Raw genomic sequence first — 71,171 nt, 5'->3', positions numbered from 1 at the left:
GGGAGGGGCCACCCCTCCCGGGGGGGCACATGGGCTGCATGGGGCAGGAGCCAGCGCCTGGAGGGCTGGGCGCCCCCCCCCCCTTGGGCCCATGCGCCTAGGGTTGGGGGGAACCCTAGAGGGGGCGCCCCCCTTGCTTGGGGGCAAGTCCCCCCTCCCTGGCCGCCGCCCCCCCTTTAGATCCCATCTAGAGGGGCCGGCCCCCCTTGCCCCTTCCCCTATAAATAGAGGGGTGAGGGGAGGGCTGAACACCTAAGCCAAGGCGCAGCCCCTCCCCTCCCCAACACCTCTCCTCCTCCGTACGTTCTTGGCGAAGCCCTGTCGGAGTACTGCTACACCAACAACACCATGCCGTCGTGCTGCCGTTGGAGCTGTCTTCCTCAACCTCTCCTTCCTCCTTGCTGGATCAAGACGGAGGAGACGTCATCCGTACCGTATGTGTGTTGAACGCGGAGGTGCTGTCCGTTCAGCACTTGGTCATCGGTGATCTGAATCACGGCGAGTACGACTCCGTCATCACAATCCCCTTGAATGCTTCCGCACTCGATCTACAAGTGGTATGTAGATGCAAAATCACTCCCTTGACTCGTTGCTTAGATGAACTCATAGATGGATCTTGGTGAAACCGTAGGAAAAATTTTAATTTTCTGCAACGTTCCCCAACAGTGGCATCATGAGCTAGGTCTATGCGTAGTTCTCTATTGCACGAGTAGAACACAATTTGGTTGTGGGCGTAGATTTTGTCAACTTGCTTGCCGCTACTAGTCTTATCTTGCTTCAGCGGTATTGTGGGATGAAGCGGCCCAGACCAACCTTACACGTACGCTTACGTGAGACCGGTTCCACCGACTAACATGCACTAGTTGCATAAGGTGGCTGGCGGGTGTCTGTCTCTCCCACTTTAGTTGAAGTGGATTCGATGAAAAGGGTCCTTATGAAGGGTAAATAGAAGTTGACAAGATCACGTTGTGGTTATTCGTAGGTAAGAAAACGTTCTTGCTAGAACCCAATTGCAGCCACGTAAAAGATGCAACAACAATTAGAGGACGTCTAACTTGTTTTTGCAGCAATTGTCATGTGATGTGATATGGCCAGAAGTTGAGATGAATGATGAATGATATATTGTGATGTATGAGATAATGTTCTTGTAATAGGAATCACGACTTGCATGTCGATGAGTATGACAACCGGTAGGAGCCATAGGAGTTGTCTTTATTTTTTGTATGACCTGCTTGTCATTGAAGAACGCCATGTAAATTACTTTACTTTATTGCTAAACGCGTTAGCCATAGAAGTAGAAGTAGTCGTTGGCGTGACAACTTCATGAAGACACGATGATGGAGATCATGATGATGGAGATCATGGTGTCATGCCGGTGACGAAGATGATCATGGAGCCCCGAAGATGGAGATCGAAGGAGCTATATGATATTGGCCATATCATGTCACTATTATATAATTGCATGTGATGTTTATTATGTTTATGCATCTTGTTTACTTAGAACGGCGGTAGTAAATAAGATGATCCCTTACAAAAATTTCAAGAAGTGTTCTCCCCTAACTGTGCACCGTTGCTAAAGTTCGTCGTTTCGAAGCACCACGTGATGATCGGGTGTGATAGATCCTTACGTTCACATACAACGGGTGTAAGATAGTTTTACACATGCAAAACACTTAGGGTTAACTTGACGAGCCTAGCATGTACACACATGGCCTCGGAACACGGAGACCGAAAGGTCGAACATGAGTCGTATGGAAGATACGATCAACATGAGAATGTTCACCGACGATGACTAGTCCGTCTCACGTGATGATCGGACACGGCCTAGTCGACTCGGATCGTGTAACACTTAGATGACTAGAGGGATGTCTAATCTAAGTGGGAGTTCATTAAAATAATTTGATAAGATGAACTTAATTATCATGAACTTAGTCTGAAACTTTTTGCAAAATATGTCTTGTAGATCAAATGGCCAACGCTCATGTCAACATGAACTTCAACGCGTTCCTAGAGAAAACCAAGCTGAAAGATGATGGCAGCAACTATACGGACTGGGTCCGGAACCTGAGGATCATCCTCATAGCTGCCAGGAAACAATATGTCCTAGAAGGACCACTAGGTGACGCTCCCGTCCCAGAGAACCAAGACATTATGAATGCTTGGCAGTCTCGTGCTGATGATTACTCCCTCGTTCAGTGCGGCATGCTTTACAGCTTAGAACCAGGGCTCCAAAAGCGTTTTGAGCAACACGGAGCATATGAGATGTTCGAGGAGCTGAAACTAGTTTTCCAAGCTCATGCCCGGGTCGAGAGATATGAAGTCTCCGACAAGTTCTATAGTTATAAGATGGAGGGAAATAGTTCTGTCAGTGAGCACATACTCAAAATGTCTGGGTTGCACAACCGCCTGTCCCAGCTGGACATTAACCTCCCGGATGAGGCGGTCATTGACAGAATCCTTCAGTCGCTCCCACCAAGCTACAAGAGCTTTGTGCTGAACTACAATATGCAGGGGATGGTGAAGACCATTCCTGAAGTATTTTCAATGCTGAAGTCAGCAGAGGTTGAAATCAAGAAAGAACATCAAGTGTTGATGGTCAATAAGACCACTAAGTTCAAGAAGGGCAAGGGTAAGAAGAACTTCAAGAAGGACGGCAAAGATGTTGCCGCGCCCGGTAAGCCAGTTGCCGGGAAGAAGTCAAAGAATGGACCCAAGCCTGAGACTGAGTGCTTTTATTGCAAGGGGAAGGGTCACTGGAAGCGGAACTGCCCCAAATACTTAGCGGATAAGAAGGCCGGAAACACCAAAGGAGCTGCGGAATAAGCGGAGACTGGCGAAGGACGAGGTGACGATGCACGTCGGGAATGGTTCCAGGGTCGATGTGATCGCCGTCGGCACGCTACCTCTACATTTACCTACGGGATTAGTTTTGAACCTTAATAATTGTTATTTGGTGCCAAGTTTGAGCATGAACATTGTATCTGGATCTCGTTTAATACGAGATGGCTACTCATTTAAATCCGAGAATAATGGTTGTTCTATTTATATGAGAGATATGTTTTATGGTCATGCCCCGATGGTCAATGGTTTATTCTTAATGAATCTCGAACGTAGTGTTACACATATACATAGCGTGAATACCAAAAGATGTAAAGTTGATAACGATAGTCCCACATACTTGTGGCACTGCCGCCTTGGTCACATTGGTGTCAAGCGCATGAAGAAGCTCCATGCTAATGGACTTTTGGAGTCTCTCGATTATGAATCATTTGACACATGCGAACCATGCCTCATGGGCAAGATGACCAAGACTCCGTTCTCCGGAACAATGGAGCGAGCGACCAACTTGTTGGAAATCATACATACCGATGTGTGCGGTCCAATGAGCGTTGAGGCTCGCGGAGGATATCGTTATGTTCTCACTCTCACTGATGACTTGAGTAGATATGGGTATGTCTACTTAATGAAACACAAGTCTGAGACTTTTGAAAAGTTCAAGGAATTTCAGAATGAGGTAGAGAATCAACGTGACCGAAAGATAAAATTCTTACGATCGGATCGTGGAGGAGAATATTTAAGTCACGAATTTGGTACACACTTAAGAAAATGTGGAATCGTTTCACAACTCACGCCGCCTGGAACACCTCAGCGAAACGGTGTGTCCGAACGTCGTAATCGCACTCTATTGGATATGGTGCGATCTATGATGTCTCTTACCGATTTACCGCTATCATTTTGGGGATACGCTCTAGAGACAGCTACATTCACTTTAAAAAGGGCACCGTCTAAATCCGTTGAGACGACACCGTATGAATTATGGTTTGGGAAGAAACCTAAGCTATCGTTTCTAAAAGTTTGGGGATGCGATGCTTATGTCAAGAAACTTCAACCTAAAAAGCTCGAACCCAAGTCGGAAAAATGCGTCTTCATAGGATACCCTAAAGAAACCATTGGGTATACCTTCTACTTAAGATCCGAGGGCAAGATCTTTGTTGCCAAGAACGGATCCTTTCTGGAAAAGGAGTTTCTCTCGAAACAAGTAAGTGGGAGGAAAGTAGAACTCGATGAAGTACTACCTCTTGAACAGGAAAGTAGTGCATCTCAGGAAAATGTTCCTATGATGCCTACACCAACTGAAGAGGAAAATAATGATGATGATCAAGGTACTTCGGATCAAGTTGCTGCTGAACTTCGTAGGTCCACAAGGACACGTTCCTCACCAGAGTGGTACGGCAACCCTGTCCTGGAAATCATGTTGTTAGACAACGGTGAACCTTCGAACTATGAAGAAGCGATGGCGGGCCCAGATTCCAACAAATGGCTAGAAGCCATGAAATCCGAGATAGAATCCATGTATGAAAACAAAGTATGGACTTTGACTGACTTGCCCGATGATCGGCGAGCGATAGAAAACAAATGGATCTTTAAGAAGAAGACGGACGCGGATGGTAATGTCACCATCTATAAAGCTCGACTTGTCGCTAAGGGTTATCGGCAAGTTCAAGGGATTGACTACGATGAGACTTTCTCTCCCGTAGCGAAGCTTAAGTCCGTCCGAATCATGTTAGCAATTGCCGCATACTATGATTATGAGATATGGCAGATGGACGTCAAAACGGCATTCCTTAACGGGCATCTTAAGGAAGAACTGTATATGATGCAGCCGGAGGGTTTTGTCGATCCTAAGAATGCTAACAAAGTATGCAAGCTCCAGCGATCCATTTATGGGCTGGTGCAAGCATCTCGGAGTTGGAACATTCGCTTTGATGAAATGATCAAAGCGTTTGGGTTTATGCAGACTTATGGAGAAGCCTGCGTTTACAAGAAAGTGAGTGGGAGCTCTGTAGCATTTCTCATATTATATGTAGATGACATACTTTTGATGGGAAATGATATAGAATTCTTGGACAGCATTAAGGCCTACTTGAATAAGTGTTTTTCAATGAAGGACCTTGGAGAAGCTGCTTATATATTAGGCATCAAGATCTATAGAGATAGATCGAGACGCCTCATAGGTCTTTCACAAAGCACATACCTTGATAAGATTTTGAAGAAGTTCAAAATGGATCAGTCCAAGAAGGGGTTCTTGCCTGTATTGCAAGGTGTGAGATTGAGCTCGGCTCAATGCCCGACCACGGCAAAAGATACAGAAGAGATGAGCGTCATCCCCTATGCCTCAGCCATAGGATCTATTATGTATGCCATGCTGTGTACCAGACCTGATGTAAACCTTGCCATAAGTTTGGTAGGAAGGTACCAAAGTAATCCCGGCAAGGAACACTGGACAGCTGTCAAGAATATCCTAAAGTACCTGAAAAGGACGAAGGACATGTTTCTCGTTTATGGAGGTGACGAAGAGCTCGTCGTAAAGGGTTACATCGACGCTTGCTTCGACACAGATCTGGATGACTCTAAGTCACAAACCGGATACGTGTATATGTTGAATGGTGGAGCAGTAAGCTGGTGCAGCTGCAAGCAGAGCGTCGTGGCAGGATCTACATGTGAAGCGGCGTACATGGCAGCCTCGGAGGCAGCGCATGAAGCAATTTGGGTGAAGGAGTTCATCACCGACCTAGGAGTCATACCCAATGCGTCGGGGCCGATCAAACTCTTCTGTGACAACACTGGAGCTATTGCCCTTGCCAAGGAGCCCAGGTTTCACAAGAAGACCAGGCACATCAAGCATCGTTTCAACTCCATCCGTGAAAATGTTCAAGATGGAGACATAGATATTTGCAAAGTACATACGGATCTAAATGTCGCAGATCCGTTGACTAAACCTCTCTCGCGAGCAAAACATGATCAACACCAGAACTCTATGGGTGTTCGATTCATCACAATGTAACTAGATTATTGACTCTAGTGCAAGTGGGAGACTGTTGGAAATATGCCCTAGAGGCAATAATAAAAGCATTATTATTATATTTCCTTGTTCATGATAATCGTCTTTTATTCATGCTATAATTGTATTATCCGGAAATCGTAATACACGTGTGAATACATAGACCATAACATGTCCCTAGTGAGCCACTAGTTGACTAGCTCGTTGTTCAACAGATAGTCATGGTTTCCTGACTATGGACATTAGATGTCATTGACAACGGGATCACATCATTAGGAGAATGATGTGATGGACAAGACCCAATCCTAAGCATAGCACAAGATCGTGTAGTTCGTTTTGCTAGAGCTTTTTCAATGTTAAGTATCTCTTCCTTAGACCATGAGATCGTGTAACTCCCGGATACCGTAGGAGTGCTTTGGGTGTACCAAACGTCACAACGTAACTGGGTGACTATAAAGGTGCACTACAGGTATCTCCGAAAGTGTCTGTTGGGTTGACACGGATCGAGACTGGGATTTGTCACTCCGTATGACGGAGAGGTATCTCTGGGCCCACTCGGTAATGCATCATCATAATGAGCTCAAAGTGACCAAGTGTTTGGTCACGGGATCATGCATTATGGTACGAGTAAAGTGACTTGCCGGTAACGAGACTGAACGAGGTATTGGGATACCGACGATCGAGTCTCGGGCTTGTAACGTACCGCTTGACAAAGGGAATAGTATACGGGGTTGCTTGAATCCTCGACATCGTGGTTCATCCGATGACTTCATCGAGGAGCATGTGGGAGCCAACATGGGTATCCAGATCCCGCTGTTGGTTATTGATCTGAGAGCCGTCTCGGTCATGTCTGCGTGTCTCCCGAACCCGTAGGGTCTACACACTTAAGGTTCGGTGACGCTAGGGTTATTAGGAAGACTTGTATGTGATTACCGAATGTTGTTCGGAGTCCCGGATGAGATCCCGGACGTCACGAGGAGTTCCGGAATGGTCCGGAGGTAAAGATTTATATATGGGAAGCTGTCATACGGACACCAGAAGGTTTCGGGGGCATATCGGTATTGTACTGGGGCCACCGGAAGGGTTCCGGGGGTCCACCGGGAGGGGCCACCCCTCCCGGGGGGCCACATGGGCTGCGTGGGGCAGGAGCCAGCCCCTGGAGGGCTGGGCGCCCCCCCCCCTTGGGCCCATGCGCCTAGGGTTGGGGGGGAACCCTAGAGGGGGCGCCCCCCTTGCTTGGGGGCAAGTCCCCCCTCCCTGGCCGCCGCCCCCCCTCTAGATCCCATCTAGAGGGACCGGCCCTCCTTGCCCCTTCCCCTATAAATAGAGGGGTGAGGGGAGGGCTGAACACCTAAGCCAAGGCGCAGCCCCTCCCCTCCCTAACACCTCTCCTCCTCCGTACGTGCTTGGCGAAGCCCTATCGGAGTACTGCTACACCAACAACACCATGCCGTCGTGCTGCCGTTGGAGCTGTCTTCCTCAACCTCTCCTTCCTCCTTGCTGGATCAAGACGGAGGAGACGTCATCCGTACCATACATGTGTTGAACGCGGAGGTGCTGTCCGTTCAGCACTTGGTCATCGGTGATCTGAATCACGGCGAGTACGACTCCATCATCACCATCCCCTTGAACGCTTCCGCACTCGATCTACAAGTGGTATGTAGATGCAAACTCACTCCCTTGACTCGTTGCTTAGATGAACTCATAGATGGATCTTGGTGAAACCGTAGGAAAAATTTTAATTTTCTGCAACGTTCCCCAACAACTTCTGCATGCAACATTGAAACGTGGCGCAGACGTTTCGCAAGCCGAACGTCATGGTCAGGTAGAAGAAGGCTCCAAATGGTGTTATGAAGGCGGTCTTCATCTTGTCGGACGGATTCAGCTTTATCTGATGGTAGCCTAAGTATGGATCCAAGAAACTCAACAGCTCGCATCCGGCTGTGGAGTCTATCACTTGGTCAATTCTTGGTAGGGCAAAGGGATCTTTAGGGCAGGCTTTGTTGAGGCTGGTATAGTCAATACACATGCGCCACTGCTAATTCTTCTTCAACACCAGGACTGGGTTGGCCAGCCATTCTGGAAAGAACACTTCCATGATGAATCCGGCTACCAGAAGCGGGCTATCTCTTCTCCGACAACTCTCCTCTTCTCTTCCGACAGGCGGCGCAAGAGCTGCCTAACTGGCTTGGCGTCAGGTCGGACATGTAACTTGTGCTCGGCGAAATCCGTCGGAACACCCGGCATGTCTTTGGGAGACCATGTGAAGATGTCCTGATTCTCATGGAGGAAATCTACGAGCTTGCTTTGCTATTTGCTTTCAAGGTTTGCACCTATGATAGCGTGCCTCTCCGGGTGCTCTGGGTCCAAGGGTATCTTCTTCGTTTCCTTCGCCAGCTTGAACGAGCCCTCAACTTCCAACTCCTTGCGGATGGGTGACATTTTTGACTTCTTGCCTGCCATCGCCACCACCCGGTCTAGGAGCTGCTTCTCAGCTGCAATCACGAGGGACTCGGCCAGCCGACTACTGTCCGCAGTGCAGGCGGACGACTTCTTGTAGTCTCCGACTACAGTCAGGATTCCCTTGGTACTCGGCATCTTCATCTTGAGGTAGGCATAGTGGGGGACTGCCATGAACTTGGCCAGGGCAGGTCAGCCAAGTAGTGCATGGTAGGGGCTCTCAAGGTCCACCACTTCAAACCAAACTGGCTCACGGCGGAAGTGATTTTTGTCTCCGAAGAGGACATCAATTCGGGTCTTGCCGATTGGTGAGCAGGAAAGACCAGGGACTATGCCATGGAATACAGTCCGACTGGGGAGGAGCTGCTTCTGCTTGATTCTTAACTTCTCCATTGTGTCACGGTACAGGATATTGATGCTGTTGCCGCCATCTATCAAGACTCTGGAGAAGCGAGCTGCCCGCCTCTCTGTTGCAAAGGTGGCATCCAGGACCAAGGCATAGGAACCGGGGGAAGGCATCACTTCCGGGTGGTCGGCCCTGCTCCAACTGATAGGCTTCTCAGACCAGTGCATGAATTCTGGAGTATTGGAGGCCACTACCTGCACCTCTTGCTGCTGCTGCTGCCATCTGCTGCGTCTGTCATCGGCCACGCTAGTGAACACAACATAGGCTCCGTGCTCTGCAGGATACTCGTCTTGTATGGCATCGACTAGCCGGGCCGCCGGCCGCTGGGGCGGAGGAGGCGGCGGGCCAGCAGGCGGAGGAGGCAGGAGGCCATCTCCCTTGGCGATCCTGGTGAGCCAATGACACTTCCGAGTGGTGTGGTTGGACGGCTTCGCACAACTATGGAACTTGTAGGGGGCATCGAGAGTCTGCTCGTAAGAGAAGGCGGGCAACCAATTGGGCTTGCCGCCCTTCTGACGCTTGGGCGCTAGCTACCCATCCGGCTGTTGATCCTCGACTGTCGCCACCTGTCGGCTGGTGGAGGCCGGCTGGGTGGCCTTCCGCTTGTTGTCGCTTGGGGGCTGCCGCCGACTGGTGTCACCAGCCGGAGTCCGAGGAGCCTGAGGCGCCACCTTGCCGGACGCGTCAACTAAGATTTCCACCTTCATGGAGGAGTCAGCCGTGGCGTGCTTGTCGGCGATGATCAACAGCTCGTCGAGAGTTGTAGGCTCGTTGCAGGGAAGATGATGCTTGAGGAGGGTGCCTTCTCGGCACCAGGCGGTGAAGTACTCGATTGCCTGCACCTCGTGCACGCCCTCGCAGGAATTGCGCAGCTCGGCCCAGCACGTGAGATAGTCGTGAGTCGATTCGCTAGGCTCTTGGACGCACAAGGAGAGCTGTCGGGGCTTGGGAGGCCGCTTGTACATGTTCTTGAAGTTGCGGATGAAGGCTTTGGTGAAATCAACCGAGCTATTGATGCTGCAGGGCTTCAGGCTGTTAAGCCACGTCCGGGCTGTGCCCTGAAGCATGAGCGAGACGTATTTCATGGCAACGCGCTTGTTGCCATTAGTTATGCTGACGGCCGTTGAGTAGTCAACCAGCCAGTCCTCCAGCTTCACGGAGCCGGTGTACTTGGGCATATCTCTTGGGAGTGTGAACCCTTTGGGAAAGGTCTCATCTCAGATTCGTGGGCCAAAGCAGGGCGGGCCCAATGCATCTTCTTCTTCTAGCGCCAGGGATCGGTTGAGGTGATCGATCCGATGGCGAGCGTCGTTCTATGACTCCCTCTCGTCGGCCAAGGCGGTCGCCGAGTGTCGGGTGCATGACGGGCGGAGGAGTAGGGTGCCTCGCGCCGTGAGGTGGAGGAGGCGGCGGGTCGCCTCGCCGCTCCACCGCTTGAGGGCGGCCGTCCTCGTCTCACTCGATGGAAAGGCGTGTCCGGCTGCGGCTGGCAGCCGGCCCGTTGCCTCTTCCTCTGCAGGCGCCACCAACCAGCATCCGGGACGTCGCCCCATGGTCCTGGCGAGGGGGCGGTGAGGGATTCCTGGACTAGGGGGTGTCCGGATAGCTGAACTATCATCATCGGCCGGACTCCAAGACTATGAAGATACAAGATTGAAGACTTCGTCCCGTGTCCGGATGGGACTTTCCTTGGCGTGGAAGGCAAGCTTGGCGATACGGATATGTAGATCTCCTACCATTGTAACCGACTATGTGTAACCCTATCCCTCTCCGGTATCTATATAAACCGGATGGCTTTAGTCCATAGGACGAACAACAATCATACCATAGGCTAGCTTCTAGGGTTTAGCCTCTTTGATCTCGTGGTAGATCTACTCTTTTAACACACATCATCAATATTAATCAAGCAGGACGTAGGGTTTTACCTCCATCAAGAGGGCCCGAACCTGGGTAAAACATTGTGTCCCTTGTCTCCTGTTACCATCCGCCTAGACGCACAGTTTGGGACCCCCTACCCGAGATCCGCTGGTTTTGACACCGACATTTGTGCTTTCATTGAGAGTTCCTCTGTGTCGTCGCAATCAGGAAGGATGCCTTTTCCCGTCTTTAAAGACGGCGCCATCGTCAAGGGAGCTTTGGCCGCCGGCCAAACTATCTGGCTAGGTGGTTTTCTTATGACCGCCTGTTCGGCCACCGCTCCGACGATGACCTCTCAGGTCATCAAAAGCGATCTTCACGTCATCTCGGAATTCACCGAGCAGCTAGATCTGATTGAGCTCTCCTCCGTAAACGAGCTCTTGGATCGCATCGCCGCCCTGGGAGTCGCTACAGACTACAATCAGATTGGTCTTAAAACCAATCTGAGAGAAATTAACTCTCCCCAGGCTACCCACCACGTTGTTGTGGTAGAGGAACAATGCGGCGACTCTTCTTCTATGTTAAAAACCAGCTATGTCCGGATTCCCAATCCCTCCATGTCGGATTCCCGCGAAGGGACGGACGTCGATCAAATACTGAACCTAAAGTCAGGCATCGGACCAGATTTGTTGGAAGGCATCCAACAAACCAAGCTTCCAAATCTGGAAACTTATTGGCCTTTGAGCCTCAGATCGGGCGGGGTTCCGAACTTAATTCCACCCGCCCACCCAAACATAAGCGATCTATCTCAAATACGGCAAGAGCCCGATGAAACAGTACATCATTACTGGGCTAGATTCCTCCTGGTTATGAACAGGATAAAGGACTGCCATGAAGAAAGCGCGATTTCAATTTTTTGCAACAATTACACGGACAAGGGAATCATAAACGCCATAAGTTGTCGCGAAGTTACACGCTTCGCCGACCTAGCGACCATTGTACAAAAATATTGTGCGATGGAGAGCGCCTGGAAAACCGAAACCAGGTTTTGGGACAATCCGGCCTTGAATACAACCCCAGTCCGAAATAAAAGGGTGTGTCATACTCAAGCACCTGGATTAAAAACCAAAAAGCAAAAAACCCCTAAAGGGCACGGAACCGTACTAGAGGGATGGCTCAACGGACCCTGCAAAATCCATAGTACGGAGGGCGCCACTCCAACACATAGCCTTCGAGCATGTTGGATACTACGGCAGGTGGCCAAAAGTGGCGAAGGCTTTCTAGCCCCAGACAACCAGCCCAACAGTACCAGTACGGTATTAACAGTCTTCGAGACTTTCGCATCAAATAACATGCGGAAGTGAACAATCCGCAGCCTCGCCGAAGTCTACCAAGTAGCAACAACGAATCCATGGAGCGACACATCTATCACCTTCAATGCCAGCGATGAACCTAAATTCCGAACAGCTCGAGCACCAGCCGCATTGGTCCTCAGTCCGATAGTGGGCGGCTTTCGTCTTACCAAGGTACTCATGGATGGCGGCAGCGGATTAAACCTCATCTATGAGGAAACCCTTCAAAAAATGGAAATTGACTGGAGCCGCATTGAGCGAAGCAGCACAACCTTCAGGGGAATAATCCCTAGTCGAGAAGTACGCTGCACAGGAAAAATCACACTAGACGTAGTGTTCGGCTCGCCGGACAACTACAGGTCCGAAGAGGTCACGTTCCAAGTGGCCCCATTCGGCAGCGGATATCACGCCTTGTTAGGGCGAGAGGCATTCACAATCTTCCAAGCTATACCCCATTACGGGTACATGAAGCTCAAAATGCCCGGGCCCAATGGAATAATCACTTCGTCAGTGATCCAGATATAGCACTCCGCGCTGAAAATAAGACAGCCGCACTAGCCCTAGAGGCATTATCCGAAGCCCTAGCGGCAGAGGAACTCATTGCGCTGCGCTCCACGGTGGATAGGGACGATGTGATACTCGATAAGAGGTCTAAGTCCACCTCTTTTAAACCAGCAGACGAAATAGTCAAATTCCAGGTCCATCCAACGGACCCCACAAAGACGGCCTCCATTGGGGCACAATTAAATCCTGATGTAGAAGCCGCACTACGAGAATTCCTTCGGGAAAATTGGGACATTTTCGCCTCGCACCCTTCAGACATGCCAGGAACCCCACGCAGGCTGGCAGAGCACAGCCTGAATATCCTAAAAGGATTCAAGCCAGTCAAACAGGCTCTTCGGCGATTTTCCGAACCCAAAAGGCAGGCAATGGGAGAGGAGCTAGCCAAACTCTTAGAAGCCAGATTCATCAGAGATATAAAACATCCGGACTGGCTAGCCAACCTGGTAATGGTACCAAAAAAGGACAAATCATGGCGCCTTTGTGTCGATTTCAAAGACCTTAACAAGGCCTGTCCAAAGGACCCTTTCCCTCTCGCTCGCATCGACCAAATCATCGATGCTACCGCAGGGCACGATTCATTGTGCTTCCTCGACACATACTCTGGGTACCATCAAATCAAGACCATACGGACCATTCTGCTTCAACACAATGCCCTTCGGACTCAAAAACGCCGGCGCAACATATCAGCGCATGATTCAGACATGTCTTGCCACCCAGATAGGCAAAACAGTAGAGGCATACGTAGACGATGTGGTCGTCAAGACCAAACACGTCGAAACTCTAGTAGACGACTTGAGGGTGACATTCGACAACCTCCGAGCATATGACATTAAGCTCAACCCGGAAAAATGTGTTTTCGGCGTACCAGCCGGAAAGCTCTTGGGCTTCATTGTATCCGGTAGAGGAATTGAAGCAAACCCAGCCAAGATCCGAGCTCTGTCACAATTGGATATCCCAAAAGACCTCAAGCAAATACAGAAACTAACTGGATGCGTGGCGGCTCTAAGACGCTTCATCTCCCGTTTGGGAGAAAAGGCACTGCCCCTCTATCGCCTCCTCCGGCGCACCAAACATTTCGAATGGACGGATGCTGCCACGGCCGGACTCGAAGAAATTAAGGCCGTATTGGCAACAAATCCGGTCCTGGCCGCGCCCAACCTGGGCGAACCGATGTTTTTATATATCGCAGCAACACATCAAGTTGTCAGCGCGGTACTCGTCGTCGAACGAGAAACAGAAGGGCACAAATACCCTCTTCAAAAACCAGTGTACTATGTATCCACTGTCTTAACTCCATGCAAGTCCCGGTACCCACACTATCAAAAGATAGCGTATGCGGTGTTCATGGAATCCCGGAAGCTACGACACTACTTTCAAGAGTGTTCCATAACGGTGGCCTCCGAAGTACCTCTCAACGACATTATAAACAATCGCGATGCGACGGGCAGGATTGCAAAATGGGCCATTGAGCTCTTACCATTTGATATAACCTACAAACCACGGCGAGCTATCAAGTCGCAAGTTCTGGCTGACTTCATCACCGAATGGACCGAAGCCGAACTCCCTAAAGAGTACGGCACATACTCCAATTGGATCATGCATTTCGACGGCTCCAAAATGTTGGCTCGCTTGGGGGCTAGCGTCGTCTTGACGTCCCCAACCGGAGACACAGTCCAATACATGCTTCAAATAATGTACACGGACTCCAACAATGCAGCCGAATACGAGGCCCTTTTACATGGCCTCCGGATGGCAATCTCCATGGGTATTCAACGCCTAGAGGTGCGCGGGGATTCAAACCTCGCAATATCCCAAGTAAATGGAGACTTTGACGCCAAGGATCTGAAAATGGAAGCCTACCATAACGCTGTCCTAAAAATGTCAGCCCGGTTCGAAGCACTCGAATTACACAATGTAGCCCGGGATAATAACCAGGCAGCAGACGTGTTGGCACGCATCGGCGCAAAACGCGACGCCGTCCCTCCAAACATCTTCCTGGAGCGGCTCTTTAAGCCATCCGTATTATGGGAAGAGGAGTCCGGAAATAACAATCCGGAACCAACTGCATCACCTAATGCAGAACATTCTGACACAATCGGTGGCTCAGCCAATGAAATAACAGATTCAGCCCACGAAATACGGGTAGTAATTGCCCCGTGGACGGAACCATTCCTAGCCTACTTAATCAGGCAGGAACTTCCCGAAGACCAAAATAAGGCCCGCTGCATAGTTCGGCGATCTAAAGCCTACAAGGTCCATGAGGGAGAACTTTATAAGAAAAGCACAACCGGAATCCTTCAAAGGTGTATCTCCGAAGAGGAAGGGCGAAATCTCCTGGCTGAAACTCACGCCGGACTCGGCGGGCACCACGCCGCCGCCCGGGCCATTGTAGGCAAGGCCTTCCGTACAGGATTTTATTGGCCGACCGCCCGGGCAGATGCTCAGGACTTAGTCCAACGATGCGTCGGTTGCCAGCTCTTTGCTAATCAGAGCCACATGTCACCCACCGCCCTCAAAACTATACCCATTACTTGGCCATTCGCGGTCTGGGGGCTTGACATGGTTGGACCCCTTAAAGGGGGAACCCACAAGCACAAATACTTATTGGTCATGGTGGACAAATTCACCAAATGGATAGAGGCCAAGCCGGTTAAAATGGCAGAATCCGGACCTGTGATAGACTTCATATCCGGGGTAGTACACCGTTTTGGCGTCCCCCACAGCATCATCACTGATAACGGCATGGATTTCACGGCCGACGAGGTTAAACTCTGGTGCAAAAACATGGGCATCAATCTCGACTACGCTTCAGTCTACCACCCTCAAACTAATGGTCAAGTGGAACGAGCAAATGGTCTAATCATGAGCGACATCAAACCCAGATTAGTGCGCTCCCTCACGGAATCTAACACGCACTGGGTAGAGGAGCTCGACTCCGTACTCTGGGGGCTGCGGACCATGCCAAACCGCACAACCGGATTCACACCATTTTTTATGGTATACGGCACTGAGGCAGTTTTGCCCTGCGATATAATTCATGACTCACCTCGCATGCGCATGTACGAGGAAAGAGAAGCCGAGTTGGATCGGCAGGACAGTTTGGACGCTTTAGAGGAGGAGCGCAACGTGGCAAAATCCCATTCCGCATTCTATCAACAGCAGGCTCGAAGATATCAAAGCAGAGAAGTACGGGCCAAAACTTACAATGTTGGCGAGCTAGTTCTACGTCTGCCGGACAAGAAAAAGGACAAACTTAAGCCCAAATGGGAAGGTCCCTTCATCATCGACCAAGTCCTTACCGGCGGTGCATACCGTCTACGCAACGCATCTGACAACCGACTCAAGCCAAACCCATGGAACGCAGCCTGTCTCCGAAGATTTTACGCCTAGCGCCGGACTCAGGATTTGTCTCCTTCCTCCGTCCACCTTTCATGTTTTTTCGCTGCCTTTGTTTTCCCTCCTTTTTCCTCCCTCTTTCAGTACAAACCTCTTGAGGGCTAATCTGCGCTTTTTTCACACTCACTCGATGTGCTACTCGCACTCGTTATACCTGGGGGCTTCTTTAACAGAAGCTTATTTATATGGGCTTCATGCCCACCACATGTGTCACACTTCCGCATGTACCTTTTGATCACCATTATATGCATTGATATGACTTAAGTTTTGGCCAAGCCGGGTTGCCTGGCTCCTGTGCTTACCCCTACGTTCCTGATTGTTCGGCTAGGAGGTAAAGGGAGCACCTCTGCGATTGTTACTGCCGGGTCAGCCGGATGTGTACCTCAGACTGGGTGAAGCCGAAGGCTAGCGTTCTTAAGGGAATATTCGGTCGGTGACCTGAAAGATGATTTATTACTTACTTATTTATCTGCCCCCAGATGCTTTTTCTGCTATTTTCGTAGTCCGGACATGCACTTTAGGGCATGCCTCCCAGGGAAAGGAACCCTTAACGGAACTATTCTCCCTGGAAGATGTTTCTTACTAACCATGTAATATAACATAGCTAGTTGGGCACTTGTCTGATAAAGCAATTATGACCCCTACGCCTTGTCTCCATGCATGCCCCGGTTCTTTTATAACCGTAAGGGTATTCAGACACACTCCGGACTGTTGGGTCCCGAGGTTGAAGCGAAAAGGTCCGTAAAGGCAAACGATCTACAATCCGGCTAGAAGGCATTTTACATGTCATTTTAAAATTACATCGTCAAACCAACTGATTGTACTCCTCTTCAATCCCATCTAACAGGCTGTCTAATTTACAGTCCTGTTGGGAATATTTCGCGGCCAACTCTACTTGGCCGTACATCAAGCTCACAGGGATCTCCTTCCCATCGGGCCCCACAGGTCCGACCTCGGCCATGTGGTTTGGGTTAGCCTTCGGGTACCGCGTCTTCACCATGGCCCAGGCCTCCCTGGCGCCTTGACGGCAGGCCGACATCTTCCACAGACGGAGACGTCGCCGTACTCCCTGAAGCTTCTCAGCAAGCCCTCCAAGGCCCTCGGGTAGGGAGACGGAAGGCCATAAGGCCTGAACGACGCCGCTCATCGCCTGCCGAACACGTTCGTGTAGTTGCAGCAGCTCGGGAAGAGGGTCTCCCGTGGAACCAGGCATCTCCTCCGTCGGACGACCCGTGAGCACACCTACAGACACATTTCTGTCAATCGACTTCCTCGCCGAACTCTTCTTTTCAAAAGAGTTTGCTCAAGCACTTACTATAAATGCCGCGACGAAGCTGCCGATTCTCCTTTACGGAGTTAGACAGCTGGACCCGAACATCTTTTAGTTCTTCGCCCAGCTGGGTGTTGGCATCTTGGAGTTTGTTCCTCTCCTGCTGCACCCTCATAAGCACCCTCTCGCCGGCCTTCAACTGGCGCAGCAGCTGTTGCTTGTCCGGATCTAGTCCGGCACCCTCTGCAATATTATTGTCAGACTATACACACACGCCGCACTTCATAAACTACTTCTTTTTCAAAATATGAATTACCAGAGGGGGTCTCCGTGGCTCCCCCGGCAGCGGCTAGTGCGGCCTCAAGTTGGGCCTTGCATTCTTGAAGCTCCTGAGACAGGTGGGTATTCTTCTCAGTAAGATCCTGCATAACAAATGATCCTTAAATCAGTTAGTTTAACTATTTTAAGTCTCGGGGGCTACTGGCATATATAACTATTAAAATTCCTTACCCGTATGTCCTTTACATACTGCTCCGTGGCTCTGGTTAAACCATCTTGAGCAGCACGGAGGTGCGCGTCTCCCGCATTAAAGGCATTTAACGCCTCAGGGGAGAAACACGCGTCACGAAGAACTATCCGACGGCGCCTGTGATTCATGGCGCTCTCCACCTCAGACCTGGTGGCGGACAACCTGTCGGCATCCTCCGTTGGAGGACCATCCGGCTCATGCCTTGCGCTCGCCTCCCCCTCCGGACCAGGCGTTGGAGCCTGGCTGGCGGAGGCTTGGTGGGCACCCTCTCCGGACTCAGTCCGGCGAGCGCTCTTTCTCCTGGAAGAATCATGAGAATTAATATGCCTCCCAGGAGTCTTTCCCTTAAAAGACAATGGTGCACCATACCTTTGTGGCGATGTTTCGATTCGCGCCGCACTCCTCTTCCGCCTGCTAGGCCGCACTGACCTCGTTTGATCAGTTGCCGCATGCTCGGCTTCCCATTGTAAAGGCACCTCCTGTGAAGCACCGTCAATACACGGTGGTCAGGAATAAGCATTAAAAAAATAACGGTGTCAGGACTTCGGTCGTACTCACCTGGGAAGCCAGACATAAACTAGGGTAGTCATCCGTAACGGCGACTAAAGCATTGTCTATGCTGAGCTAGTGGAACACCCCATCAACCAAATCCACCTTTATGTCTGGATCCTCTTTGGAGGCCGGAATCAAGGGATCTTCCCGGATCCTCGGGTTGTGGAGTTGGGCTTTCTATGCCCTCCACATCCCGGCGCAGTTCCTGCGTCGAAATCATAAAGTAAGACACTTATCTTTGAAAGCGCGGATCAGATATATAAGCGTCCGCTTACCCAGCTCCGAGGGTTATTCATGGAGAATCCATTCAATGGATTCGTGCAGAGGAAGTCCTCCTTCTCCCCCTTGTACAAGCCGGACAGGATCTTCACCAGGTCGGCAGCCGACCCCGGCCCCGTGTGGCCATGACGGGTGGCATCATTCTCCCCATTGAAATCCCACATGGGGTGGCCCCTATATTGGAGCGGTTGCACCCCTTGCATAATGCATGTGGCCATGACTCCAATCATGGTTAATCCGGAATGGGCTAGTAACCGTATCTGGCCCATCAGATAGTGGACGCTCCTGTCATCTTCCTGTTGAGGGCTCCGTGGGCGCCAACTCAGGCGTTTCTTCAGAGGAGCATTGCTAAACTCTGGGAGGCCGATACGGACTGGATCCGGCAGCGGGGCGTCTTCCATATAGAACCATTCCGAAGGCCAGTCTTCGGACGCCTTCTTCGGGGTTCCGGATAGATATCCGGTCCCGGCGATGTGCCATATTTCGGCTCCGCCCACTTGATATATCAACCCCTCGTAAGAACGGGGTACGAGGCAAAACAGCCTCTTCCACAGCGCAAAATGGGGCTCGACGCCCAAGAATAGCTCGCAAAGAGCTACAAAGCCCGCGATGTGCAAAATGGAGGCAGGTGTGAGGTGGTGAAGTTGGAGTCCATAAAACTCCAGGAGCCCCCGGAGAAACGAATGTATAGGAAATCCGAGTCCCCTTATTAAGTAGGGGACGAAGCATACCCGCTCTCCTTTGGAGGGATTGGGGACGCTCTCCGCCTGCTTCCCACCCTTGTAGGTGGCCAGTCCGGCTCGAACTGGAACCATAAAGGCCGGGGGAAGATATCCCTCTGCTTGGAGCGTCACTAACTCACTATGCGGGACTGAGCATCTCCTCCAATCTCCTAGCTGAGGACTGGGAGCGCGAGAAGAGGAGCCGTGTCGACTGTCCATGTTGGAATGGATTTTTTGTCAGATGCGCCTCGATGAGTACTTGCGGAAGGAGGATGGTGTGATTTGGATCTGGATCCTCGCCTCTCTTATAGGCGGCTTATTCGCGCGGCTAGGGGGTAAAACGTAAGAATACCCTGGCTTTTCGCATTCGTACAACACGTGGAAGAAGGCCATTATTGGACGTAGAAGCCAAGGAGCGCAACATTTATGAAGCAACCAGACACTATCCGGCAAACACATGAAGCATGAAGGAGAACCCGCCTTGCAAACGCCGAAGACAACATACGCACCGGACTTGTCGTCATTGAAGCCTGATTCTGGGGCTACTGAGGGAGTCCTGGACTAGGGGGTGTCCGGATAGACGAACTATCATCATCGGCCAGACTCCAAGACTATGAAGATACAAGATTGAAGACTTCGTCCCGTGTTCGGATGGGACTTTCCTTGGCGTGGAAGGCAAGCTTGGCAATACGGATATGTAGATCTCCTACCATTGTAACTGACTCTGTGTAACCCTAGCCCTCTCCGGTATCTATATAAACCGGATGGCTTTAGTCCATAGGACGAACAACAATCATACCATAGGCTAGCTTCTAGGGTTTAGCCTCTTTGATCTCGTGGTAGATCTACTCTTGTAACACACATCATCAATATTAATCAAGCAGGACGTAGGGTTTTACCTCCATCAAGAGGGCCCGAACCTGGGTAAAACATCGTGTCCCTTGTCTCCTGTTACCATCCGCCTAGACGCACAGTTCGGGACCCCTACCCGAGATCCGCCGGTTTTGACAATGACAGGCGGTTCATCGTTTCGCCGGGCGGGCACTTCAGCGTGGCAGCCGGCTTCGTGCTGCACGACGGGCGCATCTAGGAGCTGCTGGACTCGCTCCGTCATGTGGCGGCGCTCATCGCCGTCGTATTTGTCCAGCTCATCCGTCACCGCCTGGGCGGCCCAGATGTTCTCTGCAGGCGTGGCGGAACCGGGGCGTTCGGCCCCGAACATGCTGGCGATGGTCGCGCCACGCTGCCGGATCGTGCCGATGCGGCTAGGCCCCTCAGGAGCTAGCGTGCCCCCAATAGCTCGATCCATCTCGCGTCGGTAGGCATCCGAGAGGCGTCGCATGCTGGCCAGCAGGCCAGCGCTTTCGAGAAGCTGGACGCGGCGCGCCTCCAACGCCTCAGCATCTGCGCCCTCTGGGATGGGCGCCGACAAGTCCCGCACAGCCGCGTCGAGTGGGTCTCGAGCGTGTTCGTCCGAGTGCTCGCCGCTGTTGATGACCAGCACCTCCGTGACGGTGCTCCCACTGTTGTGCTCGCGAGGAGGCGGCTCGTAGTAGATCACCACGTTGGTGGGGAACGCGTCAAATGACGCCGTGTCGGAGTCGACGATCATCGGGTCGGTGGAGCCAGCAGACTCCAAGTCCACAGCAGGCTCGCTGGTGACGTGGAGCTGGCCGAGGAGGCTGACGAGGCGGCTCTCGGGGCTGCCGGTGCCCGCGTCCGAGGCCGGCTCGTCGGAGAGGTGGATCTCGCCAACAAGGTCGGCGAGGCAGCTCGCTGCGCAGACGATCTCCGCGCCGTGCAGCGTGTCGAGCCTGACGCTGTCGGGCGTGCTGGGCTGGCTTCGCTCGCCAGGAAGGAACAAGGTTCCCGTTCAGAGCAGATCTCCGGGAGACGGTGCACCCTACCCCATGGTGGGCGCCAAATGTCGGAGGTTGGGTGCGACATATGCCAAATGATGGCTTATCATGGTGGGAGTAAGTAGAACGTCGTCGGTGTCTGGAAGCGGGATGAGGCGTAGACACGAACGCCGATGAACTTTACCCAGGTTGGGGGCTCTCCTTGGAGATAATACCCCTACTCCTGCTCCGCAGGGTCTCCGCATGATCACTAAGGCTCAAGTGATACAATGGTGCTCCTTGAGCTGTATGCTAGAGGCAGGAGAAGGCAAGGCTAGCTCTTTCCTACTCTAGGGGAGTGGCTAGTTCTATGGGAGTGGGAACCCTTTGCATGGGTGCCCTGGGGGTTTATATAGGCATACCCCCAGGGGTACAATGGCGATCCGGCCGGGTGCTGGGCCCGGCCGTCAGTGTCTCCGGCCTCCGACTTCTTCGCCGACCATTGGGGCCCGCCGCCTGGTGGGCCCCGTCGGCTGGTCTAGTACGGAGCCGACAGGCCGCCCCCGCCGCTGGCGGGTCTGGTCGGCGACTGTTCACTGTAGTCGTGCTGCTAATGACGCGGGCTTGGTTAGCTCAGTGTGGCTACAGTCCTGCCGCCTAGCAGGAGGTCTCTCTAGCCACACCTGATCTTATCAGGTTAATAGCGTAGTTGCTTTGGGGCGAGGGACGACCGCCTGCTGGAGGCCGGCCCTCCTTAGGTCCGATTGGTTCGGCATCCGCCGTCTTCTGAGGCGTCACTGCCCGATAGGGCCCGCAGCCGGTGGGCCGTACCGACAGGCCGTCGTGGGGAACAGGGCTCCGCCTGTCCGGAGTGACGTCAAGGGGGAAATGGCAACAGTGCCACGCCGTGTGAAGATCTCCGTCTGTACGGGGCACTGTGGCCACGCCCAGCCCGAGATTCGGGGGCGAGGGGCTTCACTGTAGCCACGCTCTATCTTGTCCTCTCGATGGAGGCCCAAACTCTGAGGGCACCAGGCGCCCGCCCTCTCTGGGAGCCGGCCTACTGGAGCCGGCCGCTCTTGGTGCCGTCTGCTGGTGGTTGGCCGTCCTCCGGTGGCCGGCCTTTGAGCCAGTCGGCCCCCGGAGGGCGGAGCCTCGGCTTGGGTCACTGCGGGGCGAAGCTGGCCCAAAGTTTTGTCATGTCCAGGGACTCGGGTGAGGCTACCCGTGGTCCATTACTCCGACAATTACTACTCTCTTTGTCCCATAATAATGTGCGCAGTAATTTCCGCGAAACTCAATTCACATTTTTTTATGATATTATTGAGAAAACTATCTTATATCTACAATACGAGAGCGGCGTTTTGGCTCCTAGGTGCATATGCACCCATTGTCGAAATACACATTTCAAAAAGTTAAAAAATTCGGAACAAAAATCCCAGGTGTATATCCGGACATTTTATGTGCATTCACAAGGTTTCGGTGAAAAACGATGTTTTTGTGGCTTATGTAAAAAAGATAAAGTAATGCCTCGTGAATAGTTAGAATGAAGCATCAGAAATTGTCTTTTTTACACAAGCCACAAAAAATGTTGTTTGTCACTGAAACCTTGTGCACGCACATAAAATGTTCGAATATACACGCAGGGTTTTTGTTCCGAATTTTTCAAATTTTTGAAATGTGTATTTCGACAATGGATGCATATGCACCTAGAAACCAAAGGCAATTACCGCTACAATATCAAGTATATACCATATGAAAATGTATTTCACGATTTATTGATAGTATTTTTATTTTTTTAATCTAATCAGACATGAATTATTTTATGAACTACAAGGAGCAAGAGAATTATACTTGCACAAATAGTCCTGCATGTGTTGCCCAAAAACTTGGTAACGTTACCCCATGAACGTCAGCTGGGAGGGTAATGGCAAGCGAACGTCATTTGATGTCAGTTTATATTGTGAGGAAAGATCAAACGCGCGATAGTTTTTAAACGAAAATTGCTTTCTTGGGTAGAAGTTGTCATGTCGCTTGAAGAAAATGCCACCCCTCATCACTTCTTCACAAATTAAACTGCCACGAAATCGTTCGCGCATGCCACTCTCGCGAGCTAAGAGCAACTTCAATGGGACAACCCATTTCGTCCGTCTGCTCCGTTTGGATCGTGGCGGAAGAAAGTGGAGGCCCAATGCGTCGACCCAAACGCAAATCACATCCGTCTGGCGTCCGCGCCGACCCATTTCCGGCCTAAAATTGCGCCTGAAATGCGTCGGCGCGGATGTGAAGTGGACATGCCGGCGTCTCCTCGATGTCCTCCGCGCCCCCACCTATAGGCCACCCAACCGCCACCGGTCGTCTTATTTATAACGACCACCGACAGCGGGCCCACTAGTCAGCCAGTGGAAGCGTTCTTTTTTAAGCATGCTTGCGTCGGGGGGCGGCCGCATCCACTTCTCCCGTCCACATCACGCCCCACCACTCCCTTTGCTTCCTCGCCGGCGACAACAAACCCTAGTGCGCCATGAGCCTCTTCGGCAATAGCAATGGCAAGGGCAAGGGCAAGGACACCCCCGACGCCTCGTCCTCTTGTGCTCCCCGTCCCCCTCCTCCTCCGGCGCCAACGCGTTTCCGCCCTGATCACAGGCGCCTGCACATCCCGGTGCACCAAACGCGGTGGCATTGGGAGTACAGGCAGCCGCTGCCGTACCCCGACGTCACGCTGCCGCACCATTGGCACCTGGATCTGCGGCGGATCCCGGTGCCAGCGGTTCCGCGGAGCCAGCAGGCGCACGACGAGGAGGTGCGACGGTGCCGCGCACAGCTGACGCCGGAGCAGCGTCGGCTGCCTGAGTACGCCGCCGACTCTCCCAACTAGGAGGCTTGGTTCGCCCTCGAACACGAGGAGCAACGGCGTTTGGGTGTCGACGTCCTGCCGCCGCCATACCCACCACCGCCTCCGTAGGTACAGCCGGAGGACATGGAGACGGAGGCGGAGTACCAAGCCGCCCTCGAGGAGGCCCTGCAGTACGCGCTGGAGGCTAGCCGCCTCGAGGAGGACGCGCACTGGGATGGGTTGGAGCAAGCCTTGCCCTGTCGGCGGCTGGGGACTCCGTCCACACCCCGCTGTTCGTGCCGCCACCGCCACCGTCGCCGCCCATCCAGCCCAAGCTGAAGCCGGAGCCGGAGCCGACGCGGAAGCGCTCCCCGCTTCCACACACTTGGCCAGAGGAGGCCTACTCGTGGACGGTCAGTACCGCGAGTGGGTGAGCGCACCTCCCGTCCACTTCGTCGCGACGTCGGCGCAGGAGGCTGCCCACCTCGAGCGCTGGAAGGCGCACTGGCTCCGCCAGGAGCAGGCCGACGGCGAGGAGCAGATGCGCTACGAGGCCATGCTCCAACGCGACGCGAAGGCGCTCGGGCTCGAGGAGGAGGAGGAGGAGCGCGCGCGGCTAGCCGCAATGCCGCCGCCCCAGCAAACGCCGGAGGAGGCTGCCCTGGCAACGTACCAGGCGGCGTTCGGGTGGGCTGGCCCTGCTCCTGTCTTCATCAACCTCACCGGCGATGGCGACGGAGGCGGCGACGCCAAGGACAAGGGCAAGGCCGACAACATCTAGGGCAGCGTGCGGGGCGGCAACAGGCGGGCGCAGACTTTTTCTAATGTTTTAGTTAATGTTTAATTAGGTTTAAGTGAACTTTGGCTGGTATTTGATCGGCCACTTATATTTAATTATGTTTATTTCGTGCGAGCAATTTTTTTTCACGCCGGCACATTTAGGTCAGCCTCCCCGTTGGGCGGTTAAGCCGACCCATTTCAGAATGCGGACGTGTACATCCGACTGGCCGATCCAAACGGACGAAAAGCGGATAAAACGCGCGTCCGTTTGTGTCGCCCCGTTGGAGTTGCTCTAAGGGTAAAAAAAAAAAGAGAGAGATACTCTTGCATGCGTTGCCTAAAAAAATGATAGCCTTGCATGTGTGATTGTCAACCGAGCAGCGCCCAAATCAGATCGATCAAATCATGCGTACTACAATGCCACAGAGACAAATAAGTAGAGAGCACGCAGCAGGACAAGAGTACAGCAAACGCGATAGCGTCAGGACTCTGCGGAGCTCGCCACAGCGCTCCTCTCCTCTCCTCGCCCATCATCATATCCCAGCGGCCCGAGTTTGGACTCGACGCCGCAGCCAAATCTTTCGCGGCCGCAATCGCACACGCCAAACCAGGCGTCCAACCCCGAGATGGCGACAACAACCGCGGCGGCGCCGGCACCGGCGGCCGGGTACGGCGCGGACGGCGTGTACCGCTCGCTGCGCCCGCCGGCGCGCATCCCGTCCGACCCGGGCCTCTCCGTCGCCGACCTCCTCCTGCGCCGCGCCGAGGCGTGCCCGTCCGCGCCCGCGCTGATCGACGCCGCCACCGGCCGCGCGCTCACCTTCGCCGGCCTCCGGTCCGCGGTGCTCACCACGGCCGTCGCGCTCGCCTCCCGCGCGGGCGTCCGGCCCGGCGACGCCGTGCTCCTCCTCGCGCCCAACTGCGTCCTCTACCCGGTCTGCTTCTTCGCGGTCACCGCCGTCGGCGCCGTCGCCAGCACCGCCAACCCGCTCTACACCCCGCGGGAGATCGCCAAGCAGGCGTCCGACGCCCGCGTCAAGCTCGTCGTCACCGTGGCGGAGCTGCTCCCCAAGGTCGCCGCCCTCCGCCTGCCCGTCATCCTCCTCGACGACGCCGCGTCCGTCGCCACCGCCGCCCCTCCGGCGACGGCCAACGTGACACTCTACTCCGACCTCGTGTCCGGCGCGGACGAGTCAGCCTACCGCCGCCCGCCGACAAAGCAGGGCGACACGGCGGGGCTGCTCTACTCCTCCGGCACGACGGGGGAGAGCAAGGGCGTCGTCCTAACGCACCGCAACTTCATCGCGGCGGCGACGATGGTGACGTCGGACCAGGACGAGCGCGGGGAGCCGCCCAACGTGTTCCTCTGCTTCCTGCCCATGTTCCACATCTTCGGCCTCTCCGTCATCACCTTCGCGCAGCTGCAGCGCGGCAATGCCGTGGTCGTCATGTCGGGCTTCGCCATGGACTCCGTGATGAGGGCCGTGCAGCAGCACCAGGTGACGCACGTCTTCTGCGTGCCGCCGGTGATGATCGCGCTCGCCAAGCACGGGCGGGCCGGCAAGTACGACCTCAGCTCGCTCAAGTTCATCGGCTCCGGCGCCGCACCGCTCGGCAGGGACGTCATGGAGGTGGTGGCCAAGAACTTTCCCGACGCCGAGATCGTTCAGGTAACCAACCAATCAGCCAGCCAGCTGCTCTGCACTTTTTATCTGCTTTTTTATTGCTTATTAGTGACAGACAGTAGTACGTTTACTCTGTTGTTTGGATTGGAAGGACTAGATCGACTTTTCAGCGTCTTTTTGTTGTGCTTTTGTGGGGACTCAATCTCTCTACTCTTGTCGCTTCCTTAGAAAGGCTATATAATCAGGTGATTAAGACAGGGTTTCCGTTGATGTGATTCCCTCCTTTTTATGGTGATTAGAACTTGCGAGTACACAGCAGTATGCAACCAGCCAGATTTCCTGTACTTGATTTTGACGGTGGATTCCAATATTTTGTGAAGTAATGCACCACACAGTAAAAAGGGTCTTGTAATGTCTGCATAATGAATCAAATCTACAGAATACAGAAAAGTGTATTGAACAAGTATCGGCATCAGAATACCCTTCTGCACTGTTGTAACTGTGATGCCCAAAGTCAACTATGTGTTTTTAGAACAAAATGACAAAGTCAACTATTCCTGTATCAGTTACAGGTTAAGCACCTCTCTTACCTTCCGAATCATGTTATTATTCTATAAATATAATATATGCTTTGTTTATTTATTCATCTAAACTAGTATTACTTTTATCAGCTACTCCCTCCATTCACAAATATAAGATGTTCTAACTTTTTTTTGAATCAGATGTATATAAATACGTTTTACTGTGTTTGTTCATTCATTTCAGTTTGTATGTAGTCCATTTTGAAATATCTAAAACATCTCATATTTGTGAACGGAGAGAGTACATGATCGCAGTTGTTTGCCTTCCTTATCATACATTATGTAATAATACCTATCTATTTATTCATTTATCTGGGAATAGAAATATATGCCCTGACGATGTATCTTCTACAAACCTACAGGAAGATGTTTATTTTCAGATAACTCTGTAGAATCTCTGTAGCCAATTTCAAAACTAAGCTGCTGTGGTTCAGCGGTTTGCTACACAGCACTCCTTACTGTATATGTAGTATTATGGCTTCATTATCTCATGGTGATACCTGATTCATACCTGTAAACAGGCTTAACTCATATCTCAAGTTGTATTGTGCGTTGTGCTTTTCTGGCAGGGCTATGGTATGACTGAGACATGTGGGATCATATCGCTTGAATACCCAGAAAAGGGACAAGCTCGTCAGTTTGGGTCAACCGGAACACTGGTTGTTGGAGTTGAAGCAAAAGTTGTCGATGTAGAGACGCAAAACCATCTACCACCAAGTCAACTAGGAGAAATCTGTATCCGGGGACCACAAATAATGCAAGGTAAAAATTCGAACATGTGCGTTAGGTTTTTGTTCTTCTTCCCTGCCTTTTGATACCAAGCAAAGCCCTTATTCCATAGAACATAGATAGTTTGCTTGATCAACTATCACATACCTACTTACCAAACTCAATGTAAATGATATATTAGTTATTACAATGGAATTGTAGCTATTGATAATATTGTTGTGTTACGAGATGTGGTAAAAAATGTTATTAGCTCTTTTTTCACTTGTTATTGACATTGCACTGTTTATCACGGCCTAGTGATTTTTTAATTGTGAAACCCTAGTGATTATCAAGCAGCTACTATTTTTATTCCTACATTATTTTCACCAACAAGAAGGCCACCAAATTTCCGCGTATTCTGTCCTGAAGGGATTAGAAGGCCAGAAATTCTCCTTATATGAGTTGATTATTTGTAGGGTATTTCAACAATGTGGAGGCTACTGATTTTACAATCAAGCAAGGATGGTTGCATACTGGTGACCTTGGATACTTTGATGAAGAAGGCCAGCTTTTTGTTGTTGATAGACTAAAAGAGCTGATTAAGTACAAAGGTTTCCAGGTAAATTTTTGTTTTGCAAAGTATTATTTTGTTTTCTAATGGTTGCTAGAGTCTTCGACTTGTGAGCAGAAAGCGCTTTCCCAAGGATGGTTCTAGTCAGCCTCCGCAGGGCCCTTGCTTCTACTTATGTTTGTTCCATATGTAGCCAACCATTACACTGATAGGGTGTTTCTGTAATATTGTCGAATGAATGACATATCGGAGTTATCCAGATTTCACCACAAGCATATTCATCAAAGTTTAAAATAGCGGGCTATGCTATTTAGTGGCGGGCCGGCCAGAAGCTATGAAACGCTAAAGCGGAGCTACAGCGAAGCTTAGCGTTTGTCTTACATCATGAATTTTTCGGAAAAATAAACATACATTCATGCATCATATATTATATATCACATATACTTGGCATACTAATCTCCCCTGGCTGATGCCATGAACCTTTTGTTTCTTTGTTGGTTTCTGTAAATGAAATCGGAGGGGAAACCCACTTTTGCTAAAAAGAAAAACATATACTTGGCATACACATGCTGAGGCATAAAAAAACTGGCATTGATCAGGCATCCTAATTCAATAACTAAGTTTTGCATCAGTGCATCATATATATCTGAAAACAAGAAGGAAGAACTGGGTGGATGGATGGCTTTGTGGAACTCACTTCCCTCCTCTGTCTGCAGCGGCTTAGCGGCGCTAAATGACTCCAAATTTACTGCTATAGTGGGAAATAGCAACCTATTAACAGCATTTTTAATTTAACATTTAAAGTGCATAGCTTTAATGGGAGGGCTCTCTAAAAGCTATAGAGACACTATTCATACCTCTAGATAGGACAACACCACACCTGATCCAATGGGATCATATACCTTAACAACATTTTGTGTTGCAAACAGTAGCCCCTCATTTTATTGTGGAAATTCTTCTTTGCCTACCGAGCTTAAAGTTCACTAAAAATCCTTTCTTATTATTATCATCCTACCAAAAGCCAATTCATGTTAACTTAAGCAGTTGGGTTCTTGTTTACTGTCTGAATAGAAGCCTTGCTTTGCTCGTATCCAATCTAAGAATCATGATGGAAACCCGTCCTTTTGCACTTGTTTTCTTGCTCCAGCATACATCATACTTTGTCCTCTGTAGATAAAGCGCTCTGATCGTTTGTTTGTTTAACTGGTAGATTGCACCTGCTGAGCTTGAAGGATTACTTCTATCTCATCCAGAGATTCTGGATGCTGTCGTTATCCCGTAAGTTGCCTCCTAAACGTTAAGTGATTCTAGCGGCTTTTGAGTATAAAATAATTGCTGCAGCCTTCTTGGTTTGGATTTCTTTTGTCTGGTGTTTCTCATCTCTTGATTGACTGGGAGCTCTGCTTGTTTCCAAGGTTGCCTGACGATGAAGCTGGGGAAGTTCCTATTGCCTATGTGGTGAGGTCACCTGCCAGTTCATTAACCGAAGCGGACGTCCAGAAGTTTATCGCAAAGCAGGTGAGGCTGACTCCAAACCTTGATAAATCGTGACATCAGAGCACCTGTATCTTAAATTCCAAATCTCACCATCACCAGCATGAAAGAGATACACTTGAACGAGCAATGTTTTTTTTTTCACGGCTCATTCTATACCAAGAGAGGGCGGGGTCGACCGAATTTGACATGGGAGGAGTCCGTTAAGAGAGACCTGAAGGATTGAAGTATCGACAAAGGGCTAGCTATGGACAGGGGTGCGTGGAAGCTTGCTATCCATGTGCCAGAGCCATGAGTTGGTTGCGAGATCTTATGGGTTTCACCTCTAGCCTACCCCAACTTGTTTGGGACTAAAGGCTTTGTTGTTGTTGTTGTTGCTGCTGTTGTTGGCTCATTCTATACCAGTTGTAACTCTGACCTGCATTTCAGGTCACGTACTACAAAAGGTTGAGGCGGGTTACCTTCGTGGAGAGCGTGCCAAAGTCAACCGCAGGCAAGATCTTGAGAAGAGAGCTCATTGCCCAGGTCAGATCGTCCAAGTTGTAGGAAAATCTGCTTCGAGATCGTGCTACATTTCCAAAAATCTACTACCATTGGGGCAATGCTTAGGCTTACAAATTCCTTTTGCCGGGGCATCATTTTCGTTTATATGACGCAACATAAATGTCAATCTCAACATTGTACAAAAGATTGTATGTGACAAGACCATTGTTCGAATGTACCATGTACGACATCTATACAACGAATGAAGAAAATGAATGTCAATGAATAACGGCTATCTGTACAAGGAACGAATATGTGCTGAGTCCTGCAACTGGGTGCCCCAGTACTCATGATACATCGGGGAATCGGCCCCTGCAAATCGTAGAAAAAACCGTGCGTTGTTTCAGGTTCAGCTGAAGAAGGGCAGGAGCAAAACTGCGCCGAGGCAGTCTCCGATCACTTTGGAGTCGTCTTGGAGAATGACCAGAATTTTAGCAGTTTACCTGTGTTTGCTGAGCCTATCATCATCATCGTGCTCGGCGTCGCGCCTATGAGGAATGGCGGGGACGGGGCTTCTTCCTCCCCCTCCTCTCCTTGTCCCGGAGGGGGCGACGGCAGTCGAAGCAGCGAAGGGTCGGCGTACATCATTTTGCCGTAGCCCCTCTCCAGCGTCCCCTTGTCAAACCAGAGAAAAAAGGTCCTGGAGATTGAATAACAATGGTTCAGGGCTTCAGGCGAAGCGCTAGAGATCGAAACCTAACGTGTAGAAATCAAGATCAACCATGGCTTACTATTACCTTGGTATAACATCGTCGCAGCGCTGCCATCGGAGATGCATTCTGCTTGCTGCCGCAGGTTGAGGAGCACTGTACCGCTCGGACGCGCATTTAACCTGCACGTACAAACACCGATCGGTTTGTTGCACACATGTAAATTGTTAGTTGCATATACTGTACTTCATGCTTGCATCACCATACATGAGGATCTGTTCAAAAGGGGGGAAACAAAGACGGACTCCGGCTGCAGATGCATCATATATACCTGGATCCTCAGCTTGTCGAATCTCGCGTCGTCGAAGCGCGCCGACATGGCCAGGATGTTGGACCAGAGGATGTCGATCTTGACCAAGGCGTCGGCCCGGTGCAGCTGGAGCACCATCTTCTTGGGCTTCTTGTACTGGAACTTGGCCGCTATGTCGAACTCGTCCGTTCGATCGATCTGTATATGGCCAGGAGTGAGTTCATAGGCAAGAAAGAAAGAAACCAAGAGCATGCGATTCTATCGATGTGCACAGATGATAATGGTACAGTAGTATGTACTAGTACTATAGTTGAGTAGGAACCTTGCTGTCGCCGATTTGGAGCGCTCGCAGTCCCACCCGCGTCAGCCGTCTCCGGCCCTGATTCTTCACCGCTGGCGGCTCCTCCCCCTCTGGGCCGGCGCCTCTGTCGTCGGCGGCGGGGTCGAGCGCGGCTCGCATGGACGTGATCAGACGCAGGAAGGGCTCCCGGATCTCGAGCCCCAGCCGCGGCGCCCTGGCGGGGCCGCCGTGCTGGTACTGGCACAGCGCGCCTGCTCCGTCGCCATCCGTGCCGCCGGCGTGTTGGCCCAAGCCGGCGCCCGCGCGCTCCGACGGCGAGTCGGTGGAGTCCGTCATCTCGTCTGGCCGCCGGGGGGCGGTGCGGCGCCCGCTCATGGGAGGAGGAGGAGCGGGCGGGGGGAGGGGAGAAAAGTGGAAGCCTGCGTCGGCACGCTGGCGTAGACGTAGCGGCGGGCCGGTGTCCGGCGGGCGCACGAGTCGCCGACTTGCCGTGCTGCCGGCCGCGCGCCCGTGCGTATGTCTGTTAGGGCCGTTGCGAATTGGGATTGCGGTTGGTGCGGCTGCACTTTATATTAGTGGGGCCGGGGTATATATAGGTACCGTGTGACGGGATGACACGTCCTGTGAAGCTAAACTCGATCGAACGAAGAGCTGAAGGTTGGTAAGCTCGTCGTGGCCATCGCCAACCGAACTGATCTTGAGCTTAAGACTTGAAGCTAGCTTTTTCACCTAGACCGTGTCACGGCCAATGTGTGTCACCTCCGTCACACAACCACAACTCCAAAACCGAGCGGATCAGTGTGCACTCACCTTAACGCCAAGAGGAGTCGGCAAGTGGGTTGTAGGACCTGACCACGCCTAAGGGAAGAAGTCATGGAGGAACCGTTGACGACGTTGCATATCGCGTCCCGGATGCCGACGTCCTGAGAAGCAGCCCATACCAAACATGGCATTCAACATCCCCATTCCAAACGGCAGACACCGCGAGCAACTAAGAAAATGGCTTCATCAAGGGATCGCCGCCACCATTGTCAACTAGCAGCCTCTTTCTTGTACGGCTGGGTTATCGAATACGAAATGAGTTTTGAACATAACCTTCCTTCTGGGCTACTGGGTTTATGTTCTTAGAAATTGTGGAGTTTGACTTTGACTGAGTTAGAGCTATGGTTTGACGAGTGAGAAGGATACGTAGGAGTAGTAGGCGGAGCCACCCTAGGTGAGTAAGCAAGTTGCTTCTACTTGCTCATCATAGACCAACAAATCCATTTGAGAGTTGTCTTCCTTTGATGTTAGTGTTCGTTTCCTCTTCCTCGGTGTCTGTTTTCTTATTTGAGATCTTGCTTTTCATGGTTCTCATCTCTGTATAAGTCGCGACACCGCCAATCACACCTTGAAAATGGTTTCGCCCAACAAATGCTTCTAGAAATTGGTACATCTGAAATTTCTCGCATCACCTCATCAGGGAGAGAAAAAAAGATGCCAATTCCAATTAGGAATGTGATAGTGGGAGAAAGAGAGATCCACGGAACCGGACATCGGGTTTTCTCTGGTGCTCAAAGAGGGGCACCATCGTCCTATCCGATGAAACCTGACCGTTGCTATTGGTGAAAAAAACTTATGGTATTATGTATATCATCACCCTAGAAAATTTTCTTATTACTTTAGCCGATCTTAGAGCATCTCCAACGGCCGCGCGAAACGACGCGCGCGCGGGGTAAACGCAGCTTTTAGCGCGCGCGGGGCGTTTTGCCGCGCTCCAGCGGTGGCGGGATAATCACGCACGCGGGAACCGTTTGCGCGCTCGAAAAAAGGCGCCAGCGCGCGCCTCATTTTTTGCGCACCGCTTCCGGCGCGCTTATAAAGTGCAGCGTGCGGCACACGCCTCTCCACGCCTCCTCTTCTCTTCTTCCTCTCCCTCTCTGCCACGCGCCGCTCCAGCACCCCACCACCGACGCGCCTCCACCACCCCAGCGCCCCGCCATGCCGCCGCACCGCTGAGGAGCGTCCGGCTACCGCGGCGTCCGCCTGCGCCCCAACGGCGGCTACTACGCGGAGATACGCTCCGGCGATCTCCGGCTCGGCCTCGGCACGTACGGGACGGCGCGCGAGGCCGCCCGCGCGTACGACGCGGTGGCGTGGCGCCTGGGCCAGCCGCGCGGCCAGATGAACTTCCAAGACGTGTACACGCTCCAGCAGGCGCTCGACGTCGCCCCGCCGCCTCGTCTGAACACGGCACAAGACCGTGCGGAGCACGCCGAGCGGCAGCGCGGCCTCCTCGTCGCCCAGGAGGACGAGCGGGTCATGGCGGAGTGGCGCCAGCGCCACCCGGAGGACGTCGCCTACGAGCAAGGCTACTGGGCAAGGCGTCGCGAGGAGGACACGCAAAGGCGCCGCGAGACGCGGTTGGACAGGCGTCGGCGGAAGGCGTTGGCGAACGCGAAGACCGATCTCGTTGCAGCAGGTGGGAGGTCGTTCTTCACGAAGAACTATGATCGTTGGTTGGACATATGGCTATCAACCTTGGACGACACCGCCGAGGATGATAATGGTGATGATGATGATAGTGACTTAGAATAGTTTTTTATGCTATCTATTTAGTTTTCTATCGTTTGTCGTTTTTAAATTATGCAATCTATGTTTCCGATGTAAAATACCTTTGTATCGTTTAAAATCCTATGCAATCTATCTAGTTTCTATGCTTCCAATGCCTACATCCTAGTTTGTATAATGAGCGCGCGCTGCAATTTTTGCGCGGCTGCTGGAGGGGTGCGCGCGCTGCATTTTAGCGCCGCGCCAAACCAGACGATGGGTGCGCTCTAAAGCCATCTTTTACGCGCGGCGTTCGGCGGCCGTTGGAGATGCTCTTAGGATATACTGTATGACATATCCAGGTGCTACCACAAGTAATCGGAAGCAGAGCCTTTAGTACGTGCAATTAATATGTGCTGCTGTGTTCATGTTGATCAGTCCACCGTGGCCATCAGAGAACAGTTTTGGATCTTTGATAGTGTGCTTGAGCGGATACTACACTGCTGTCTTGGATGGCTGGGAAACGTATAGTTGGCCATCTCACGCTCAGGTTGCAGTAATTGGAAGTGCGCCGTGAAAGCTAAGACAATGATTTTTCTAAAACACTCGATTAATTCGTGCTATCCTTTTTGTCCTAACAGAAATTTAGGAGCACAGAAGAATTCAATAAGATGACGCAAATGTTCCTCATGATGGAAAAAATTGATCGGCCTTCGCCCAGTTTCAGGTATCACGGTTTCATAAGGGTATTTCTTTCACCAGGCTATGCATATTGCATACTGCATATTAAGAAAAAATACAGCATCAAGTTAAGTCACAACCATACAAAAGGAAAAATAATGTAATTATGTGTGATGTTATATTTCTGAATATGCCATGCCAAAATCGGAGACTGAATTAGGACTAATAAATTCATTCAGAAGTTGCTCCAATGGCAAGATCAAAATGACGAAAACTGGAGTGGCAAAAGAAAAAGAAAAAACTGAGTGCGAGATGGTCTTTTCCCTACTCCGTTTGGTCAAAAAGGAGCATTGACTATACAGAGTGGCAGACTGTGAAGCATTGTTAAAAGCTAGAGTGGCAACAGTGAAATGTCAAATTTAAGAGTGGTATAGGGAAAATGGACAAGAGCTAGAGTGGCAACAACAAAAAATTCCGACCGTCAGTAAGTGATGCTAGCACATGCAGTGGCACAAGTGTCTAAAACCCGGAATTAGTAATCGACATGTATATGCGTACGGTAATAAGAAGCAAGGTTTGAAATTTAAGAGTGGTATAGGGAAAATGGACAAGAGCTAGAGTGGCAACAACAAAAAATTCCGACCGTCAGTAAGTGATGCTAGCACATGCAGTGGCACAAGTGTCTAAAACCCGGAATTAGTAATCGACATGTATATGCGTACGGTAATAAGAAGCAAGGTTTGGTTGGTCGATGCAATTGCATCAGCAGTAAGAAATTCATGATATTATATTTTAATTATCATCCAGTGTTGCATAGCATAGTGGAGCTGTATAAAAACTACTAGATCAATAAATAAACAAACTAGTAGGTTGAAGGCATTACACAATCGACAACGAAAACACTAATTTCGAAAACATTCAGCCATCACCTTAGGCTTGGTTTAGTGTTGCTACATTGCATCGTGTTGAACTTGTATTATGATCTACTGTAAGCAAATAGCCTCGAAAGCAGGACAATGTTGATTAGTCATACGGAAAGTAGACAAATGCTGGTTGAGAATACCAGATTATCATAATTCACATCACTGCCAAATTTAGCGTTTGCGAGGAAGCTTTAGTAATTCTAAGTAAATATACACGGATAATTGCATTAGCTTACATGGCTAAACTACATAAATACTTAATAACTAGAGAAAAAGGAGCAAGCGGAAAAATAGGATCAACCGTGGAATCACCTCTAGGCATGACATTGCACAAATTGAGGGACACTATTATGCTAAGACAGAATGCATGATTTATGTACAAAACATCAACGTCCATATTTGATTCTTGTTGAAAATTTGTCAAAATTGTTGGTAAAAAATGAAGTTGCAATGCATGAGAAGTGGAAGATAGAAATATGTTTTTCTTTATTATTGATATGGAACCCTGTAGTTTTGTATGGCGGGCCATGTATTACAATGCCTTCATTTCTTTTGCCAACAACTTAAAACTCTAAATCAAAATAATTTCAACAAAAATATTTACAGTAGATGTAATATTGGGTCTGTATTTTGATACAATGCTAAATATCTGATAAGTTTACACAGTTAAATAACAAGTAATTTGCAGGGGGCAAGTAGTTCACTAAAAGACAATGCCAAATGAGCTTTTGCATCGTGCACATCGACCACAAGTTCATCTATAATTTTACATCTCTATGTTTCTATCAGCTTCTCAAAGTAAAATAAGCGAAAAGTCTAAGCTCAATGCATGATCCTAATGAGGATGCATGACAAACGCCACCCTTGCCCATACTAAGGAGTGAGGAGAAACAAAGCAATGCATGATCCTGATGAGGATGCTGCCTACAATGCGATGCACAATGTACTAAGCTCAAATGCATTTATTTTTCACTTGAAAGAATAGTCATAGACTAGCAACCTGACATAACACCCATCGCGAGATTTCATCGCCAGTGCCCTTTTCACAATCTATGGATCATGGCACACAAGCAGTAACACTGCAAGGCATATCCCTGCATCTACCATTCCTTCAGCATAATTGGATCAGAAAACAGTAAATAAATGCAACCCAATGAATGGGCACCATTTGTCACACTATGATTTCTTCCGATCTCCTAATTATCACTACAACCTTAGCCTTACTCTGTGCACACATCTACAAAGGAACATGCATTTGATCGAACACCTACCGTGCAGACCGAAAACACCAAACAGGCCCGCACCACAATCGTAGCTTCCTTTCTCAGCTGAAGAACAACAGAGTCAACTTACGGAGCCCGGAAGGGGGGAATTAACACAGAGGCTTTGGGTTCGGTCGCCGCAGAATCTCATGACGTCGTCGACGCGGGTCAAGCGACCGCTTCCGCGGCAGCGCTCGCGAGAAGCGCAACGAAGAGCATGAGGAGGGGGACCAGAGCAACGACGAAGAGAATCTCAGCGGCGGATATCCGCGCGCTTCTGGCAGCCGCGCGCCGCGCCGCCGCGAGCTCGGCGTCGAGGAGGCGCGCGTTCCGCAGCTCGAACTCCTGGGACGAGAGAAAGCGCGACGGTAAGACAGACGCGTCGGAGCTAAGCATCGCACATGCTACGGGGAAGCGGAGGAGGCGTGGGGTTCCGGGTTACCGCTGAGGATGAGGTCCGGCGGGTCGTCGCCGTCGAGGGGGGTGGCTGGCGGAGAGAGGAGAGGACGAGAGACGCCCTGGAGCAGCGCAGCGCGAGGAGGAGGGCGCCGTCGGCCCCCTGCTTCTGCTTCTCCTTCTCCATGGGGGCTCCGCGCGGGCGGCTTCTCGAAGCTTCCTGAGGGTTCCGGTGTTCTCTGTGGCGGATTGCAGAGGCAGAACGATGGCGTCGGCTTGATTTCTAGAGGCCTTCTTTAGGGGGTCGTAGTCTCGTAGAGGGGAGCTGCTATGTGGCGCCCGCTGCGAGCGGTACACTCGGGCTGCTAACGCGCGCACTCATGGGCCGGCACAAGTACGGCAGTTTATTTTCTTGTTTAATTCTTTCTTTCCTTTTTTTATTGGGCGGCGGGCGGATAATGAGAAAAGATCTGCTGCCTGCTAATGGCTGTTGGATCTACTCACGTAAGCAGCCACCCTTTTGTAACAGAAGTGGTGTTCCAGAAGGCCCTCTGCAACAGGATCATTGTTGCAATCATCTCGAAGTGTTTATTTTTCTTGATCATTTACAACAGTAATTTTTGCAACAAAACTCATGTTACAAGCTAATGTTACAAAAAACCTTTTGCAGCATCGGACATGTAACAGAGAGCATTCTAGTGACAGTTGTGTGCAGCTCAATGGAGAAACTCGCCAGAGAAGCTTTTGTCGGCGTGCTTGCCGACCCGAAAGTGCCAACGGCTTACACACCTTGCAACAGAGAAGCTCATTGGCGCGCTAGTCAACGGCGAGAGCCAGTGGCGACAAGCAGCGTGGGGAGGCGGAGACTCGACAGAAACTCGGGGCACTCGGAGCAGCATGGGGAGGTGGTGACTCGACAGGAACTCAGGGTGGGCGGAGCAACGCGGGGTGGCAACAACTCGACATGAGCTCGGGAGGAGCGCCAGTGACTTGCATGCCTTGCAACAACTTGCATCTCGCCAAGGAAGCTCGTCGGCGTGCTAGCCGATGGCGGGAGTCGGAGCAGCGGGGAGACGGTAACTCGATGGGAGCTCGCAGTCGAAACAGTGCGGGGAGGCGGCTACTCGATGGAAGCTCAGGAAGACCACCAAAGGCGACTTCTCTTAAGGATCCAGATCCTGCAACAGACCCATTGTTGCGATGAGAGAGATTGCAAGAACGAGCCAATAGCAAAAACTAGTGGAGGTGGACATGGGCACGTGGCATGCAGAGAAGGCGTCGGATGTGGATCTGCGGTCCCCATGATGATTTAAAGCATTTTTGTTTTTTTATTTCACCTTTTTCTATTTCTCTGGGTTTTATTGTGAAATTAACTAATAAGTTTAGAGATGGATGAAACTTTTGAATCCAGTTATACAGAATCAACTTATCTTATTAATTTATATATAATCAATTAAAGTGTTAAAATATGCATGTGTTGTAAAAAATGTTCACACATAAAGAAACTAAAAAATATCCATGTATTTTTTAAATGCTCATCCATTTGAAAAAAATCATGGTGTATTATAAAAATGTTTAACCTGTATTTAGGAAATGTTCATAGTGTATTAAAAAATGTTCAACAACATTTCAAAAATGTTTATGACGTATTTAAAAAACCGGTTCCGCGATAAAGTCCTTTCTCGTGTATTCCCTTGCTGCTTTATTTTGTGCCAATAAAATTCCTCCTTTGTTCGGAAAAATAATTGCATCCGGGGTACTACTTTTTCAAGATTTTATTTATGATGCTCCAGTCCAACCCCTGTGCAACAGCACATCATGGTTAGGATGCTTCCTCCAAAAGTGGGTCAAGAAACACCTGTAGAATTTTCAAAACCCATACGTGTTTATCTGTAGCTGGTAGTACGTGCATATGCATGCGGCATGCCGATGGTGATGGAGAAGAGAGGACCAAACGGAGGGAAGGCACGGCCTCTTGCTATTATTACACAGACAAGGAAGTCGAAAGTGCTGACAGCCACCCACTGATGCGCGCGCTGGCCGCGGCGCGCGGGGGCTCCTCGTTGACCGCCAGGGTATTAAGCGCGAGCCGGGCGTGCCCCCAGCACCGCAAGGCCTTGCTGCACACTCGCGCACCTTGCTTGCATTGGATCCAGCCATGGACGCCTGTCGCCTGGTCCTCGTCCTCGGCCTCCTCGCGGCCGCCGCGCCGCTGGCCGCCGCCGACCTCGCCCCCGACTTCTACAAGGAGTCCTGCCCGGACGCCGAGAAGATCGTCGCCGGCGTCATCGAGAAGAAAATGAAGGACGACCCCGGCACCGCCGCCGGCCTCCTCCGCCTCCTCTTCCACGACTGCTTCGCCAATGTACGTACGCCCCCCTCGTTTGGTTCTTGATTAGTACGTAGAAATTTAATTAGAATCCGTCCTCGATGGAGAGAAAATGTGGGTTGATCTGCTGCTGCCTCTGCATGCATGCATGCATGCATGGATGTTATGTTATGTTAGGGGTGCGACGCGTCCATCCTCATCGACCCGCTGTCCAACCAAAGCTCCGAGAAGGAGGCCGGGCCCAACATCTCGGTCCGCGGCTACGACATCATCGACGAGGCCAAGAAGGAGCTGGAGGCCAAGTGCCCCAACACGGTGTCCTGCGCCGACATCATCTCCCTCGCCACCCGCGACTCCGTGAAACTCGCCGGCGGCCCGGACTACGCGGTTCCCACGGGCCGCCGCGACTCGCTCGTCTCCAACCGCGAGGAGTCCGACGACAACCTGCCCGGCCCGGACATCCCCGTGCCCCAGGTCACGGCCGACTTCGTGAAGGCCGGCTTCACCGCCGAGGAGATGGTGCTGCTGCTCGCCGGCGGCCACAGCATCGGCAAGGTCAGGTGCATCTTCATCGAGCCCGACGCCTCGCCCATGGAGGCGGGCTATCACGCCAGCATCAGCAAGCTCTGCGACGGGCCCAACCGGGACACGGGCTTCGTCAACATGGACCAGTCCAACCCCAACGTCGTTGACAACTCCTTCTTCGCCAACGCCATCGCCGAGAAGATGCCGCTCACCCTCGACCGCCTCCTCGCCATCGACGAGAAGACGGGGCCCCTGCTCAAGGACATGCTCAACAAGCCCAAAGAGGACTTCGCGTCGGCATTCGGCAAGGCCATGGAGAAGCTCACCGTGCTCAAGGCCATCACCGGCAAGGACGGCGAGGTCAGGAAGTTATGCAACGAGTTCAATAACCCCATGTCCTCCGACGGCCCCTCGGTCATACGGATCAGCTCCGTCGACCCCGAGGACCTGGATGGCTTGGCGGCTGGCAACAAGCAGCAGCAGGTGTCAAGCACCGTCTCGCAGGGGCACAAGGACGCACAGCCGGAGGCCGCCGGCGGCAAGGCGGACGGTAACGCCGAGAAGCCCCACAAGAAGGCGTCCGGCAAGCACAAGCTCCGCAGCGACTAGAAGCAGTCCGCGTGAGCGCGTCACTACTACACCGCGTACGTACGTAACTACGAGCTGTCGCCCCGCCCACCTCTCCGGCGACGCACGTAGGCCTCCATCCAGGAGCGTCTCCATCAAATTGATTAATTGCACTTTGAATTACTCTTCTTCTTCCTCTCGGTACTCTCTCCCTTGATTGTAGAAGGAACGAGTGACGTACTACTATACTACGGCTAGTTACTTAATGCTTGGTTGATTTATTTTTTCAAAACTAATATCGCGTCGAGTTTTTAACAGCGACCGTAGCACTCCAGTTTGTCTTAATTTTTGGGACTGTCTATTTTACATCCGGATGAAAACCAATTCGCTTTCAACCATATTTTCCCGCCAGTTACAGAATGACAAGTGTCCCACTGTCCCCTGTCCCCTGTCCTTTGTTTGTTCCTATTTGTCCCGCTTTGAAACAGAGCAGCAACGCTCTTAACGGGTTCATACCCAACATTTCCAACCCGAACAGAAATCAGCAAAAAGGAGAAAAGCACCCAACGTTAGAGCCAAGCATTCCTATGTCCACTAAGCTAAAGCTAGCAAAGGGAGGAAAGGACCAAAATGAAATGACAAATGCACACTGGAAAATAACTAAAATTACACTAATAGTTCAACTAAAGAATTTCAGTGTAATATCCACTGAAAAATGCACTATAGAAAATCTTTATGTGCACTAAGAATTACAATGTAAAATCCACTAAAATTACACTGTAAAATCCACTAAAATTACACTGTAAATACCGCTAAAAATACACTTCCAATCCAAATAATTTGTACTAAATAATTACACTAAGCATTTCAGTGTAAATCCACTAAGAAAAACATTGTAAATCCAGTAGGAATTACAATGTAAATCCACTTAGAATTACAGTGGAAACCCACTAGGAAAAACACTGTAAATCCAGTAGTAATTACAGTGTAAATCCACTTGGAATTACACTGGATATCCACTAAGAAAAACACTGTAAATCCAGTAGGAATTACAATGTAAATCCACTTATGGGTCCACACCAGAGAGGGCAATTCCTCCATGATCTGGGACACAAATCTGGCTGGAGATGCAGAAAAAACACAGGTAAACACCCCCCCTCTTATGCATTCACTCCTCCAAGATCTCTCTCCTACCTCATGACATCTGAAAGAAAAACAAGCTCCCTGTGAGGATCATTAACATATGCTGAAGAACACAACTTAACAGAACAAAGATTAGAACACAGGCAGAAAAGATAGCATGGAGCAGGAGAAACTCTAGGAACAACTAGACTATGAACACATATGAATTACTAGTTTATGGTCACAGGAATAACACTTCTGGAACACTAGATTCTGAAAACTAGTTGCAAAATTAGTGCTCAGAAATTCGCAGCTATAGCTACAACACAGGGCCAAGAAAAGTTTGGGGATGAGAGGGGGGGGGGGGGGGCATGAGGAAGCTATGAATTCCATTTAGGAAAAACTTGTTCAAACAAAAAGAGTAGTACTGCTGTAATTTCAGAAGTTTGGTGCTGAGAAACTGTACATTGTTCAGATACTTTTGATCATGTTTGGACATTTGTATCTGTGAATCTATGACTGTATTTTAGACATGGCAGATTAGATTTCAGTATAAAGCTGTGAACATATGACTGTATTTTAGAAACAATTGTACTGTCCAAAGTTGTAGTTCAAATTACTATGATCTGATACTAGTTCACACTTAATCTAATATGCCATGAAAATTAACAGTGAAAGTAAAATTATCAGAAAAAAAGACTGAGGACAATCAGGTTAAGCACTGACACTCTGCACCCTACCTTGTAAATTACAAGCTCTGATTTGCACATAAATAGAAGAAATCAGAAACTTGTGTATGAAGAGACTACTGGAATTGACACAAATAACTCTGGCTTCAAAGAAAAAATTGTACAAAAAACCTTGTCAATGACTTGCAACATGCTTTACTGCATTTCTTACCTACTTGTTGCACCCTACATATGCATAAACATGCATACATGCAAAAAAAGGACAAATGGGGACATCAGAAATACTCTTGTTTATTCTACAACACTTCATTACCTATACTTTCTGAAAACATTGAGTGCAGATGCCTGCAATCGAATCAGATGCAATAGAATATAGCATCAAAGGGCAGTCGCTGTACCTCGAAGAGAGTATGACAAATGCACTGTTCAAAAGGGGAGTGGGGGCTAAATTCAGTGCAACAAGCTTCCTAAGAGAGTATGACAGGATAATAGAAGTCATTCATGAGAGAAAGCAAGAATGTGATCACTTGTCTAGAAACAAAAAGGATGCGCCCAAGAAGTTCTGGTCCAAATACAGTATAGAACGACAAGTGTATGAGCTCTACAACATTCGCATCTTCAGGAAGTTCTGAAAGAAAATGGAAGATACAACGAGGTTGCATGTGTTTGAGCTTGAAAAAGAAAAAAAACTACATGGTTAAAAACGAAAGAACCTACATGAGATAGATTTGATGCAAGAGAAGTACTCATGCATGATGCATCTGCTGCACATTTCACAAGGATGGAATCCTATCCTGACACATACTCAGAGTGATGATCCAACTGAACGTAGAGAGGATACCTGACAAGTATATCATAGACAAATGAAGGAAAAATGATCACATGGTACACTCAACCAAGCCTCCTCCCATTTTTGATGAAAACTCAACACTGATGTACAATGTGCTGAAAAGGAAACTCGTCTATGTGGCTTCTCTGAACAATTTACAATGCCATCAGGAGGAATAACAAGGGGTCCCTGCTCACAAGGCTTATATGACATAAATGTGATAAAAAATTTACAGTAGAATTACACTGCAATTTAGCTTGGAAAAATATAGTACATAGACTGCAAGAACAAAATTCAGGATAATTACACTTAATACACAGGTTAAACACTGAGTGTAATTACATTGCAAATTACACTGAATTTATAGTGTAATTACAATGCAATTTAGACTGAAAAATTTTAGTACACATACTATAACTACAAAAAAATAGGTTAATTACACTGAAAATTACAGTGTATTTACATTGCAAATTAGACTGGAAAGTTTCAGTGCATAGACTGTAAGTACAAAAATTCAGGTTAATTACACATAATAAACAGATAATTACACTGAAAGTACAACGTAATTACACTGCAAGTTAGACCGGAAAGACTGTAAGTACAAAAATTACAGGTTAGCTACACTAATTTATAGTGTAAATTAATGGTGGGGTTAAGCCCTCAGTTTAACACAGATTGCAAGTTACAAGAAACAAATTACTGTGAGAGAAAAGACTATATACCTGAACCAACAGTACAAAATATCACTGTAAATTTGAACCAAAAACTGGACTACAAATGAAACTATACTGAAAATCCACTCAAAATTACACTAGAAATTACAGTCCAAAACACTGAAACTAAAACAGAATTATTTCAGACCAACACGTACACATCACGAGACTCAACCGACTAGAAGAGTCAACATTTGCATGTCTACATCTATCATCATTAAATTACTTTCTCTATGTACTGAAAAGTTCAGTTAACGTACCACCATGTAAACAAAAGTATAAAACAATGGAAGCACACAATTCAGTTAAATGTACCACCATGTACAGTGTAAGTTACACATAGATATCAGTGAAATTTAAATAGAGATATCACTATAGTACAGACCAAACAACTGTTGCTTAATTGAAGAAATTCAGTCCAGAATAAAACCTAAAAAGTACATTTACGCTTGCCATTTACAGTGAAAAACCAGTGTAAGATAGACTACTATAGACTGAAACTACAGTAGAAATATCACTGTAAAATTAAACCTAATATTACATTTACACTGGCCATTCACTATTGCTGTCTATAGTAGCCAAACAACTGTTACTTAATTACAGTGAAATCCACTCAAAATTACACTGCAATAGTACAGATCAAATAACTATTACTTAATTGTAGAAATTCAGTCCAGAATCAAACAACAGAGGAAAAGCGGAGCAACCATACATCTACATCAGAAATTACACTAGAAAACCACACATCTACATCAAAAACAGGCTAGACCAGACGAACATCAACCTACCACACTAGCAGCTACCAATGGATCAACACCGCTAATTCAAAGCCTGCCACAAGGAAACTACATCTACATTCGGAAGAAGAAATCAAAATAGACAAGAGGGATCCACCGCTAAATTTACATGTGCAACAAAAAATACCACATACGAAAAATGCAAGTAGAAGAATACAACGAGACAATCAACCAGATCTAGCAAATCGCACAGAAAAACGAAGGGAAAATGGAACAGGGGGAGAGGGGGTGCTTGCAAACCAACAACCTCATGTAGGGGGCGGGGAGAGACGCAGGGCTTGCGGACCACCACAAAAGAAGGAGCGGCACGAATCAAAGACCCGAGAAGAAACCGCAGCCAAATCGCCATGGCGTCGACTTCGCCTCTCCCTTTCTCCCTGACAAGAACAAAGGTGAATCAAATCAGAGCGCGAGCTTGGAGATAAGCAACCAGGGGAGGAGGGGGAGAACCGTGGGCCTACCACCAAAGCGCCTCGAGAGATCAGCGAGTGAGGCCTCCAACCAAAATCTCGCCATGCCTCTCTGCCTCCGAGCACTCGCCGCTAGAAATGGGGAGCGATCCAGTGAAAGGCATCCGCGATATTAACGGGTCTCCCGAAACAATGTGCGGGCCCGATAACAACCAAAAACAACCCGCGCACTGGGACAAAAAAACTGCACGAGTCTCAACGGAGGGATCGAACGGACAAGAAAACGGATGAAAGCGAATTATTTTCATCCGGATGAAAATTAGCAGTCCCGTAATTTTTTGTTGTATTTGTTCTTGTAACCAAGTTTTTTTGGCTGGGTGCCGAATAATATTGTACCAGTTTTGTTTTTGGCTTCCCTTTATACATAGTCATACATTGTGCAGTGTTCTTGTTTCGATGGATACACTTATTTTGTGTATTATTATGTTTTTTCTTTAAAGATCCAGCTTTGGCTGGCTTCATTGACGATAAGCAGGAGGAGGCATCTGGTTGGATTGGGATGCAACTTAAAAAAAACACAGATCTTTATTCATTTTCAATAACAATTACATCCTTTATGAAGAGGGGTGCAATTTCACTCAAAGACTTCTCAAACCAGTCAAAAGTTGAAGAAAATTTAGCTAACTTAGCAAGTTAATGGACAACCTTATTTGCTTTTCTATTACAGTGCTCGAATCTAGTAATGGGAAATTCACAAGCCAAAAAGTAACAATAGTCAAACATTTTCACCGTAAGGACATCCCTGCACCAATCAATTCTCCAATTCCCCCCTGCAATGAATTTTTCTTTATCATCCCTCAAAACAGTGTCGGTCGTGCCACAAAGTAGGTCATGATCAAAAGAGGCATCCACATTAAGTTTTATGCACCCCTAGGACGTTGTATCCATCCACCTCTTTTCATAGTAGTCTTCGGTGATATGGCCATAACATAGTTTAACGTAATAGCATGGATCCCCATAGAAATCTAGTTGACATCTTGGGTTTTCTCTTTATGGACCAAATTTCACCTCTCCCACCATAAATACCAAGCTGTATTTGCAATCATCTCATGAACATTCTGACTACCCAAGATAGTCAGCTCATTTTCAGGTATAGAGAGTAAAAATTTGAGGACCGCCTCACCAGCATAATAAACTTCCCAAGCTCTTTTAATGACCTGATCTAGTCCCAGCACTCTCCACACCTCGTTTGCTTTCTGACATTGGAATAACATATGCTTTGTATCCACTGGTCCCAAGGGACAAGAAGGAGAATTGGGGGGGGGGGGGTATGTGCCTATTCACCAAAGTAACTCTACATGGAAGAGTGTCGTGCAACGTGCGTCATATGAATTTTTTTACCTTCGCTGGACAAGATAACTTCCAAATCTCACTCCAATAGGATTAATAGTTAAACATCCCATATCATCAGTTCTTCTAAGTTTTTTCCGGTGTTGGTGTTCCCATTCCACATCATAGGTTGGTCGAACCGAAAACACTCCATTTTTTGAATAGCTCCAACCAACAAAATCTAACATATCATGTTGGCAAAGCGGAATTGCAAGGAACCACTGTGCATCAACTGGCCACAACGTTTGTGTAACTAGATTTTCGTCCCAGATATTAATAACAGGGTCAATTAAATCATATACCCTTGAGATCAAATTACTCCCTCTAGGTGTGATTATTTTTCTATTTGCACTATTTGGGATCTAAGCATCTTCCTAAATATCAATATTGTGACCATTTCCAACACGCCATATCTAACCATGATATAGACAATTAACCCCGTCATTATACTTTGCCAAGTAAAAGAGGATCCCTTCTTTAACTTCGGATTCAACAAATCATTGTCAGGAAAATACTTAGCTCTCAACACGGTAGCACATAAGGACTCTGGATTCTCAAGAATACGCCAAGCTTGTTTTTCCAACATTGACAGGTTGAAACAATGAATATCCCGGAATCCCACCCCCCCTTGGTTTTTGGGTACACGCATTTTCCACCAAGCCATCCAATGCATTCGCTTCTGATTGTCCTCGTCTCCCCACCAAAAATGAGACATCGCATCAGTGATTCCCTTGCAAGTTTTTTATGAATTTTAAAGATGGACATCACATAGGTGGGGATCGCTTGTACAACAAATTTTAGGAGGATCTCCTTCCCTCCTGTGAATAGAGGTTTTTCTTTCCATCCACTTACCTTCATGATGATATATTCAATCAAGTATTGGAAACAGTCAGACTTGTCCATACCCACATTAGCTGGTAGGCCCAAATATTTATCATTCAAAGCTTCAGTCATAATATTGAGAGTGGTAGAAAGTTGCTCCCTAATATTCACTCTCGTGTTAGGGCTGAAGAATATGCTTGATTTATCAACACTTAGCATTTTGCCAAAGGCGATACAATATGAATCCAGAATGACTTTCAAAGCCCCGGCATTGTGTATGTTAGCTTTCATCGGGATCAATGAGTCATCCGCAAGTAGAAGATTCGTCATAGATGGAGCCTCCCTACATACCTTCACAAATTCAATTTTCCTATCCTCCGAATGTGACAAGAGAGCGGTCAGGCCCTCGGTACATACCAATAATAAATAAGGAGATAACGGGTCTCCTTGTAATCCTCTGGAGGGCTTAAAGCTCGTAGTTTCTTCCATATTGAACCTAACTGATATTCTATAGTGGAAACACATTGCATAATAAAGTTGGCCCAACTCTCTTGGAAGCCCAGTTTCAACATAATCTCCTTTAGGATGCAATGTTGGTAACTTTTCAAACTCTCATATCAGTGAGAACACTATCACGTCACTAGTGAAACAGTTTGGGGCCCCGGGGTGGTGGATTACCGGGGTTTATGGCCCGCACTCCGATGAGAACAAAGTAGGATTATGAAGGAAATATGCCCTAGAGGCAATTATAAAGTTATTATTTATTTCCTTATTTCATGATAAATGTTTATTATTCATGCTAGAATTGTATTAACCGAAAACCTAGTACATGTGTGAATACATAGACAAAACATATTGTCCCTAGTATGCCTCTACTTGACTAGCTCGTTGATAAAAGATGGTTATGTTTCCTAACCATAGACATGTGTTGTCATTTGATGAACGGGATCACATCATTAGGAGAATGATGTGATGGACATGACCAATCCGTTATCTTAGCATTATAATCATTATAGTTTCATTGCTACTGCTTTCTTCATGACTTATATATGTTCCTCAGACTATGAGATTATGCAACTCCCGAATACCGGAGGAACACCTTGTGTGCTATCAAACATCACAATGTAATTGGGTGATCATAAAGATGTTGGGGAACGTAGCAGAAATTCAAAATTTTCCTACGCGTCACCAAGATCTATCTATGGAGAAACCAGCTACGAGTAGAAAGAGAGTGCATCTACATACCCTTGTAGATCGCTAAGCGGAAGCGTTCAAGTGAACGGGGTTGATGGAGTCGTACTCGTCGTGATTCAGATCACCGATGATCCTAGTGCCGAACGAACGGCACCTCCGCGTTCAACACACGTACAGCTCGACGATGTCTCCCACGCCTTGATCCAGCAAGGAGAGAGGGAGAGGTTGAGGAAGACTCCATCCAGCAGTAGCACAACGGCGTGGTGGTGATGGAGGAGCGTGGCAATCCTGCAGGGCTTTGCCAAGCACCTACGGGAGAGGAGGAGGTGTCACGGGAGGGAGGGAGGCGCCAAGGGCTCAGGTATGGATGCCCTCCCTCCCCTCCACTATATATAGGGGCAGGGGAGAGGGGGGAGGCGCAGCCTTGCCCCTTCCTCCAAGGAAGGGGTGCGGCTAAGAGGGGGGGAGGAGTCCATCCTCCCCAAGGCACCTCGGAGGTGCCTTCCTCCTTTAGGACTCTCCCCTTTTTCCTATATCTTGGCGCATGGGCCTCTAGGGGCTGGTGCCCTTGGCCCATGTAGGCCAAGGCGCACCCCCTACAGCCCATGTGGCCCCCCGGGACCCTTCCGGTGGTCCCGGTACAATACCGATGACCCCGAAACTTGTCCCGATGGCCGAAACAGGACTTCCTATATATAAATCTTTACCTCCGGACCATTCCGGAACTCCTCGTGACGTTCGGGATCTCATCCGGGACTCCGAACAACATTCGGTAACCACATACAAGCTTCCTTTATAACCCTAGCGTCATCGAACCTTAAGTGTGTAGACCCTACGGGTTCGGGAGACATGCAGACATGACCGAGACGTTCTCCGGTCAATAACCAACAGCGGGATCTGGATACCCATGTTGGCTCCCACATGTTCCACGATGATCTCATCGGATGAACCACGATGTCAAGGACTCAATCGATCCCGTATACAATTCCCTTTGTCTAGCGGTATTTTACTTGCCCGAGATTCGATCGTCGGCATACCGATACCTTGTTCAATCTCGTTACCGGCAAGTCTCTTTACTCGTTCCGTAACACATCATCCCGTGATCAACCCCTTGGTCACATTGTGCACATTATGATGATGTCCTATCGAGTGGGCCCAGAGATACCTCTCCGTTTACACGGAGTGACAAATCCCAGTCTCGATTCGTGCCAACCCAACAGACACTTTCGGAGATACCTGTAATGCACCTTTATAGCCACCCAGTTACGTTGTGACGTTTGGTACACCCAAAGCATTCCTACGGTATCCGGGAGTTGCACAATCTCATGGTCTAAGGAAAAGATACTTGACATTAGAAAAGCTTTAGCATACGAACTACACAATCTTTGTGCTAGGCTTAGGATTGGGTCTTGTCCATCACATCATTCTCCTAATGATGTGATCCCGTTATCAACGACATCCAATGTCCATAGCCAGGAAACCATGACTATCTGTTGATCACAACGAGCTAGTCAACTAGAGGCTCACTAGGGACATATTGTGGTCTATGTATTCACACGTGTATTACGATTTCCGGATAATACAGTTATAGCATGAATAAAAGACTATTATCATGAACAAAGAAATATAATAATAACACTTTTATTATTGCCTTTAGGGCATATTTCCAACAAAAGATGCTCTACAATTGTCTCCGAAGGTGTTTGTTGGGTTGGCATAGATCGAGATTAGAATTTGTCACTCCGTGTTTCGGAGAGGTATCTCTGGGCCCTCCCGGTAATGCTCATCACTATAAGCCTTGCAAGCAATGTGACTAATGAGTTAGTTGCGGGATAAAGTATTACGGAACGAGTAAAGAGACTTGCCAGTAACGAGATTGAACTAGGTATGATGATACCGACGATCAAATCTCGGGCAAGTAACATACCGATGACAAAGGGAACAACGTATGTTGTTATGCAGTTTGACCGATAAAGATCTTCGTAGAATATGTAGGAGACAATATGAGCATCTAGGTTTCGCTATTGGTTATTGATCAGAGATGTGTCTCGATCATGTCTACATAGTTCTCAAACCCGTAGGGTCCGCACGCTTAACGTTCGATGACGATATGTATTATGAGTTATGTGTTTTTGATGACCAAAGTTTGTTGGGAGTCCAAGATGAGATCACGGATGTGACGAGGAGTCTTGAAATGGCCGAGACATAAATATTGATATATTGGACCATGTTATTCGGACACTGGAAGTGTTCCGAGTGGTTTTGGGTAAAAACGGAGTGTCAGAGGGGTTACCGGACCCCCCGGGGGAACTAATGGGCCACCATGGGCCTTAGTGGAGAGAGAGGAGGGCCGCAGGAGGGCTGGCTGCGCCCCACCTTGGGTCTGAATTGGACTAGGGGAATGGGGTGGCGCCCCCCTTTCCCACTCCCTCTTCCTCTCCTTCCTTCCCCCTCTCTTCCTTGGAGGGGAATCCTACTTGGACTAGGAAGTCCTAGTAGGACTCCTCCTCTTGGGGCGCGCCATAGGGCCGGTCGGCCTCCCCCTCCCTCCTTTATATACGGGGGTAGGGGGGCACCCTAGAACACACAAGTTTCTCTTAACCGTGTGTAGTGCCCCCCTCCACAGTTACACACGTCGATCATACCATCGTAGTGCTTAGGCGAAGCCCTGCGCCGGTGGCATCATCATCACCATCACCATGCTGTCATGCTGACATAACTTACCCTCGTCCTCAACTGATCAAGAGCACGAGGGACGTCATCGAGTTGAACGTGTGCTGAACGCGGAGGTGCCGTACCTTCGGTACTTCGATCGGTTGGATCGCAAAGAAGTTCAACTACATCAACCGTGTTATTGAAACACTTCCGCTTTCGGTCTACGAGGGTATGTAGACACACTCTCCCCTCTCGTTGCTATGCATCACCTAGATAGATCTTGCGTGATCGTAGGAATTCTTTTGAAATTACCGCGTTCCCCCAACAGTGGCATCCGAGCCAGGTCTATGCGTAGATGTTTTATACACGAGTAGAACATAAAGAGTTGTGGGCGATAATAGTCATACTACTTACCACCAATGCCTTACTTTGATTCGGCGGTATTGTTGGATGAAGCGGCCCGGACCGACATTACATGACCGCGTTCATGAGACTGGTTCTACCGACGTGCTTATGCACAAAGGTGGCTGGCGGGTGTCTGTTTCTCCAACTTTAGTTGAATCGAGTTTGACTACGATCGGTCCTTGTTGAAGGTTAAAACAGCACACTTAACAAAAAATCGTTGTGGTTTTGATGCGTAGGTAAGAACGGTTCTTGCTAGAAGCCCGTAGCTGGCATGTAAAACTTGCAACAACAAAGTAGAGGGCGTCTAACTTGTTTTTGCAGGGCTTGTTGTGATGTGATATGGTCAAGACATGATGTGATATAATTTGTTGTATGAGATGATCATGTTTTGTAATAGAGTTATTGACAACTGGTAGGAGCCATATGGTTGTCGCTTTATTGTATGCAATGCAATCATCATGTAATTGTTTTACTTTATCACTAAGCGGTAGCGAGAGTCGTAGAAGCAATAGTTGACGAGACGACAACGATGCTACGATGGAGATCAAGATGTCGCGCCGGTGACGATGCAGATCATGACGATGCTTCGGTGATGGAGATCATGAGCACAAGATGACGATGGCCATATCATGTCACATATTTTGATTGCATGTGATGTTTATCTTTTATGCATGTTATTTTGCTTACTACGGCGGTAGCATTATAAGATGATCCCTTACTAAATTTCAAGGTATACGTGTTCTCCCTGAGTATGCACCGTTGCTACAGTTCATCGTGCCGAGACACCACGTGATGATCGGGTGTGATAAGCTCTACGTTCACATACAATGGGTGCAAGCCAGTTTTGCACAGGCAGAATACTCGGGTTAAACTTGACGAGCCTAGCATATGCAGATATGGCCTCGGAACACTAAGACCGAACACTACTAGGAAAAGGGCTATAGATAATATGGATACTAATGGCGCACCACACATGTGGGGCGCCACTACTATATAGCAGTGGCGCACCATGTGTTGGTACGCCATTAAAATCTAAATACTAATGGCGCACCATATCCACGGTGCGCCACTACTAACAATTTTTTTTATTTTTTTTCAAAACTAGTAATGGCGCACCACACCCTCGGTGCACCACTACTAACAATTTTTTTTCAAAACTACTAATGGCGCACTATCCCCTGGTGCGCCACTACTAACCAATTTTTTTTATTTTTTTTCAAAACTAGTAATGGTGCACCACACCCACGGTGCGCCATTACTAACTTTGACAAAAAGTTCCCCCGATTGCACCCCCTCCCCCGTGGACTGCCTTTTCAGTTTTAAAAAAATAAAAGAAAATGATGGAAATGTCAAAAAAATAAAAGAAAATAAGTTTTCCATGTGATATGTGGTCCAGTTGTTGGGAAAATTTACAAATATGAATTTCGACTTTATTTGCAAAATCTCTCTGGAATTTGTAAAATGGGCATAACTTTTGCATACGAACTCGGATTAAAAAGTTTTTTATATGAAAAATCATCTACTCGAAAAGTTACATCCGAATTTAACGAGGGAACCCGGTTAAACATTTTCAAAATCCTCAAAAACCTAACAGAAAAAACTTATGGGGCTTTTAAGATCTAGAGGGGGAAAATGGAAAAAATTTCAAACTTACTAGTGGCGCACCGTTTGCTAGGTGCGCCACTAGTAACAGAAAAAAAGTTTCGAATTTTTTTTTGGGGATTTTTTTTCAAAATATGATACGTAATATAAACGGAAGTTTGAAATAGTTTTTCAAAATTTCATCACACTCATGAACATGAACAAAGGCCTAAACATCAACAAGGTTTAATTGGATTGATATGTTAGATATATCAACAAGTGTATGTTAGGTGAGCTGGTGCTGGGGTTGGATAGAACTCTGAAGTTAAGCGTGCTTGGGCTGGAGTAGTGTGAGGATGGGTGACCTTTCGGGAAGTTTGACCATGGAGTGCGATTTGACTTGAGATTAAGCATATTGACCTGTGATTAAGCCATAGTGACCCGAGATTAAGAAAAAAAGAAAAAAAATTGAAAAACTTTTGATTTTTTTTTTTAAAATTGTTTTTTTTAAAACAATTGTTAGTAATGGCGCACTTCTATGTGGTGCGCCATTAGTATTTGGTATCCTAATTGTTCTTAAATAACATGATTAATTAAACTTTAATTTATCATGAACTTAGTCCTGATAGTTATTTTGCATGTCTATGTTATGGTAGATCAATGGCACGTGCTACCGTTCCTTTGAATTTTAATGCGTTCCTAGAGAAAGCTAAGTTGAAAGATGATGGCAGCAACTAAACGGACTGGGTCCGTAACTTGAGGATTATCCTCATTGCTGCACAAAAGAATTACATCCTAGAAGCACCGCTAGGTGGTAGGCCTGCTGCAGACGCTACTGATGACGTTAAGAACGTCTAGCAGAGCAAAGCTAATGACTACTCGATAGTTCACTGTGCCATGCTTTACGACTTAGAATCATGACTTCAAAGATGTTTTGAACGTCATGGAGCATATGAGATGTTCCAAGAGTTGAAGTTAATATTTCAAGCAAATGGCCGAGTTGCAAGATATGAAGTCTCCAACAAGTTCTACAGCTGCAAAATGGAGGAGAATAGTTTTGTCAGTGAACCCATACTCAGAATGTCTAGGTACCATAACCACTTGACTCAGCTGGGAGTTAATCTTCCTGATGATAGTGTCATTGACAGAGTTCTTCAATCACTGCCACCAAACTATAAAGGCTTCGTGATGAACTATAATATGCAAGGGATGAACAAGACAATTCCCGAGCTCTTCGCAATGCTAAAGGCTGCGGAGGTAGAAATCAAAAAGGAGCATCAAGTGCCGATGGTCAACAAGACCACTAGTTTCAAGAAAAAGGGCAAAGGGAAGAAGGGGAACTTCAAGAAGAATGGCAAGAAAGTTGCTACTCAGGAGAAGAAACCCAAGTCTGGACCTAAGCCTGAAACTGAGTGCTTCTACTGCAAAGAGACTGGTCACTGGAAGCAGAACTGCCCCAAGTATTTGGCGGATAAGAAGGATGGCAAAGTGAAAGGTATATTTGATATACATGTTATTGATGTGTACCTTACTAATGCTCATAGTAGCGCCTGTGAAAGAACATGTGGTGCCCCCATGTTTGGTTTTGGTAACTGATGACAATCTCTATGGACTAATGGTTGTCTTGAGTTATATCTGAAGGATTTGTCCATAGGCTTTTCTTGAAGTCCATGTGTTTGTTTCAAGGAGTTTATGAGTTGACCAAGGTGCTATTAAGGAATTATCCAAAGATTGGTCATGTGAGTGTTGAGCTTATTGCAAGCATGTCTTGAAGAAGGAGATTGTGTGATCATTCATGTTTAACTTCAAGATATCATCCAAATGAAGAGCGTTGGAAAGATTCAAGGTTGATCAAGACTAAGTCAAGAGTGAATCAAGTTGATCAACTCAAAAAGCGTAGAAGATGTACCAAGAGGGATTAAGTGATCCCATGGTATGGTAAGCATTGTCCATTGTGCTTTACGTACTAACCCATGGTCTATGTGAGAGTTCTATGTGGGGTTAGGTACGTGTTCATGGGCATGCGTCAAGAGGAAGATATCACTCAACCCATGGAGAGGATGACATTAAGTGGTGATCGTCAACAAGTTGATCAACTCAAAAAGCATAGAAGATGTACCAAGAGGGATCAGGTGATCCCATGGTATGGTAAGCATTGTCCATTGTGCTTTGCGTACTAACCCATGGTCTATGTGAGAGTTCTATGTGGGGTTAGGTACGTTCATGGGCATGCGTCAAGAGGAAGATATCACTCAACCCATGGAGAGGATGACATCAAGTGGTGTTCGTCAACAAGATTGCCGTGTGCAGGTTCAAGTGGAGCATCATGAAGAGATCAAGTGCTTGAATCTTGCCGTCCATTATGGTATCAATGGACTTGTGAAGATGTTCCAAAGAGTGACTCACCCATAGTGGATTATGGGGGAGCAATCAACTTGTCTTCATCGAGCGAACACAATTAAGAAAGGTGGTCCAACTTGAGGGAGTCAAGATCGTCATCATCTAGCTCAAGTGGACTTCATGCAAGGCAAAGGTTTGCCCTTGATAGGTTTTATATTTTACCGGTCTCATGGTGATAGTTTGGAGACCAGGTTATAGGATCGATAGTCGTAGTATCCAGGGGGCTCTCAAGTGAGTAGCTTGATCATATCATTCGTCGAGAGCTCAAACCTTTGCATCCTTGCATCATCTTTCTTGATTCTTATTTGTATTTTCTTTTGAGGTTTTATAGCTTGCGGTTATCTTCGTGACAAGCTCTAGTACTTCCAAAACGGATTTCATATGCCTCTTCTATTGCATTTTCGGTGTTGGAGGTTTTACCGGTATTATTCAAGGAAGGGTTCTCACCATTTTCTCTTCGGCCTTTTCTATTTTTCTTCTTATTGATATTTCTTTCAAGATTTTGTTAGCCCTTGTCACTAGCTTTCCAACAAACTTGGTTTCATCGAATTCGGAGTCCGTTTGCAAAAGTTGTGGCAGTTTTGGTGTTCTGGAAAGACTACAGCGGTACTACCGTGGACAGGAGCGGATGTAATTTTTTACTACCGCTCCAGAGCGGTACTATCGCGGCTACTACAGTGGTAGTACCGCTCCGGACCAAAAACTCATCATAGGTCCAGTCACTACAAGAAATATGTCCACTAGTGACCTTTTGTCAGTGACCCTGGAAGAATTGGTCATAGATCTATGACCATTTCAGACCAATTGGTCAAAAGCTGTTCGGGGGGCTCCAAACCCTAAACCATTGCGACCATTTTGGTCAGAAAGGTCGTAATTTCCTTACACGAAATGGTCACAAAGCAAACAGTGCTAATCCGCTGCCTTATTTCTAGTTGTTAATGACCAATATAGATGGTCATAGCCTTGTAGATTGTGGTGGGTTGTGATGACTAGGCGCCATCTCATCAGTTTTGCCTATGTGTCATGTCCATGTGGCAGTTTTTACCCTAGGTTGTGAAGCAACCTATATTTCTGTTATTCCAAAAATTCCCAAAAGATTCTCATAAATGTTTTGGATCATATCTTTATAAAATATGTCAAAAACATTCCTTGCCTAGTTCAAAAATAATTCGAAAATATTCATTTTCCTATTCTGTTCAGAGCAGCACTTTGTGAAGGAAGTACCACTTTGGCATGTCCAAATGGTATCCATTTTCTATAGTGCTTTCCTATGCCCAAATAACCATCCTCCACCAAATGCCAGCTCAATCCATTCATTATATTGAGCCCATCTTCAACATTTATATTTATGTCCAGTGTGGTACTTTGTAAAGCAAGTACCACCTAGGCTCCTCCTTTTGAGGTGAAAATTTGTGAAGACGGTCTTCTTAGTAACTGATCATCCTCAGCCAAAACTCACGCCGATTAGCCATGTGCATTTCCCATACCGCAAATCAAACACTTGGCTGCTTATTCATGTTTGAGCATCGATCGGTCTCCTCGTGAGAATCTTATGTTGTGATTTTCTTCCTAGCACCTACCTGGGGAGTGCCCAACCCACTATACATGCCTAGGCCGCCTAGAACACATGGCAACGCCACGGTCACGCGGTGACCACGCGGCGGGCATGCGAGCTTACGCGCTCTAGAGTTGGGGCCCTCGGCCACCGTCCAAACCTCGATGTCTCGCCATCAAACCATGTATTTCTGATTAAATAGATACTTATGTACCTAGAAATGATTTTTGGAAAAAATAAAGAGCAAACTATGAGGCAGCTATAGTTCAAATTTGACCCGTTTCTAGCTGAATCGACGGCAATTTGTCTTTTTCACCAGAGGTGGATCAAAACTTTTTTCACCCAACCAATTTGTCAATTGTGCATTATATATGGCCTAGTATTTTATAAAATTGATTTGGTCCATTTTTGCAACAATTATTTGGTAGTTCCTTCACAAAAAAAACTCCTTTTGGGCACTCGGAAAATGAAAAATGAATTTTCCGTGCAAAGAAAATGAAAACTTCCTTAGGCAACATTGTTTGGAATTCCAAGATGTAACCTTGTGCACAATATGAGATCATTTGAACAAACTATGTCATGAATGCGGCCATAAGATTGATCATTTCTGAGAACACTTTTTTAAAATAATTACCGTATTACAAGTTTATTATTTTTCCTGGAAACTTGGTCACATATAATGACACAATGCGAAGGTTTCCCAATTTTTTGAATTTATTTGAATTTTTTATACCCTTTTCAAAATGCGGTCAAAATGGCGGGAATGACCGTTCCCAGCTAGTGGTTGAATCTTGGAATTTTTTTGGTGTTTCTCTGATTAAATAGGTACTTATGTACCTAGAAATGATTTTTGGAAAATATAAATAGCAAACTACGAGGCACCTGTAGTTCAAATTTGACCCGCTTCCAGCTGAATCTGCGGGAATTTGTCTTTTTCACCAGAGGTGGATCAAAACTTTTGACACCCAGACATTTTGTCAATTGTGCATTAAATATGGCCTAGTATTTTAGAAAAATGATTTGGTCCAATTTTGCAACAAATATTTGGGAGGTCCTTCACAAAAAAACCTCCTTTTGGGCACTCGAAAAATGGAAAATGGTTTTTTCGTTCAAAGAAAATGAAAATTTTCTTAGGCAACATTGTTTGCCATTCTAAGATGCATCCTTGTAGATGTATAATTACACAATGCGAAGGTTTTTCATTTTTTTTGTGAATTTCCTATGCCGATTTCAAAATGTGATCAAATTTGCCCGCATGACCCTTCTTAGTTAGGTGGTTAATAATGCAAAACTATTGGTTTGTCTATGATGAAATAGCTACTTTTGTATCTAAAAATGATTTTTTAGAAAATAAATAGCAAACTATAAGATACCTCTAGTTCAAATTTGACTCGTTCCTTGCCAAATTGGCTGTTTCGCAAAATAACTAGAAAGATCAGAAATGCAATCCAATTGATGATCATCGATGAAAGGTGGTCTAACTTAAGTGAAAATTTTAGTGATGCCATTTTGAAAAATATTTTTGGTAGCTGCCTCACAAACCTCCCTTGTTTTTAACACTAAGAAGAGTAATTTTTAATAGCTCATTCTCAAACCAATCAGGACGCAGCACACGGATCACCCCACTTTATTCGATCTGAGCAGTCGGACTCCTACTGATCCAGCGTCTCTCCCTTACTCCCTCGACCCCCTCCTTCCCGAGAAACCCTAGGTCAAGCACTGTCGTCTCCCTCTTCCCGATCCAGACCCCTCCTGCGCCGTCCCTCTCCCCGATCCAGATCCATCCTCTTCTGTTGCCCTCCCCTCCGCTCCATCCTCCCCTTGGAAAAGATCCGGCGCGCACGTCCCACACATCGACCGCGCCCTCCCACCCACACATCACCGCCGCTACCCATCGTCCCGTCTGACCTCGCCACCGCCACCCGCCGCCCCCTCCCTCTCCTCCTCCCATCAGAAGAGAAGAGGGATCTCACGCCCATCCATGGCCACCCCCACACCGGCGGGGACAGGGTACTCGCAGGCGAGCTTCTACAGCTCGCTGGGGTCTTCGTGCTGTCCGTGCCGGGGCTCTGGTCGCTCATCAAGCCCCCTGCTCCGCCGCGTCCTCGCCTACCCGGCCCTCCGCACCACCGTGATCTCCGGCCCGGCCGCACCCCCCGACGTGCCCGCGGCCGCGGGCCCCCAACCACTGACGCCGTTGTTGTCCAGGTAGGCCCTTCCCCTCCTTCCTCGCCCAAATCCACCCGCTCCTCCTCTCCTTCTCCTCCTATCCGTTCCTTTACTGCAGGTCATCATGGTGTGGAGATGGCGATGACGGCAGGAGGGCGCCGACCTTGCACTGCTCGAGATGGATGAGGGTTGCGCCTAGCTTCGGCCCTGCTCTGCCCGAGGAGGAGGGGCAGGAGGAGAGGTTTCGTTCCATCGAGGTAGGCGCCGTCCGTTCCCTGTTCCCACATCCCTTGCCTGGTTCTTGTTCTTCTGTACTCATCGATGTGATGAGTCCTATTCGACGACTGCTCTTGATTTGTGCAATAGGAGGCTTTGTGCGGTTCTGTTGGCAGGTTTTCCTAATTCTAGATATAGTTTTCGCATGGTAAACTAACCGTGATTGGAACTGGGATGCAGTAAAATACTTTGTTTCCAAACGCACAAGATTCAACAAGATTTAACTTACTTTTCCAGTTAATTAAATGGAAATCTTGGATTTGTTAGAAAATCATGAATTATTTGCAGAAATCCATAGAAGTATTGTACTCCAGTGTGCATTACTTACATAAACTTGCTTGCAAGCTTATTTTCTGACTTGTATATTCTGAAACTGAAAAAGCTTAGTTAACTCTGTTAAGTTTCAGTAATATTCAGTGGAGTATTTACTGTAAATTTTGCACATCACAGTAATTTCACTTGCTGTTAACTGCTGTAGCATTAGGAGTAGTTTTACTACAGTACTGCTTGAACAGGGTGAATGGAGGGTGAGGAAGTTTTACTACAGAGTAGGATTGCACAGGGAGTAGTTAGGAGTAGTAGATGTTGATGATCATAGTCAGGAGTAGTTTTGCCTTTGGTGATCATCCAAAAATGTGATGTACTATTGTACTTTGAGTGAAAATGGAATGGTGCGATCCTGCACAACATGCTTTGAGTGAATGTTGAGTACTGTATGCACTTGTGTAGTAGATGTTGAGTAATGTATGCACTTGTGTAGTAGATATTTTATTCTGCGGAGGAATGAACGGTTGCGCCATTTTTGGCGTCGGGCCAGTTTCCATTTGAGTTGACAAGGATGTTGATGTAATCTGGTAGGAAGGTTGTCATTTTCATGTCCTGTGGAGGGCCATGTGGCGCTGATGTGATACATATACATGCTGACATTTCTTTCTTTGGTTGTTTCTATGAATAAAAATAGCCCGACATTCATTCTTTCTGCCCCATTTGTGCTCTGCTCACTCATTCTGCGGTCTGTGTCTTTTTTTGTCTCCCATTTTTGTGACCTTGAAGATCAGCTTGTTGCTATACCTGGCAGAGTGCTGGTGTGTGCTGATTTTGTTTTCTTGACATAAGTGCCAGCATTGTTTCCTTGGGAACAAAAGGCGCCATTTTCTCCAATGTTACAGATACAATTGCTACTTACTGAACTGCTTTGCACATTGCTGAAGTCTCCTTGTTTCAGAGATTTTTCTTAAATTGTCATATCGCAATTGTTCGGTTTGCTACGCGAATCAGTCGCAATGCCTGCTGAAGCTGAATTTCAACCAGCCACGGGATGAATTCTACACGATTGAAAATGTTTGTTTTTCCCAAAAATAATATTCATATTAGTACATACAGTACTCCCCCTGTACCGAAATACTTGTAGTTGGGGGAACTTGTACTAATTTCCCCCAACTACAAGTATTTGGATACAAAGGGAGTAGATTTTTTTGCTCAGCTTTTGGCCAAGAGTTGCGGCAACCAAACTTGCAATGATTTGTGGCTAAACAACCACTGACTGGCCCTTAATTGGCACCCTTTATCATGCTTTCATTCTGATTTGTACATCATCCTGGATGGTCTGCCCAAACGATGCTCATAGTGTTTCTGTTAGCGTTCGTTTCAAATCATTTTTTTATTTAAAGAACAACCAAGTGGCACAGTGGTTCTACTTCTCATAAATTGACAGAAAGGTTCTAGCATGTTTTCATTTGCAAGTAAAACTTGACCTTCTTTTAGTTGAGTGAATATGTTTCAGATATGGAACGTTTTACAGTACATTTCTTTCCTTCTAAATGTGAATTCATGTACATCATCAAGCATTTCACATTTGCTGTAACACTATGTAATGGTGTACTTCTTTTAGAAATTCTGCTCCTTACGTTTATAAATTCTACATATGGTTTCTCATCACTTGGTGTATATATAGCACATTTTGGGCAACAAATTATTCAGCGTTCTATGTTAAAGCTTTCAACCTTGAAATCACATATTTGTTTGGGCATGTGCTATATGTACCATTTTAGAAGTAGTCCACATATTTCTGTCCTGCTATAGTCTTTTTTAAACTTCTTATGAGACTGAAGTATTCATTCTGATTTCTGGTTTGTTGATTGTTGTAGATAGATGTATGAAACCTCTTAACTCTGGACGACAACAACTTGAGAAGGACCATCATCTCCCATCAAGTACGCCATTGAGGTAATTCACCAGTCCCTCCAGCACCAACTATCAATTTTCTCTAGTATGCTTATGTTTTTCATGCTGTTGTGGTAGCCCCATTGCTGTTGCGTTGAATCTCATGCCAGCGCTGGTGCGCCTGTGGCTTGATGTGCTGTGATCTTTATCTGTGTAGGTTTTGTTTGATGATATGCTTAGATTATGATCATAAGCATGGTGGTTTGATGATGCTGAGTCCAGCTGTTAAACCATGATATAGTTGCTGGAACTGAGCTTAATATTCATGTGTGTATGTGTGTGTGTGTCGAGTAAAGTTGTGGTTTGTGCTGCTCCTTTGTAACGTGATGAAACAAAGAATGTCCTTTACTCCTTTTTTGAATGGAATTTTCATAATATATTGGCTCCAGTTTTTCTAATTTTTATCAGCTGATTCATGTAACAGGGCGTCCGTGGAAGGACCAGTCCTGACTCTCCAGTGAGTCCGGCATTTGATCGCTATTGACGGAGCTACATGTAGAAGAAGAAAACACTTGTAGAGCTTGTAACTGATTCCCATAGTTGTAGAGCTTGTATCAACTAAGCTTTTATTACGTGTAACTTGTAGAACTTGTAAATGCTACAGCTTGTAGGACGTGTCATTTGTAGAGGTTGTAAATAAGCTTGTATATGCTACAGCTTGTAGGACGTGTCATTTGTAGAGCTTGTTATGAATCTGGCTATTGTTATTTAAAGTATTATGTGTGTTTTTTGCTTGCCAATTTAACTACTGGTTATTTCCTTATTGTCAAATTGAAATACGAAGAATCTGGGCCTAATAGCTAGGACCCACTTATCAGAACCTGACAAGTGGTACCTGTTTGACTAGTGGACCCATTTTATAAAAAAACTAAAACTGTTGGTACAAAAAGTCCATGACCCATGAAATAAAAAGGCCGAATTGTTGGGCTTGGCCCATGAAGTCTGACCAAAAATTGACAGGAAAAAACATATATAAAAGGCTGAATTAATGGGCTAGGCCCATGTAAAACACTCAATTGGACCGGGCTAAATCTTGTGCCACATCAGCTTGCCACGCTGGATGCCTACGTCGACTGGGGAGGTTGCTAGTGACCAAAACGCCACAGTGGACATATTTTGGTCATAAACGTCTTCGACCATTCCAGAAGAAAGGTCGCTATAGTCAGTTTACGACCGCTAGCTTTTGACCTTCTGTTTTTGGTCACAAAAAGGTCGCAAATGAAAAACCATGACCTTTCAGTGACCAATAGTGGTGGTCACAAGTTGACATATTTCTTGTAGTGAGCGGTGGTAGGCACGGATGTATTTTTTAGTACCGCTCGCAAGCAGTAGTACCGCTACCCTTTGCGGTAGTACCGCAATCCCTAGCGGTAGTACCGTGAGGACGAGCGGTAGTACCGCTCCGGCGGTTCTACTGGCCTTTTGCCTCCTCGCTGTTGTTTTTCAAAGGGCTTCTTCCGCCCTAGCGGTAGTACCGCTCTTTGCAGGCTGTGAGGATAACGGTTGGATTTTTCCCTCACCTATAAAAGGGGGTTTTCTTCCCCAATGATCCTTATCTCTTGAGCTCGTGTTCTTCCCCCATTGCTGACCTTCTTCGACCTTGATATTTCTCAATCCCTCCATATATTCTTGCTAGTTTTGGGGGGAAAAGAGAGAGGAGATCTAGATCCACATTTCCACCAATCACTTTCTCCTCTTTGTGAGGGGAACCCCTTGGATCTAGATCTTGGAGTTCTTGGTGTTCTCCTTCTTGTTCTTCCTCTCATTTTCCTCCCTAGCATTAGTTGCTTCGGTGGGATTTGGGAGAGAAGGACTTGAGCACTCCGTGTGCCCTTGCCATTGCATTTGGTGCATCGGTTTGAGTTCTCCACGATGATACGTGTAAGTTACAAGTTGAGAAGCTTATTACTCTTGGGTACTTGGTACCCTTGAGCTTGTTCCTCTTGGTTGCTTGGGTGCCCTAGACGGTTGGTGCTGTTCGGAGCTTAATCATTGTGGTGTAAAGCTCCGGGCAAGCTTCGGGATCTCCAATTAGGTTGTGGAGATCGCCCGAGCAATTTGACGGGTACCGGTGACCGCCCCCAAGGGTTGCCAAAGTGTACGGGTTTGGTGACCGCCCCCAAGGGTTGCCATTTGTATGGGTTCGGTGACCACCCTCAAGGGTCCCTTAGTGGAATCACGACATCTTGCATTGTGCGAGGGCCTAAGGAGATTACGGTGGCCCTAGTGGCTTCTTGGGGACACCGCTCCAAACGGAGATTAGCATCCGCACGGGTGTGAACTTTGGGTTATATCGTCGTCTCCGCGTGCCTCGGTTATCTCTTACCCGAGCCCTTTACTTATGCACTTTACTTTGTGATAGCCATATTGTTTCTTGTCATACATCTTGCTATCTCTTAGTAGTTTATCTTGCTTAGCATAAGTTGTTGATGCACATAGGTGAGCCTAGTTGTTGTAGGTTTTGTGGTTGACAAATTAACCGTTAGGTCCGCATTTGTTCAAGCCTAAACCGTAATTATTTTAAAAGCGCCCATTCAACCCCCCCTCTAGGCGACATCCACGATCTTTCAATTGGTATCAGAGCCTCGTCTCTCTTTATTAGACTTTACCGCCTAGAGAGTAAATATGTCGACTAGGGGATTAGGATTCTCTGACACTCTTAGTTTCGATGGCACAAATTTTGATGTTTGGGTAATTCGCATGCTTATTCTTTTTAGGGCCATGGACCCAAATTTAGAGCAAATTGTAGATATGGATTTTTCTCCTCCAAAGGATCCCCAAAGATTATCTTTAGAGGATGAGAAAAACTCTTATCTCAATGCTCAAGCTTCTAATGTGCTTTTCGATGCTTTGAGCAATGTAGTTATATTTCAACTCATGTCATTCCGGGATGCTCATGAGTTGTGGACGAAGCTTCAAGATAAATATGGTGTGTCCAAGATTTGTGGGGATGATTGTTCTCCCTCCACCTCCAGCCGTATAGTCTTCTCAACTTCTTCTACTTCACCTACATGTGGTTTGCCACAAGGTAATGATATGGTGAGTAGTGTTGGTCATTGCAATGATGATAGTATGCTTATTGTGGATGATCCTTCATCACTATATTATTGCAATGCTCCTTCTTTGGGATTTAACAGTTCGAGCACTCCAAATGTTTCACATGCTTGTGTTGATAGTCCTTGCATATCATGTAGAAATTTCTTGACTAAATCTCATGATGATATGCTTGCTATGTCTTGCTGCCATGATAAAAATGCATCTATTTCCTTGAATTGTTGTGCTAACAATGTAGAGGAAACCGAACACTCCATGGAACAAGATGTGGTGTTTAATGGTGCCTCAAGGGATCCTACATCATCATCTATTTCTTTTTGCCTTATGGCTAAGGAGTCAAAGGTATCTCCTACTTTGTACCCCAATATGTCTCTTGATGATGATGTTGATGCTAATGATGATGAGGATAATGATGAAGAGAATGATAATGTTGCCTCCTTAAAAACTAAGGGGGAAATGATCTTTAAAGCTCTTCATAAAAATAAAATTGCTCATTCCAACTTCATGGAAATAATGTCCATTGCCATTGATGGCAAGAAATACATTGAGGAGTTGGAATCTCATCTAGAGGAGCATGAGGTCACCATTGAGAAAATGGAAGCTCATGAGCATGATTATGCAAATGAGATCGCGGAGCTATCTCAAGCTCTTGAACATGAACAAACCACCTCCGAATCTCTTGAGGAGACTTTTGCTCTAGAATTATCTAGAGTGAGGGAATCTCATGATAGAGCTCTTGAGGTGGCCAATGATTTCAAAACTAAAAATGCTTAGCTTGAAGTTTCTCATGCTAGACTCCTTAAGGATTTTGAGCACCTCGAAAATGGCTCAAGGGTTATCAAGGGTGATCTCATCAAACTCACCGAGTCTAATGCCCAACTTGAAGCTTCTTATTTAAAAGAGCTTGCCAAGTTGTCCTCTCCTATTGTTGTAAATGATGATGCTTGTGCTACTAACTCTATTACTTGTGAAGCATCCATTTTGAAGGAGAATGTTGAGCTACGGGCTCAACTTGAGGTGCTATCTAGCAATTATGGAAAATTGGAAGAAAGTCATGAAAAGCTCTCAAGATCTCATGATGATCTTCTAGTATCCCATAATGTGCTAAAGATAGCTCATGAGGCCATGATTGCTAAGGTAACATCTAGTGAGCCTCATGTGGATACTAGCACTACTTCTAGTCAAAATAGTATATTGCCATGTGCTAGTCCTTGTAATTCATCTACTCACAATGTTGGTACATCTTGTGATGATTTGCTTTCCTTGCCTTGTTGCTCTAACGATGAAGCTTATACTTCCTCTAGTACTTGTGTTGAGACTAACCATGTAGAGGAAATCAAAGAGCTCAAGGCCCAAGTCACTTCTTTGAAGAAAGACTTGGAAAAGAGTCATGAAGGGAAATCCACACTCAACAATATCTTGAGTGTGCAAAAAAAACCCAATGACAAAGGTGGACTTGGATTCAACTCCAATAAGAAGAAGAAGTCCAAGAGAATCAAGAAGAAGGGCCAAGAACAAGTCAAGAATTCGGCCAAGATTATTTGCTTCAAGTGCAAAATTGAAGGGCATCATGTTAGATCTTGCCCATTGAAGAAGGCGGCCATTAGTGTCACGCAACAAGGGAAGAGGCCACAAGTTCAATCTCATGCTCAACCTCAAGTTGAAGAAAGGCCACTTCCCAAGAAGACTCAAGTTAATGCTTCTCTTGTTGTGAAATCAAGTGAAAAAAGTGAAGAGTAGACATTGCTACTTATGTCGTGAGAAAGGTCACATCACTTCTTAATGCACTAGTGGTAACTTATCCAACCCAATTATTATTGATAATATCTATTCTCTTGGGAAGGATAGGGTTGGCAATGTGTTTGCCAAGTTTGTTGGTACTCAAAGTGGTGTCAAGAAAAGAACCATTTGGGTAGCCAAGCCTATTGTGACTAACCTCTTAGGACCCAACTTGGTTGGGGACCACCAAGCTCAAATTTGATCAATAGGTGTTGTTGGAGGGCATTGGGGACTTGGCTACATTATAAAGAATTAAGGGGACTTCATTTCCTCTTGTCTCAAGCCAAGTCAATTGTATTATGAAGTTTCTATCTTATATCCAATGTGCCTCCTTGCGGTAACTTGTACTTTAATTGGTTACATTGAAAGTTACTTGCCCCCATGCATGTTTTGGTTTTGTTCCTTGCATGTGTTTGTATATGTTGTTCTTCCAACTTGCTTATCTTGAGCAATGAAGTATGTGTGTGTTGGTTTGCACATCATGTACGTGTGTGTTATGCGTTGAGCCTTTTTGCTTCTTGTTTGTATAATAGTTGGCTCATGTGAGAGATTAATGGAACATCCCATTTTGGGGGAGTGATGTGCTTTGTGCACCTCAGAATCCTATAAATGTGTGTACATGACGAATACCATCTAGTATTGATATTACAAGATTATCTAGTTTCTAGGTGGTATATCTCTCATGAGAAATTCAAATTATAAAAGTCCATTGACTATATCTCATTGGATCCTCTTATTGCCTATTGTTAAGTTTTCTTTGGTATCACATTATGGGGGAGTAATATGCTATGTGCATATTACAAGCCTAGAAAATGTGTACATTTGAGATATTGTCACTTAGAGTTGATGTTATTGATTATATTGTTCCTAGGTGACATGTTAGCTCTACAAGTGGCAATTTGCTTGTGTTTGTTGTGAAGATGATGTTGGATATCCTTGTTATCTACCACCGGGAATTATTCCCAAATACTTCTTGTCTTTTGACAATTGGTAGTCACTTATGTGTGGTAGAATTTATTGATCATCTTTACATTGGCTTTTGTTTTTATTTTCCTTTTCTCTTGCCAAGGATTGTGTCACTCCCGTTGTCTTCCATACCACTTGTGGATCTTGTTAATTTCTTGTTCTTGTCTAGTGTTTTCTAGATATAGTGAAAGTGGTGATCTCACCTTGTGCATTGTGCACTCAATTGCAATTTCTCTATAATGCACAGCTCGTGGGGGAGCTATCCTATTTTCTATAAAATGCTCATCTTGTGATCCTTCTCAAGTGTGTGTTGGTGGAAGGCAAGCCGTTTTCTTTTGGTACCTTGTGCCATCATGAAACTTTGTTGAGAGCTTGGTTTGTTTGGAACCATCCTCTCTTTGGGAGTTTGACATCTTTAATTTAGTGTGTATCAATGGATATCTCATTCCTTGATGTATATTTAATGATATCTTCCAAGTGATGATTTATCTATTTGGTATCCTTTTTCACTTGGCATTTCGTTTTCATTTGGTTTTGGTTCTTGAAAGTTTTGAGCATGCATGTTTACTTCATGTATTTTATTTGGCATGCTTTCTTTGTTTGACCCAATATATAGGGGAAACTCCGCCAGGTCTCAAATTGGATGAGATGTGCCTGATATTTATTTTAATATCTATATGCACATATTTATGTGGAGTTTGTCCTATGTATTGGTGTTTCTAACTATGTGGTCCCAATGAGTTTGGGTACCGTTTAGTTTGTCTTGTTCTTCTATGAACATTTGGAGGTGCATTGGATGCTCGGCTCACTCACAAGGAAGGTGTTTCCACCATGTGCTTATTCGAGTCAAGCTAGGATTATCAATGAACTAGCATCTACCTTCAATTGGTATCTACTACATCCTTCCAATGGTATCTCGGTAACAAGTATCATCATCTACTTCATGCACACATTTCTTGTATCAACCTTATGTAGGTTGTATCATGGCATGTATTCATTCTTTCTTGTGATACTTGTTTCCTTTCTCAAAGCATCCCAACAATGATCTCATGTTGCTAGTTGTGATGTCTTTGATGGTTGTGTGGTAGGAATTCATTTATATACAATAAGACCATATCTAGCCATGTGATATGCTTCGAAGCAAATATCTTATTGGTATATGTATGACTTCATTTTGGATATCTTATTCCTTTGTGTTGTAACTATGTCGGCTGTACATCCTTCTTTGTAGACATATATCATCATGATTTCGTCTACATAGAACCTTATACATCTGAGAGAAATTACATCTCTAGATGATATCCTTTCTTTCACGTCCACCTTGTCTTTCTTATATTATTTCTTTGGTGGCTCCGTGAAATCTTTTGTCTTGAGTGCGCGTCGTATGTCGTTGCATCTTGATGCACTCTTTTGTGGTGAAGATCTTTTTTCTCATGCTTGTCTTGACGAGGCCTTTGCCATCTTAATTGCTACCCCTCGTCTTGATGAGGCTTTCATTTTCTATCTTCATCATGGGTTGTCACAAGCATAGGTTCTATATATGCTTATTAGTGAGCTTGTGAACCCGTTTGCTAGTTGTGTGTTGGAATGACATGCCTTGCACCGTGTATCTCATTCTTTCAAGACTATATTGATGCTTAATGCTCATCCGTACATTAATCTTCTCAAGTGCATTGCCTTGACTCACACACATCGGTTTTGGTTGAGCCTATTCTTAGTTGCCTATGTTACATGTTGCTCAACCATGTGCTTGTTGCAAGTGCTAGGCTTTGTCTCCTATTTGCCCACTTGCACTGGTTGTGAGTTTCTATTGATTTTGGGGGAGCTATGATCCTATTTTTTGCACGTTGTATCTAATACAAATATTCTTATTTGTGCACCAATCATGGGGAGCTTCTCTAGTTTCTTTAGAACACTCCTCTTCTCATATCATATTTTCATTTATTCTTGTGGCTCATAGGATCCTTGGTCTAGTTGGTTCAATTGATATCCTTTGATTGCATGCTTCAATTGGTATATTTTGACTGCTTGATTGCTTGTGTCTCTCTTTGTTATGTCCTTGTGGCATATCTTTCTTTAGCAATCTCTGTGCCTCAATATAGTTTGTCTTCCTCCAAGTATTTACCTTTGGATATATGCATGACATTCCACTCTCTTGTTGATAAATATAGAATTTATGGAGAAACACAATTTATATTGGCCTTCTAGGCTTTTCGCCCATTTTGGCAATCGATGCCAGTGGGGGAGATGTTGGGGAACATAGTAATTTCAAAAATTTTGCTACGCACACGCAAGATCATGGTGATGCATAGCAATGAGAGGGGAGAGTGTTTTCCATGTACCCTCGTAGACCGAAAACGGAAGCGTTAGAACAACGCGGTTGATGTAGTCGTACGTCTTCACGGCCCGACCGATCAAGCATCGAAAACACGGCACCTCCGAGTTCTAGCACACGTTCAGCTCGATGACGTCCCTCGAACTCCGATCCAGCCGAGTGTCGATGGAGAGTTCCGTCAACACGATGGTGTGGTGACGATGATGATGTTCTACCGTCGCAGGGCTTTGCCTAAGCACCGCTACAATATTATCGAGGACTATGGCGGAGGGGGGCACCGCACACGGCTAAGAGATCAATGATCTGTTGTTGTGTCTAGAGGTGCCCCCCTGCCCCCGTATATAAAGGAGCAAGGGGGGAGGCGGCCGGCCTAGGAGGAGGGTGTGCCAAGGGGGGAGTCCTACTCCCATCGGGAGTAGGACTCCTCCTTTCCTTGTTGGAGTAGAAGAAGGGAAGGGAGAAGGAGAAGGAAGGAAGGGCCCCCCTCCCTAGTCCGATTCGGACTAGTCCATGGGGAGGGGTGCGGACACCCTTTGGGGCCTTTCTCTCCTTTCCCGTATGGCCCATTAAGGCCCAATACGAATTCCCGTAACTCTCCGGTACTCCGAAAAATACCCGAATCACTCGGAACCTTTCCGATGTCCGAATATAGTCGTCCAATATATCGATCTTTACATCTCGACCATTTCGAGACTCCTCGTCGTGTCCCCGATCTCATCCGGGACTCAGAACTCCTTTGGTACATCAAAACACATAACCTCATAATATAACCATCATCTAACTTTAAGCGTGCGGACCCTACGGGTTCGAGAACTATGTAGACATGACCGAGACATGTCTCCGGTCAATAACCAATAGCAGAACCTGGATGCTCATATTGGCTCCTACATATTCTACGAAGATCTTTATCGGTCAAACCGCATAACAACATACATTGTTCCTTTTGTCATCGGTATGTTACTTGCCCGAGATTCGATCGTCGGTATCTCAATACCTAGTTCAATCTCGTTACCGGCAAGTCTCTTTACTCATTATGTAATTCATCATTCCGCAACTAACTCGTTAGTCACATTGCTTGCAAGGATTATAGTGATGTGCATTACCGAGAGGGCCCAGAGATACCTCTCCGA

The 71,171-nt window shown here is 47.2% G+C and overlaps 4 protein-coding genes and 1 long non-coding RNA gene across 5 annotated transcripts; 2 read left to right on the top strand and 3 right to left on the bottom strand.

The window, feature by feature from the left end:
• The first annotated feature begins 25,124 nt into the window (after positions 1-25,124).
• LOC123093174 (4-coumarate--CoA ligase-like 1) lies at positions 25,125-30,434 on the top strand. The gene is made up of 6 exons (XM_044515082.1): positions 25,125-26,353; positions 27,459-27,651; positions 28,074-28,216; positions 29,379-29,446; positions 29,584-29,686; positions 30,092-30,434. The coding sequence occupies exons 1-6, from the start codon at positions 25,310-25,312 to the stop codon at positions 30,206-30,208; spliced, it is 1,668 nt and encodes a 555-aa protein (XP_044371017.1). The 5' UTR covers positions 25,125-25,309; the 3' UTR covers positions 30,209-30,434.
• On the bottom strand, positions 30,303-33,065 carry LOC123093175 (uncharacterized). Its single transcript, XM_044515083.1, has 5 exons — positions 31,488-33,065; positions 31,187-31,363; positions 30,943-31,037; positions 30,649-30,845; positions 30,303-30,517 (listed from the first exon to the last, which is right to left on the bottom strand). The coding sequence occupies exons 1-5, from the start codon at positions 31,839-31,841 to the stop codon at positions 30,438-30,440; spliced, it is 903 nt and encodes a 300-aa protein (XP_044371018.1). The 5' UTR covers positions 31,842-33,065; the 3' UTR covers positions 30,303-30,437.
• Positions 33,066-36,181: 3,116 nt separating this feature from the next.
• LOC123093176 (uncharacterized) lies at positions 36,182-37,567 on the bottom strand. Its single transcript, XM_044515084.1, has 2 exons — positions 37,304-37,567; positions 36,182-37,206 (listed from the first exon to the last, which is right to left on the bottom strand). The coding sequence occupies exons 1-2, from the start codon at positions 37,442-37,444 to the stop codon at positions 37,030-37,032; spliced, it is 318 nt and encodes a 105-aa protein (XP_044371019.1). The 5' UTR covers positions 37,445-37,567; the 3' UTR covers positions 36,182-37,029.
• A 1,785-nt stretch (positions 37,568-39,352) lies between these two features.
• On the top strand, positions 39,353-40,993 carry LOC123095154 (peroxidase 44). The gene is made up of 2 exons (XM_044516968.1): positions 39,353-39,622; positions 39,764-40,993. The coding sequence occupies exons 1-2, from the start codon at positions 39,416-39,418 to the stop codon at positions 40,718-40,720; spliced, it is 1,164 nt and encodes a 387-aa protein (XP_044372903.1). The 5' UTR covers positions 39,353-39,415; the 3' UTR covers positions 40,721-40,993.
• A 492-nt stretch (positions 40,994-41,485) lies between these two features.
• Positions 41,486-45,466, bottom strand: LOC123093171 (uncharacterized). Its single transcript, XR_006445134.1, has 2 exons — positions 45,290-45,466; positions 41,486-45,205 (listed from the first exon to the last, which is right to left on the bottom strand). It is a non-coding gene; the product is annotated as an uncharacterized lncRNA (long non-coding RNA).
• Between the last annotated feature and the right edge of the window lie 25,705 nt (positions 45,467-71,171).

The sequence above is a fragment of the Triticum aestivum genome, chromosome 4B (assembly GCF_018294505.1).
Source record: "Triticum aestivum cultivar Chinese Spring chromosome 4B, IWGSC CS RefSeq v2.1, whole genome shotgun sequence".
In the NCBI taxonomy this organism is placed as follows: Eukaryota; Viridiplantae; Streptophyta; class Magnoliopsida; order Poales; family Poaceae; genus Triticum; species Triticum aestivum.
This window is presented reverse-complemented; position numbering and strand designations above follow the sequence as displayed.

Excerpts from the sequence above, each read along its gene's own strand:
- LOC123093174 (XM_044515082.1), top strand. The coding sequence starts at position 25,310 with ATGGCGACAACAACCGCGGCGGCGCCGGCACCGGCGGCCGGGTACGGC. Across the intron at positions 27,652-28,073 it reads GGGACCACAAATAATGCAAG|GGTATTTCAACAATGTGGAG; the intron begins GTAAAAATTCGA and ends GATTATTTGTAG. Across the intron at positions 29,687-30,091 it reads AGAAGTTTATCGCAAAGCAG|GTCACGTACTACAAAAGGTT; the intron begins GTGAGGCTGACT and ends CCTGCATTTCAG.
- LOC123093175 (XM_044515083.1), bottom strand. The coding sequence starts at position 31,841 with ATGAGCGGGCGCCGCACCGCCCCCCGGCGGCCAGACGAGATGACGGAC. Across the intron at positions 30,846-30,942 it reads TGCGACGATGTTATACCAAG|GACCTTTTTTCTCTGGTTTG; the intron begins GTAATAGTAAGC and ends TTCAATCTCCAG. Across the intron at positions 30,518-30,648 it reads GATAGGCTCAGCAAACACAG|GGGCCGATTCCCCGATGTAT; the intron begins GTAAACTGCTAA and ends TACGATTTGCAG.
- LOC123093176 (XM_044515084.1), bottom strand. The coding sequence starts at position 37,444 with ATGGAGAAGGAGAAGCAGAAGCAGGGGGCCGACGGCGCCCTCCTCCTC. Across the intron at positions 37,207-37,303 it reads GCCGGACCTCATCCTCAGCG|GAGTTCGAGCTGCGGAACGC; the intron begins GTAACCCGGAAC and ends CTCTCGTCCCAG.
- LOC123095154 (XM_044516968.1), top strand. The coding sequence starts at position 39,416 with ATGGACGCCTGTCGCCTGGTCCTCGTCCTCGGCCTCCTCGCGGCCGCC. Across the intron at positions 39,623-39,763 it reads TCCACGACTGCTTCGCCAAT|GGGTGCGACGCGTCCATCCT; the intron begins GTACGTACGCCC and ends ATGTTATGTTAG.